General features: G+C 39.2%; 2 non-coding genes and 1 pseudogene across 2 annotated transcripts; 2 read left to right on the forward strand and 1 right to left on the reverse strand.

Moving 5' to 3' along the window:
* The first annotated feature begins 3,657 nt into the window (after window positions 1-3,657).
* On the forward strand, window positions 3,658-3,764 carry LOC148567522 (small nucleolar RNA R71). Its single transcript, XR_015881675.1, has one exon. It is a non-coding gene; the product is annotated as a small nucleolar RNA R71 (small nucleolar RNA).
* A 33,925-nt stretch (window positions 3,765-37,689) lies between these two features.
* On the forward strand, window positions 37,690-37,791 carry LOC148567523 (small nucleolar RNA R71; annotated as a pseudogene).
* Window positions 37,792-47,506: 9,715 nt separating this feature from the next.
* Window positions 47,507-47,614, reverse strand: LOC148567524 (small nucleolar RNA R71). Its single transcript, XR_015882493.1, has one exon. It is a non-coding gene; the product is annotated as a small nucleolar RNA R71 (small nucleolar RNA).
* Window positions 47,615-72,089: the final 24,475 nt, after the last annotated feature.

The raw sequence follows: 72,089 nt of genomic DNA on the forward strand, positions 1-72,089 counted from the left end.
AAGCAAGAAAATGTTACCTACGGTTGGGTTGCCTCCCAACAAGCGCTCTTTTAATGTCATTAGCTTGACATGTTGTTCACAACTTTCTTCATCTTCTTCCAGTTTGTTAAGAGGAATGACCTCAAGAGGAAAGAGGAGCCAGTTAATGCCCCTTGTTTTGAGTGCCTCTCCCCAGCAAACCTTCTTCTGTTGTTAGCTTGAGTAAACATGCTTGTTGGGGTAGGGGTGAGATGGCTTTTGGTTGACCTTTTCTTCTTCATGAATATTGTCCTTCTTTTCTTGGTCACCATCCTTTTGTTAGTGTTCATGTTGACTGCCTTTACCACCTTGATTTCAGGATTTGGATATTGTATGATGGGTGGAGCATCCTCTTCATCAAAAACTTCTTGAATTGGTGGTTCAATGAACTCACCCTCTATGCAACTCTCTATTTCATTGGAGTGTAGCCTCCCTTGATTGACTTCCTCCCTTTCTTCTACCTGATGTTGCAATGTGTCTTTTGGGAGTGAGTTTTCATGTTCCTTTGTCACCACTAGTAGTCTCTGTGGGTATTGAGTCTTGGGCTTATACACTCTCACAACCTCTTCCTTCTTCATAGAAATCTTACTTGGTATAGGTTCCTCTTTTTCTTGTTCTTCTTATTCCTCCCTTGTTTCTGACCTTTGAATGAATTCATCTATTTCTGAAGAGAGTGAAGTGGACTCTCTTTGTGATCTCAGCTCTTCAATGAATTGTTCTTCAGAATAGAGTTGTGCATTCTGTCTCAATTTTTCATCATGGCCTCTTTCTGCTATTTTCTCCTCTTCGATTGTCGTTATTATTTTTTTAACGAGGAGTTCTATCCTAGTGAGTCTATCTTCTTCTCTACTTCTTTTGAGCTCTTCCATGAAGAGTTCCATCCTAGCAACTCTATCTAAAGGTGGTTGGGTAGGTTGTAATGGTTGGGCGGGGTTGGTTTGTGAATGGAATTAGTTATTTTGTGGTTGTCTGTTCTGAAAGTGGTATGACTCTTGTGGGTAGTAGATTGAGTTTTGTGGATGGTGAAATGAATTGTATGGATTTGGGATAGACTTTTGTGCTGAGGCATACTCAAATGATGAAGAATTTAGGCATGTAAAACTTGGAGGTGAGGTTGTATAATTGAGAGGTGATGGCTCTTGATGAATGGGGCATGAATGAGTGAAATATCTTTGATTATGATCTTCCCAGCCACAACTTGAGTAGTGATCAATTTCACCAAAATATGGATCATTTTGTGGCTCTGGAAAGTACCCCTTTTCATGTTCTTGATACTCCCACCCACTATGAGCATAGTAAAGTGAATTATTCTGTGGTGGTAGAGAGTTTTCCATGAAATTTGATTGACTAAAGTATGATGGATTCTCCTTTCTTTCCTGCAGAAAGCTCTGTCTCAAACAATATTCACCAAAAGAAATTGGAATCTCCATTGTCACAAATGAGGAAATTCCCAGTGAGGCAACATCACAAACAGTTGGTTAGCAAAAGAAAATAAAGAAACAGAAGAAAACAAAGACAAAAGAAAAGTGTCTAATCTAGTAAATCAATCAACCGGTAGTTTGTTAATCACAATTAATCCCCGGCAACGACGCCATAAACTTGATTCGGGGAAAACTTGTCTCTCAACAAATCTTCCTTCGGCAAGTATACCGAATTGTCGTCAAGTAAAACTCACAATAGAGTGAGGTCGAATCCCACAGTGATTAACGGATTAAGTAATCAATGGTTAATTAATTATCCTAGTTAGACGAATCAGATTTGGATGATGGGCAGCAGGAATTGTAAATTGACAGAAAAGTAAATTGTACTCAAATTTTATGCCCACTATAGAGTATTATATATTGTTGAAAATCTCTGAATGTCAGCTTTCTAATGCAACTGGAATCATCTCAATTGGACCATTGTAGCTCAAGTTATGTTCCTTTGAAGTGGACATGGTTGCTGGCATATATGCCAACGTTACTGGAAATGTTGATTGCCAATAACGCTAGCGATTTTCCCGTTTCTGAAGCTCAAAATTAGTGTCCATCCCATACTATTATATATTGTTGTAAAGCTCTGGATGTCTACTTTTCAATGATTTTGGAAGCGCATCATTTGGAGCTCTACAACTCGAGTTATACTTCTTGGAAGGTGAAGAGGTCAGTTGGCCTAAATACAGGCTGATACCATGTTCATTATTGCACTTTCGGGGCAGGTTTTCTCCCTCAAATTTAGTGTCAACCATGTAGTGCCATATATTCATGGAAAGCTCTGGAATCCTACTTTCCAATGCCACTGGAATCACCTCATTTGGAGCTTTGTGGCTCAAGTTATGCGTGTTTGAAGAAGGCATGGTCAGGCTATTAGGTGCCATGTTAACTAAGTTAACGTGGGAGTTAACGTGGCTCATGGTGGCATGTGTGTCTCCTTCCAACGTTAGTGACAATGTTGGGTGTCACTAACGTTGGCGATCACCTTCTTTCTTCACGTTAGCTTCCACGTTTACTAGGTTAACGTGGGAGTCAACGTGCCTCATTGGGGGCTTGTGTTCTTCCAACGTTAGTGACAATGTTGGGTGTCACTAACGTTGGCTTCCCCCCTTCCTTCTTAACGTTAGAGGCTACGTTAACTAGGTTTACGTGGACTCTACCGTGGCCAGTCATGAGCTTGGTCCAACGTTAGTGATAATGTTAAGTGTCACTAACGTTGGCTCCATTTCCTTTCTTCAAAGTTAATGCCACTAACTTTTCCCACTAACGTTGGGGCTTTCCTTCCTTCCACGTTAGTGTCTACGTTAGTGTAACTAACGTAGCCACTAACGTGGCTCTTCTCTTCTTCTTTTGGCCTGAAATAAGTCAAACAAAGTGCTTCAAAGTCTTGCTCTTAATCATTGAATCATGCATCATCCAATTTATCATTCAATTCATGCAAAATTCTCATGAAATCATTCAAAATTCACAATGTTTGCTTGAATCAAGATGTAAGTGAATATCTACCCAAAACTAGCTTATTTCCTAAGAAAATGCATGAAACTACCTTAAAAACAGTAAAGAAAAGGTCAGTGAAACTGGCCAAAATGCCCTGGCTTCAATAGGCGTGTGGAGAAGTGTTGTTGTGGGGGTGTTGAGATGTCCTCTGTGTGAATTGTTGGTGAGCTGCATTGTTGTTGGAGTTATAACGTTTCTGGTCTTGGTTTTGATCTTGCTGACTTCCCCACCCAAAGTTTGGGTGGTTTCTCCATCCAGGGTTGTAGGTCTTGGAGTATAGATCATAGTTTTGCCTTGGTGAATTCCAATGTAGTTGGCTTGCTCCTGACTACCCTCTGCTTCTTCATTCACTCCTTCTTGGGTTGTTGATGAAGTGGAGATTGCTGCTACTTGGTTCCTCTTCATCTTCTTGGTGAGGTCAGCCAGCTGCTGGGTAATGAGCTTGTTTTGGGCCAACAGAGCATCTACATTGTTTAGCTCCATTACTCCTCTTATGTTCCCTCTTTCGGAAGCATAGAAGTAGTCGTTCTCTGCTACTGTTTCAATAACATCTATGGCTTCCTCAATAGTCTTCTTCTTGTTCAAAGATCCTCTGGATGAATGGTCTACGGCCTTCTTTGACTCATAAGAGAGCCCTTCATAGAAAATATGTAGCTGCACCTATTCGTTGAACATATCTGGTGGGCACCTCCTTGTTAAGTCTTTAAACCTCTCCCATGCTTCATATAGAGTCTCACCATCTTGTTGCCTGAAAGTTTGGACCTCAGCTCTCAGCCTATTGATTCGTTGAGGGGGGTAAAATCTTGCTAAGAATTTGTTCACCACATCCTCCCAAGTTGTCAAGCTTTCCCTTGGGAAAGATTCCAGCCACTTAGCTGCTTTGTCCCTGAGTGAGAATGGAAATAAGAGTAGTCTATAGGCGTCAAGATGAACACCATTAGACTTCACTGTGTCACATATTCTCAGGAAGGTGGTTAAATGTTGATTGGGGTCTTCTTGAACACCTCCTCCAAACGAATAGTTGTTCGGGAACAAGGGTGATAAGCTGTGGTTTAAGTTCAAAGTTGTTGGCATGGATTGTTGGCTTTTGGATGCTACTTCAACAATTGCCTGGGTTTAGATTGATGTAAGAGCCCAAAACTCTTCTATCCTCACCAGCATGATTTGCTCTACCTCCTCCCCCATGGTTGTGATCCTCTTCTTCATGATGGTTTTCCATGTTGTCTACCATGTTTGGTACAAAGAATTCCTCCTCTTCCTCAGCACCAACCACTTTCTTTCCTCTTGCCTCCCTCTTTAATCTAAGGAAGTTCCTCTCAGGTTCAGAATCAAAGGAAGTTGAAGCCCCGCTTCTTCTCCCTGTCATACAACCATCAAGTGCAAGCAAGAAAAGATAGGTGCAAAAAGTATTTTTGTCAGAATTACTGTTAGTTGTGGGTGATGCAATATATCAAACAGTTAGTGGGTTAGCAAACAGAATTGAAAATAACAAAGAAAAACAAAAGAGTAGAGGGGGAAGGGAAGAAGTTTAACTAAAACAGAAAGTAAATCACTCAAACAGAAAATGAAATTCACAAAATAAAAATGCTCAATCTAGTGATCATCCAATTTAATCATTGTTGATGCACAATCAATCCCCGGCAACGGCGCCATAAACTTGATGCGGGTGGAAACTGTCTCTCAACAAATTTCCTTCGGCAAGTGTACCGAATTTGTCGTCAAGTAAAAACTCACAATAGAGTGAGGTCGAATCCCACAGGGATTGATTGATCAAACAACTTTAATTAGAAGAATGTTCTAGTTGAGCGAATCCAGAATTTGGGTTGAGAGTTGCAGAAAATAAAATGGCAGGAATGTAAATAACAGAAAAGTAAATGCTAGAATTAAAGGACTGGAAGTAAATGACTGAAAGTAAATTGCAGAATTGTAAATGGGAATGGGGGATTTGCTCATAAAAGTAAATGGCAGAAATTAAAGAGAATGGGTAAGATCAGAGATGGGGAGTTCATTGGGCTTAGGAGATATTGCAACCCTCCGGATCAAGTTCATTTTCATCTCTTCCTCAATCAATGCACTCATTGATCTCCTTGGCAATCTTAATTGATTGAATTACAAATTCAATCTCTCAAATCTTGATCAATAGCCAATTCCTTGGTCAATTGCTCATGAGAAGAGATGAAGTATGGTCACTGATTATACCACATGCATTTCCCAAATCAAGTATTGAGAGGGTTATAGTCACATACCCATTCAAACCCAATTTGGTCCAGCATGAGAAAGCATTTCTAGCTTGATCTCTTCATTCCTCTTTCAAGGTTCAAAAGAGATCCAAGTTTGAATAACTTCTTTTCCAAGATAACTACCCAATTGGATGAAGATCGAAAGCTTTCAAGTAAAATCAAGAGAAAAGATAGAAGAAGAATAATGAAAATTAGTATTGATCCATCAAATTACAACAGAGCTCTCTAACCCAATGAAAGGGGTTTAGTTGTTCATATCTGAGAAGATTCCCAAACCTACTGATAGCTTCCCAAGTGACACAGAGAAAAATCCGAGAGGTGAAGCAAAGAAAGTCAGATGGGAAGATTGCAAGATGGTTACTATAAGTGACAAGGAGACTGAGGAAGAGCCGAATAAACCATCAGAACAACCTGAAGATACATCAGCAGGAAAGCAGGAAGAGAATCATCAAGAAACCACAATTACACAGAAGGAGCTACTGAGACTCTATGCACCCTTTCCCCAGTTACTCAATGGTGGTGTAGAGAAGAGAATATACTCAAGGTTTCTTGACATATTTGCATCTCTCCATGTAAACATACCATTCATCAAGGCCCTCCAACAAATGCCCTCATACATTAAATACATGAAGGAGCTGCTGACCAGGAAAAGCTCACTCAAGGGAGGATAAACCATAGTGATGAATAAGGAGTGCAGTGCTCTCATTCAACCAGAGCTGCCTACAAAAAGAAAAGACCCAGGGAGTTTTCACATCCCCTGTGCCATAGGAGAAACAATGTTTGATAAATGACTCTGTGATCTAGGAGCAAGCATCAACTTAATGCCTTTATCCCTTATGAAGAGGCTGCAAATCAATGAGCTGATGCCCACAGACGTAGTCATCAGGCTGGCGGACAAAACTCAAAAATAAGCAATAGGAGTGGTTAAAAATGTGCTGGTGAAGGTTGGGAACTACTTCCTTCCCACAGACTTTGTCATACTGGAAATGGAAGAAAGTTATCTTCACCCAATCATATTGGGAAGACCATTCTTAGCTACAGCCAGAGTGCTTATAGATGTGGAGCGAGGAGAGCTAATACTGAGGGTACATAACGAACAACTCACATTCAATGTCTTCAAACCCTCACAAGAAGCAAGTCAAGAAGGCAAGAAACTAAGGACAGAGCATGACAGAGCAATGGTGGGAGAAACAACCATTGAGGCACAAGTTGTACACTCAGGAATTCCATTGGGTGATGAATGAAATAATCAGCAGCTGTCACAGCTAAAAGAAACTCAAGTGGAGCCAAAACCACCAGAATCATATGGGACCAGCAACAAAATCCCCGTAGGAAAAGAGACCACAAAGAGCAGGATAACAGCAAAAGAAAAAAAGAAGAAGATACCAAGGAGATGGAGGAACAAAAAGATCCCTACAGAAGATTTCTCTCCAGCGGATAAAGTGATCTCAGCTTACTTCCTAGATATCCCACCTCATCTCTCCACCATCCCATCTCAGTTACCTAAGGTTTTCACCATCAACAAAGTTCTCTCCCTAGAACATGTAGAGATCATTGATGAAGCCAATGGATATAGGTTTACTGCAAGAGGGGAAGATTTGAAGCATTACCAACCACCCTGACAAAGGAAGAACGTCAAGCTAATGACGCTAAAGAAGTGCTTCATGGGAGGCAACCCATATTTTACATGCTTTTAAAGTAGTTAATAAAGTAAGGTTCATCGATAACAAATCAACTTTGACATATCCTTGAATAAATCCTTTTATGCAACATATAGTGAAGAACAAGTTTGGTGTTCAAGGCACACTAAGAGGACATGAATGCAACTCATAGCATGTCACTCTTAGCACCTTGAACAAATCATCTTACACCACATTGCCACAAACTAAGTTTGGTGTCACCAAGGTTGCATACATGGAAATTTAATTAGTCAGTTGGTTTGCATTTGTGAATAGCACTTAGTAGTTAACAACAAAAATTTTAAAAAGTAGTTACTCTTTCTTGTCTTTTAAATTTTGCCGTCACTTCCCACAATTTTATTTTTTCTTTTATTTTGTAGGAGGATTGATAGGACAATTGAAGGATTCGCCTACCACAAAAGGAGAGGACTGTACACATGTCTCCAAGGGAATTGCATTGGGAATTGTTGCCATGCAACATTGGAAGAAGAACAAGCTTGGAAACTGAACCAACACCATCATAGAGTTGATGATCGTTGTGCTCATCCCATTCTAAACCCCATCCGTCCATCACACAACCACCCCATCAATCAACACCTTTCATTCACCCATCACTTTCCTATATAAGTGATTCCTAGTCCGTACACCCTTCACATTCCAATTCCCATTCTTTATACTTCACACCTTCGGAACCCAAGTCCTTTCATCTCACCCTATCCAAACCCAACTGAATTCCAGCATTTATCCACAACCCCTCAATACTTTCACACATCAACTCTTACTCATGGCAGCATCGAGCTCCAAGAGGCAAAAGAGAAAGGAACCGGTTGAGGGCAGCCATTTTGATGAAAGGAAATTCAAAACTGCATTCCATGAACTTGAATTTGAATGGATAAAGCTCAAGAAGATATTGCCTGAGTTAACATTCCAGTTCATTGAGGATGAATGCCCACATATTCGAGAGAAGATCGACCAAAGGGGTTGGCAAAGGCTCACGAACCCAGAAGCAAAGATAAATGCAAACCTCATCAAAGAATTCTATGCAAATGTGGTCAGAAAAGACAAAACTAAGGCCCCCACCTTCAAAAGTTATGTGAGAGGAACAGAAGTGGACTTCAGCCCCAATGCCATAATGAGGGTTCTTCAGCTGAAATTGCCACATTTTGATGAGCCCAGTTATCACGTAAGAATAAGTAATGGCCCCGACAATGATGAACTTGAAGAAATTGTGAATGATATATGTGTTATAGGATCTGACTAGGAAAGGTATTTGGATAAAAGACCTTGGTTCATCAGGAGAGGAGACCTCATCCCGGAAGCCAAGGGATGGTTTGAGCTTGTGAGGAGATCTATCCTCCCAACTGCAAATAATTCAGAGGTTAACACTACTCGAGCTACTATGGTACATTGCTTAATAAAGGGTGGAGGCATTAATGTGCATGAGATTATAGCTGAGGGGATTCAAGAGTCATCCGAGAAGAATGATCCAGGTGCTAGACTTTGGTACCCCAGCACCATCCTTAGATTGTGCACAAAAGCCAAGGTAGTTTTCGAGGATAGCAATCCAAGTTGGGTGAACCCTAGAAGGTCGGTCACGCTACAGTGAATAACTTATGTGGCACCCGCCCAACAACAATAAAGACCTCAAATAGGGAAAAGAGCAGCACAAGAGGGGCCTCCCCGAGAAGAATCTCATCAAGAAGAATATCAGCAAGAAGAGTACTATGATCCAACCAACATCAACTTGAATCATATTCACGGAGCCATTGAGGACCTAGCAAGGAGTTATATGAAGGGGCAGGAGCAACAACTACACGTTCAATCCCAAAGGATGGATCGTCAAGAAGAACTCCTTTCTAATTGGATGAATCAATAAGGGGAGTGGCAGAAACAGCAAATGGAACATTATTCCCATTTCACTCAAGCCATCAATCAAGTGACTAAAAGGCAAGAGCGTCAAGATAAAGGCCTTCAAGAACTCAACCAATGCCAGCTAGCTCAGACGAAGGCATTCAATGAGTTCAGTGTACTTAATGAAGGACGGCAACTACATAGGGAGGAGTTCAACATAAACACTCAAGCCAAGTTGAACTATATGTCTAGTCATATGCATAATCTACACTCTGTAATCCCTAAGTATGATGAGGACCAAAAATATCTCACAGAACAAGAGGAAAGGAAGGTGAAACAGCAGAAGGAAACATTGAACCTCCTTTGTTCGTCAATGAACTAAGTGATCTGGATCAACTGACATTGCCTCAGAAGAGACAGGATCCTGGAAAGTTCATAATACCTTGTACTATAGGCACCATGATTTTTAAGGCTCTGTGTGACCTTGGTTCAGGGATAAACCTCATGCCCGTCTCTGTAATAGAGAAACTGGGAATCTATGGGGTACAAGCTACTAAAATCTCATTAGAAATGGCAAACAATTCAAGAAAACAGGCTTATGGACAAGTAGAGGACGTGTTAGTAAAGGTTGAAGGCCTTTACATCCCTGCTGATTTCATAGTCCTGGATACTGGAAAGGAAGAGGATGAATCCATCATCCTAGGAAGATCTTTCCTAGCCACAGCAAGAGCTGTGATTGATGTGGACAGGGGAGAATTAATCCTTCAATTGAATGAGGACAACCTTGTGTTTACAACTCAAGGATCTCTCTCTGTATCCATGGAGAGGAAGCATAAAAAGCTTCTCTCAAAGCAGAGTCAAACAAAGCCCCCACAGTCAAACTCTAAGTTTAGTATTGGGAGGCCACAACCAAACTCTAAGTTTGGTGTTGAACTCCCATATCCAAACTCTAAGTTTGGTGTTGGAGAGTCTCAACAAAGCTCTGAACATCTGTGAGGCTCCATGAGAGCCCACTGTCAAGCTATTGACATTAAAGAAGCGCTTGTTGGGAGGCAACCCAATTTCTATTTATCTAACTCTATTTTTTTCTTAGTTATATGTCTTTGTAGGTCCATGATCATGTGGAGTAACAAAATAAATAAAAAAATTGAAAACGTAATCAAAAACAGCAGAAGAAAAATCACACCCTGGAGGAAGCACCTGTCTGGCGTTCAACGCCAGAACAGAGCATGGTTCTGGCGCTGAATGCCCAAAATGGGCAGCATCCTGGCGCTGAACGCCCAGAACAAGCATGGTTCTGGTGTTCAACGCCAGAAATAGCAAGTAAATGGGCGTTGAACGCCCAAAATGTGCACCAACCTGGCGCTGAACGCCTAGAGTTATGTGCAAGGGCATTTTTGCATGCCTAAATTGGTGCAGGGATGTAAATGCCTTGACACCTCAAAGATCTGTGGACCCCACAGGATCATCTCAGGATCTGTGGTCCCCACAGGATCCCCACCTACCTCCACTCACATCTTCTCACCCCTCTTTCACAAAATCCCATAAACACTCTTCCCCAAAAACCCTTCACCAATCACCTCAATCTCTCTTCCCCATCACCTCTTCACCACTCACATCCATCTACTCTTCCCCATAAACCTACCTCATAAACTCCACCTACCTTCAAAATTCAAAACCAATTTCCCACCCAAACCCACCCTAAATGGCCGAACCTTAACCCCCCTCCCTCCCCTATATATAGCCCTCCATTCTTCCTCATTTTCACACAACACAACCCTCTCCTCTCTACTTAGCCGAAACACACTTCACCCCTCTTCTCCATATTTTCTTCTTCTTCTTCCTCTATTCTTTCTTTTATTGCTCGAGGGCGAGCAATATTCTAAGTTTGGTGTGGTAAAAGCATAAGCTTTTTGTTTTTCCATTACCATTGATGGCACCTAAGACCGGAGAATCCTCTAGAAAGGGGAAAGGGAAGATAAAAGCTTTCACCTCCGAGTCATGGGAGATGGAAAGGTTCATCTGCAAAGCCCATCAAGACCACTTCTATGATGTTATAGCCAAGAAGAAGGTGATCCCCGAGGTCCCTTTCAAACTCAAAAGAAATGAGTATCCGGAGATCCGACATGAAATTCAAAGAAGAGGTTGGGAAGTTCTAACAAATCCCATCCAACAAGTCGGCATCCTAATGGTTCAAGAGTTCTATGCCAATGCATGGATCACCAAGAACCATGATCAAAGTAAGAACCCGGATCCAAAGAACTACGTTACAATGGTTCGGGGGAAATACTTAGATTTTAGTCCGGAGAATGTGAGGTTGGCGTTTAACTTGCCCATGATGCAAGGAGATGAACGCCCCTACACTAGAAGGGTCAACTTTAATCAAAGGTTGGACCAAGCCCTTATGGACATATGTGTGGAAGGAACTCAATAGAAGATTGACTCTAAGGCAAGCCGGTTCAACTAAGAAGATTGGACCTCAAGCCTGTGGCTAGAGGATGGTTGGAGTTCATTCAATGCTTAATCTTTCCCACTAGCAACCGATCTGAAGTTACTGTGGATCGGGCCATCATGATTCATAGCATCATGATTGGAGAGGAAATAGAAGTTCATGAGGTCATCTCTAATGAACTCTACAAAATAGCCGAAAAGTCATCCCCCATGGCAAGGCTAGCTTTTCCTCATCTTATCTGCCATCTATGTTACTCAGCTGGAGCTTTCATAGAAGGAGACATTCCTATTAAGGAAGAGAAGCCCATCACTAAGAAAAAGATGGAGCAAGCAAGAGAGCCCATTCATGGAGCTCAAGAGGCGCAAGAAGCTCATCACCATGAGATCCCGGAGATGCCTCAAATGCAATTTCCTCCACAAAACTATTGGGAGCAAATCAACATCTCCCTAGGAGAATTAAGTGCCAACATGGGACAATTAAGGGTGGAACATCAAGAGCACTCCATCATGCTCCATGAAATAAGAGAAAATCAAAAAGCAATGAGGGAGGAGCAACAAAGACAAGGAAAAGACATAGAAGAGCTCAAGGACATCATTGGTTCCTCAAGGAGGAAACGCCACCATCATTAAGGTGGACTCATTCCTTGTTCTTACTTTCTCTATTTTTCGTTTTCTATGTTATGTGCTTATCTATGTTTGTGTCTTCATTACATGATCATTAGTAGTTAGTAACTATGTCTTAAAGTTATGAATGTCCTATGAATCCATCACCTCTCTTAAATGAAAAATGTTTTAATTCAAAAGAACAAGAAGTACATGAGTTTCGAATTTATCCTTGAACTTAGCTTAATTATATTGATGTGGTGACAATGCTTCTTGTTTTCTGAATGTATGCTTGAACAGTGCATATGTCTTTTGAATTTGTTGTTTAAGAATGTTAAATATGTTGGCTCTTGAAAGAATGATGACAAGGAGACATGTTATTTGATAATCTGAAAAATCATAAAAATGATTCTTGAAGCAAGAAAAAGCAGCAAAGAACAAAGCCTGCAGAGAAAAAAAAAAGGCGAAAAAAAAAAGAGGAGCAAAAGCAAGCAGAAAAAGCCGAAAGCTCTTAAAACCAAGAGGCAAGAGCAAAAAGCCAATAACCCTTAAAACCAAAAGGTAAGGGCAAATAAAAAGGATCCCAAGGCTTTGAGCATCAGTGGATAGGAGGTCCTAAAGGAATAAAATCCAGGTCTAAGCGGCTAAACCAAGCTGTCCCTAACCATGTGCTTGTGGCGTGTAGGTGTCAAGTGAAAACTTGAGACTGAGCGGTTAAAGTCAAGGTCCAAAGCAAAAAAAAGTGTGTGCTTAAGAACCCTGGACAGCTCTAATTGGGGACTTTAGCAAAGCTGAGTCACAATCTGAAAAGGTTCACCCAATTACGTGTCTGTGGCATTTATGTATCCCGTGGTAATATTGGAAAACAAAGTGCTTAGGGCCACGGCCAAGACTCATAAAGATGTTGTGTTCAAGAATCATCATACTGAACTAGGAGAGTCAATAACACTATCTAAACTCTGAGTTCCTATAGATGCCAATCATTCTGAACTTCAACGGATAAAGTGAGATGCCAAAACTATTCAAGAGGCAAAAAGCTATAAGTCCCGCTCATATGATTGAAGCTATGTTTCTTTGATAGTTTGGAATTAATAGTATATTCTCTTCTTTTTATCCTATTTGATTTTCAGTTGCTTGGGGACAAGCAACAATTTAAGTTTGGTGTTGTGATGAGCGGATAATTTATACGCTTTTTGACATCGTTTTTAGTATGTTTTTAGTAGGATCTAGTTACTTTTAGGGATGTTTTCATTAGTTTTTATGTTAAATTCACATTTCTGGACTTTACTATGAGTTTGTGTATTTTTCTATGATTTCAGGTATTTTCTGGCTGAAATTGAGGGACTTGAGCAAAAATCAGATTCAGAGGTTGAAGAAGGACTGCTAATGCTGTTGGATTCTGACCTTCCTGCACTCAAAGTGGATTTTCTTGAGCTACAGAACTCGAAATGGCGCGCTTCCAATTGCGTTGGAAAGTAGACATCCAGAGCTTTCCATAAATGTATAATAGTCCATACTTTGCCCAAGTTTAGATGACGTAAACTGGCGTTCAACGCTAGCTCTCTGCCCAATTCTGGCGTCCAGCGCCAGAAACAAGTTGCAAAGTGGAGTTCAACGCCCAAACTGGCACCAAAACTGGCGTTCAACTCCAGGAATGACCTCTACACGTGTAACACTCAAGCTCAGCCCAAGCACACACCAAGTGGGCCTCGGAAGTGATTTTATGCATCAATTACTTACTTCTGTAAACCCTAGTAGCTAGTTTATTATAAATAGGACCTTTTACTATTGTATTAGATATCTTTGGACGCCTGGTTCTTAGATCAGAGGGGCTGGCCATTCGGCCATGCCTGGACCTTTCACTTATGTATTTTTAACGGTAGAGTTTCTACACTCCATAGATTAAGGTGTGGAGCTCTGCTGTTCCTCAAAGATTAATGCAAAGTACTACTGTTTTCTATTCAATTCATCTTATTTTGCTTCTAAGATATTCATTCGCACTTCAACCTGAATGTGATGAACGTGACAATCATCATCATTCCCCATGAACGCGTGCCTGACAACCACTTCCGTTCTACATTAGATTGAATGAGTATCTCTTAGATCTCTTAATCAGAATCTTCGTGGTGTAAGCTAGAATGATGGCGGCACTCAAGAGAATCCAGAAAGTCTAAACCTTGTCTGTGGTATTCCGAGTAGGATTCAATGACTGAATGACTGTGACGAGCTTCAAACTCGCGATTGCTGGGCGTAGTGACAAACGCAAAAGGATAGTAAATCCTATTCCAGCATGATCGAGAACCGACGGATGAATAGCCGTGCCGTGACAGGGTGCGTTGACCATGTTCACTGAGAGGATAGGATGTAACCATTGACAAGGGTGATGCCTCCAGACGATTAGCCGTGCCGTGACATGGCATTTGGATCATTTTCCCGAGAGAAGACCGAAAGTAGCCATTGACAATGGTGATGTATCACATAAAGCCAGCCATGGAAAGGAGTAAGACTGATTGGATGAAGGCAACAGGAAAGCAAAGGTTCAGAGGAACGAAAAGCATCTCTATTCGCTTATCTGAAATTCTCACCAATGATTTACATAAGTATTTCTATCCCTATTTTATTAATTAATTTCAAAAACCCCATTACTATTTTATATCCGCCTGACTGAGATTTACAAGGTGACCATAGCTTGCTTCATACCAACAATCTCCGTGGGATTCGACCCTTACTCACGTAAGGTATTACTTGGACGACCCAGTGCACTTGCTGGTTAGTTGTGCGAAGTTGTGAACCATGGTATTGGCATCATGTTTTTGGCGCCATTACCAGGGAAAGAAAGAGCGATGAATTTTACATAATCAAAGTGTAATCACAATTTCTGCGCACCATCTCTCTTGAGTGCTTGTACTTCCACTTCCCTTGCCTTTTCCAAGCAGTTTCTTCCAGAAGCCAGTATCTTCCATCTTCTTCTTTAATGCTTCTTTCTGCTGTTTCACCTTCCCTTCTTCTTGCTCTACCAATTGATTAGATATGTAATTCAACTTGGCTTGAGTGTTTACATAGAATTCCTCCCTATGTAGTTGCCTTCCTTCATTGAGTACACTGAACTCATTGAAAGTTTTCATTTGGGCTATTTGCCACTGATTGAGTTATTGCAAGTGCTTCTCTTGAAGCTCTTGCCTCTCATTCACTTGGTTGATGGCTTGAGTGAGCTGGGAGTAGTGTTCCTGCTGCTGCTCCATTTGTTGTTTTTGCCATGCTTCTTGTTGGCTCAGCCAGTTAGATTGAAGGTTCAGTATTTGCTCTTGTCCTTCCATATGTCTCATCCCCAGATCCTCAATGGCTCTTAGAAGGTGACTCATGTTCAAGTTGGCTGGATCATAATACTCTCCTTGTTGATATTCTTCCTGATGAGGTTCCTCTTGGTGAACTCTTTCTTTTGCTTTTGGTTTCCATATTTGTGGTCTTCTTTGTTGCTGAGCAGGTGTAGTATAAACCAATCGCTCGAGTGTAACTGGCCTCCCTAGGTTCACCCAGTCTGGATTGCTGTCCTCAAATACTACCTTGGCCTTGTTGCATAAGCGGAGAATGGTGTTGGGGTACCAAAGCCTGGTACCTGAATCAACCTTCTCAGCCGAATCTTGAATCCCCTCGGCGATGAGCTCATTCATATTGATTTCCCCACCCTGTATTAAGCAATGCACCATAGTAGCTCGATTGATGTTTACCTCTGAATTATTTGCAGCTGGTAGAATGGACCTCCTTACAAGTTCAAACCACCCCTTGGCTTCAGGGCTCAGGTCTCCCCTCTTGATGAACTTGGGTCTCCCATCTGTGTACCTCTCCCAGTCAGCTGCTATAACACAGATGTCTGACACTATCTCTGAGAGCTCATCATTATCAGGGCTTCTACTTATCCTTGCCTGATAACTGTCCTCATCAAAATGAGGTGATTTCAGGTGAAGAGCTCTTGTTATGGCATTTGGGCTGAAGTCCACCTCCTTTCCTCTCACGTAACTTTTGAAGGTTGGGGCCTTGGTTTTATCTTCTCTTACTACATTTGCATAAAATTCTTTGATGAGGTTTCCATTGATCTTCCCCTCTGGATTTGTGAGCAATTGCCACCCCCTCTGTTCGATTTTCTCCAGAATTTGTGGTGACTCATTTGCATTGATTTGGAAGATTCACTCTGGCAATATTTTTCTGGCCCTTATCCGTTCGAATTCACGTTCATGAAAGGCAGTTTTGAATCTCTTCTCATCGAAAGGAACACTCTCCATGGGTTCCTTCCTCTTTTGCCTCTTTGAGCTTGATGATGCCATGAATCGAGTTGCTGTTTTGAGGGAGGGGTTTGAGGATACGGATAGATGAGGAATAGGTTGGCTAGGACAGAGTGTGATGAAGGGGGTTGAGCAAGCCGAAAGTATGAAGTGTGGAGAGTGGAAATTTGAGTGTGAGGAATGAGCATGCACTAAGGTTCACTTATATAGGGAGATCATGAGTGGATGGAAGGTGTGGATTGCAAGGATTGTTGCTTGATGGACGGTTGGGGTTGTGTATGAAGGAAGGACAAGGATCATCACTTAATGAGAGTGATTAGTTCGGTCTTCAAGGGTCTTCCTTCTCCAATGTTGCATGGCAACGTTTCCCCATGCGTTCCCTCTTGAGACATGTGTGTAGTGTTTTTCATTAAGTGGCGGAATCTCTCCCTATTTAATTGTCCAATCAATCCCCTTCAATGCTCTTTTCCTTTTTCCTACAAAGATTTAAAATAAGGAAATTAATATCATAAAAATCAAACTCTACGGCTAGAATAATAAAGAGAAGAAAAAGAGTTTGTTTATTTATGAATTTCAACTAACTAACTACTTGTGTATCCTTATAGGCAGATTGATGGCACTTTGGGGTGACACCAAACTTAGTTTGGAGCACTGTGATGAAAAGTTTTGTTCAAAGCTCCAAGAGTTTTGCTTTGAATACGAAACTTGTTCTTCACTATATTCTGCATGATAAATATTTCACCAAGTGTTTGTCAAGTTTGGGTTGAAATTCATAAACATTGCTTTTTTCACTATTTTCTACAAACATATAAAACATGGGTTGCCTCCCATGAAGCGCTTCTTTAGCGTCATTAGCTTGACGTTTTTCCCTCATCAGGGTGGTTGGTAGTGCTTAATGTCCTCCCCTCTTGCTATGGACTTATATCCATTGGTTGGATCAATGATTTCTACATGTTCCAGGGAAAGAACTCTGTTGATAGTGAAGACCTTAGGTAACTGAGATGGTACAGTGGGGAGATTAGGGGGAATATCTGGGAAGTAAGCTGAGACAACTCTATCCCCTGGAGAGAAGTCTTCCATAGGGATCTTCTTGTTCCTCCACCTCCTTGGTACCTTCTTCTTTGTTTCTTTTGAGGTTGCCTTCCCCTCGGTGACCTCTTTTTCTAAAGGAGTTGTGATGCTGTCTTTACCTGCCTCTAGAGGTTTAGGTTCCTCCAACTTTTCTTTGAGCTATGGCAATTGCTCTTTTCCTTGTTTGTCAATTAAGGGGATCTTAGAATGAACTGGCTGTGCTTCAGTGCTTGTCTCCTCTTTCAGTGTCTCATTATCATTTGTGCTTAGTTCCTTGTCCTCTTGATCTGTTTCTTGTGAGAGTTTGAAAACATTGAAGCTGAGTCGTTCATCATGGATTCTCAATATTAGCTCCCCTTTCTCTACATCGATAAGTGCTCTGGCCGTAGCTAGGAATGGTCTTCCCAATATGATTGGGTGAGTGTGACTCTCTTCCATGTCCAGGATGACAAAGTCTGTTGGGAGAAAGTATTTCCCAACTTTTAGCAACACATTTTCCACCACTCCTATTGCTTGCTTTTGAGTTTTGTCAGCCAGTCTGATGATTACATCTTTGGGCATTATCTCATTGATCTGCAGCTTCTTCACCAGGGATAAGGGCAGTAAGTTGATGCTGGCCCCCAAATCACATAGTGCTCTATCGAACATAGTTTAACCTATGGCACAAGGGATGTGAAAACTCCCTGGGTCTCTTTTTTTTGTAGGCAACTCAGGTTGAATAAGGGCACTACATTCCTTGTTCATCACTATAGTCTGGCCTCCTTTGAGTGAGCTTTTCCTGGGAAGAAGTTCCTTCATATACTTGATGAATGCAGGCATTTGTTGAATTACCTTGATGAATGGTATGTTTACATGCAGAGATGCAAAAAAGTCTAGGAACCTTGAGTATATTCTCTTTCCCACAGCACCATTGAGCAGTTGAGGGAAGGGTGCATAGAGCTTCAGCAGCTCTTGTTGTGAGATTTTTTGTTCTTGGTGATCTCTATCCTCCTCCTTTGTTGACTTGTCTTCAGGTTGTTCGAAAAGTTTCCCTTGCTTGTCTTCAGTCTCTTGATCACTTGTAGTGACCATTTTGTAATCTTCCCATCTTACTTTCTTTGCTTCTCCTTTGGGGTTTTTCTCCGTGTCACTTGGGAAGCTATCAGTAGGTTTGGGAATCTTCTCAGCTAAACATCCCACCTGGAATACCAGCTTCCTAATGGTCTCTCCCTGGTTCTTAATATTGGCTCGCACCTCCTCTTTGAACACATTATTTTCTTGAATCTCTTGGCATATTCCTTCAAGTAAGGTTTCAATCTTAGAGAGCTTGTCATCAATTGATGGGTGATTTGGAGCAGATGTGTTGTTTTGGTTTTGATAGGTGATGCGGGGAAAACTTGTCTCTCAACAAATCTTCCTTCGGCAAGTATACCGAATTGTCGTCAAGTAAAACTCACAATAGAGTGAGGTCGAATCCCACAGAGATTAACGGATTAAGCAATCAATGGTTAATTAATTATCCTAGTTAGACGAATCAGATTTGGATGATGGGCAGCAGGAATTGTAAATTGACAGAAAAGTAAAGAAAGCAATAAAGTGCAGAAAAGTAAAATGGCAAGAAAAGTAAATATAAGAACTAAAAATAAAATGAACATTGGGATCAAGAGATATTGCAATCCTCCGGATCAAGTTCATTCCCATCTCTTCCTCAATCAATGCACTCATTGATCTCCTTGGCAATCTTAAGTGATTGAATCACAATTTCTTGTAATTCAATCTCTCAAATCTTGATCAATAGCCAATTCCTTGGTCAATTGCTCATGAGAAGAGATGAAGTATGGTCACTGATTATACCACATGCATTTCCCAAATCAAGTGTTGAGAGGATTATAGTCACATATCCATCCAAACCTAATTTGGTCCACCATGAGAAAGCATTTCTAGCTTGATCTCTTCATTCCTCTTCCAAGGTTCAGAAGAGATCCAAGTATGAATAGTTTCTTTTCCAAGATAACTATCCAATTGGATGAAGATCGAAAGCTTTCAAGTAAAATCAAGAGAAAAGAAAGAAGAAGAAGAATAAGAACTACAATTGATCCATTGAATCACAATAGAGCTCTCTAACCCAATGTAAAGAGTTAGTTGATCATTGCTCTACAAAAATAGAAAAGAAAGAAAGTGCAGAAAAATAAAGATGAAGATAAAAAGTGAAATTGAAAATTCAACATTCATAAATGAAAATTACAACTAAAAGAAGAGAAGGAAAAGTGTGTGAGGGGAAGGAGTCTGAAGACCCCTCTCTAATCCCTCCTTCCAGAATTCCCAGCCTTGTCTAGCCTCTGATGAATTCAATGTAAAAACTAAGGCCTTTATATAGGCTCTCCTAAATTACAAAATGAAAATAAAAGCAAATTACAATAAAATGAAAATTCCTATTCTAGATGCTTCTTGTGGTCTTGATTGGTTGACAATTGTGGGCTTGCTTGCTTGAGCTTTGAAGTGGACTTTGAGAGAGAAGTGAGTTAAGTTGAGGCCCAGGTGCTAAAGTTAGCCACACTAACGCTACAAGTGTGGCGTTAGTGCTGAAGTTATTGTGGCTAACGTTGCACTTGCTGCCCAGTTGGTGTTTTTGGGGCTTAAAGGATGTCTCTTGTTTGTACTCAAATTTCATGACCACTATAGAGTATTATATATCGTTGGAAAGCTCTGAATGTCAGCTTTCTAACGCAACTGGAATCACTTCAATTGGACCTCTGTAGCTCAAGTTATGCTCCTTTGAAGTGGACATGGTTGCTGGCATATATGCCAACGTTACTGGAAATGTTGATTGCCAATAACGCTAGCGATTTTCCCGTTTCTGAAGCTCAAAATTAGTGTCCACCCCATACTATTATATATTGTTGGAAAGCCCTGGATGTCTACTTTTGAATGTCTTTGGAAGCGCATCATTTGGAGCTCTACAACTCGAGTTATACTTCTTGGAAGGTAAAGAGGTCAGTTGGCCTAAATACAGGCTGATACCATGTTCATTATTGCACTTTCGGGGCAGGTTTTCTCCCTCAAATTTAGTGTCAACCATGTAGTGCCATATATGCTTGGAAAGCTCTGGAATCTTACTTTCCAATGCCACTAGAATCATCTTATTTGGAGCTTTGTGGCTCATGTTATACGTGTTTGAAGAAGGCATGGTCAGGCTATCAGGTGTCACGTTAACTTCCACGTTAACTTAACGTGGCTCATGGTGGCATGTGTGGATCCTTCCAACGTTAGTGACGATGTTGGGTGTCACTAACGTTGGCGATCACCTTCTTTCCTCACGTTAGCTTCCACGTTAACTAGGTTAACGTGGGAGTCAACATGCCTCTTGGGGGCTTGTGTTCTTCCAACGTTAGTGACAATGTTGGGTGTCACTAACGTTGTCGACCACTTTATTCCTTCACGTTAGCTTCCACGTTAACTAGGTTAACGTGGGAGTTAACGTGGCTTAATGTGCTTTGGCCAACGTTAGTGACAATGTTAAGTGTCACTAACGTTGGCTTCCCCCTTTCCTTCTTAACGTTAGAGGCCACGTTAACTAGGTTAACATGGACTCTACCATGGCCACTCATGAGCTTGGTCCAACGTTAGTGATAATGTTAAGTGTCACTAACGTTAGCTCCATTTCCTTTCTTCAAAGTTAATGCCACTAACTTTTCCCACTAATGTTGGGGCTTTTCTTCCTTCCACGTTAGTGTCTACGTTAGTGTAACTAACGTAGCCACTAACGTGGCTCTTCTCTTCTTCTTTTGGCCTGAAATCAATCAAACAAAGTACATCAAAGTCTTGCTCTTAATCATGGAATCATGCATCATCCAATTTATCATTCAATTCATGCAAAATTCTCATGAAATCATTCAAAATTCACAATGTTTGCTTGAATCAAGATGTAAGTGAATATCTACCCAAAACTAGTTTATTTCCTAAGAAAATGCTTGAAACTACCTTAAAAACAGTAAAGAAAAGGTCTGTGAAACTGGCCAAAATGCCCTGGCATCACAACACCAAACTTAAAGCTTTCTTGTCCCTAAGCAAGTACTGGAACAAGAGAATGATGAATGGACTGCCAAGAGAAATGAGTCATTCTTGTGGAAGTCATGTCCCTGGTTTTATGGTGGTTTCATGCATAGCAACTTAGGTTCATTCCTGGCTTTCAGACCTTTATCATGTCCTAGAATACTTACTGTGATTGCATCCCATGAGACTTTTATTCATTGATCCTTTTGTTGTCATTTCAGGGCTTATTTGTGTTCTTTAAGCTAAGTGCTCTGTAAGGGGGCAACTCTTTAAAATAAGCTTTCAGCCAACACTCCCGAACCAGTTGGTTCAAGGTGCTAGGTGTTGAAGCACCCCTAAGGACTTACTTGCTCAAGTCTCTCCCCCATACATACACACCACAGGCATATAGTTTATTTATTTTCTTTTCTTGAGACCTTGGTGTCCAGCACCTCTTTGGGTTACTAAATGCTTTGTAGTGAAGGTTACTCTTGATAGTGGACTTTCAGCTGATAATCCCGAGTTAGTTAACCCAAGTTACCAAGTGATAAGGCACCCCTAAGAGCTTATTCATCCAAGTAGATCCCTCACACAGGAGCACCACAGACACTTGCCTCAAGATTAAAACCATTGGTGCCTAGCCTTATTGCTTACTCTTTTTCTTTTATTTTTCAACCTTTATTGTTCCTTCCCTTTTTCTTATTAGGATCTTCTTATTTAGCTAGTTTCATGGGGTGTGTCTCAAGCATAGTATTCCTGCCAGATAGTTGTCTTCCCACCTTGTGGTTGAACAAACTTAGCTAACTTATGATCACACCATAAACTCATGAACTTACTCCATAGTATGAACTCTACTATGGTCTTTTGTAAAACACTCATTCTCTATTTCATTTGATTCAAAGGGACAAGCATACAAGTAAGCAAAGTAAGGATGCAGTAATGACATTCAGACTAGAAAACACAGCCTTAATCAATAAAAAGTTTAAAAGACAGAATTGACATGCTTATTCACAAGGAGAAAGCACACATACATACAAAGAACATAGAAGACAATCATGCAAATTAAAGTACTGGAAATAAGTAAAAGGAGAAAGGAACTTTACCACCTTGTATTTTATCTTCCTTGTTGTTGCCCTTTTCCTCCTATTCTTCCCCTTCCCACACCAGACATAGAATGATTGCTTATACTCAAGCATCAATTAAAACAGTGGTGACAGGGTTTATGATGAATCATGAATGTCTTAAAATAAGGTGTGAGTATGCATGTGTTTTAGCAAGCAAGATTATGGATCACAACAAAAGCACAAGAAGTAAAATAGAGACAATGTGATTGCATAAATAAGTGGTGTTGGCATGGTACTTTGCATGAAAGTTAAGTGGCAACACCAAACTTAGTGTGCCACTGTCAATTTAGAATGTTGCAAGTACCCAGTGAAGATTGAAAATCAAATTGTTGCATGGCAACACCAAACTTAGAGTGCAATCATATGCCAAATTATTGAAAGTAAACTAAGCAAAGCAAGAAAATGTTACCTACGGTTGGGTTGCCTCCCAACAAGCGCTCTTTTAATGTCATTAGCTTGACATGTTGTTCACAACTTTCTTCCTCTTCTTTCAGTTTGTTAAGAGGAATGACCTCAAGAGGAAAGAGGAGCCAGTTAATGCCCCTTGTTTTGAGTGCTTCTCCCCAGAAAACCTTCTTCTGTTGTTAGCTTGAGTAAACTTGCTTGTTGGGGTAGGGGTGGGTTGGATTTTGGTTGACCTTTTCTTCTTCATGAATATTGTCCTTCTTTTCTTGGTCACCATCCTTTTGTTAGTGTTCATGTTGACTGCCTTTACCACCTTGATTTCAGGATTTGGGTATTGTATGATGGGTGGAGCATCCTCTTCATCAAAAACTTCTTGAATTGGTGGTTCAACGAACTCACCCTCTATGCAACTCTCTTTCATTGGAGTGTGGCCTCCCTTGATTGACTTCCTCCCTTTCTTCTACCTGATGTTGTAGTGTGTCTTTTGGGAGTGAGTTTGCATGTTCCTTTGTCACCACTAGTAGTCTCTGTGGGTATTGAGTCTTGGGCTTATACACTCTCACAACCTCCTCCTTCTTCATAGAAATCTCACTTGGTATAGGTTCCTCTTTTTCTTGTTCTTCTGATTCCTCCCTTGTTTCTGACCTTTGAATGAATTCATCTATTTCTTAAGAGAGTGAAGTGGACTCTCTTTGTGATCTCAGCTCTTCAATGAATTGTTCTTCAGAACAGAGTTGTGCATTCTGTCTCAATTTTTCATCATGGTCTCTTTCTACTATTTTCTCCTCTTCGATTGTCGTTATTATTTTTTTAACGAGGAGTTCTATCATAGTGAGTCTCTCTTCTTCTCTACTTCTTTTGAGCTCTTCCATGAAGAGTTCCATCCTAGCAAGTCTATCTAAAGGTGGTTGGGTAGGTTGTAATGGTTGGGCGGGGTTGGTTTGTGAATGGAATTGGTTATTTTGTGGTTGTGTGTTCTGAAAGTGGTATGACTCTTGTGGGTAGTAGATTGAGTTTTGTGGATGGTGAAATGAATTGTATGGATTTGGGATAGACTTTTGTGCTGAGGCATACTCAAATGATGAAGAATTTAGGCATGTAAAACTTGGAGGTGAGGTTGTATAATTGAGAGGTGATGGCTCTTGATGAATGGGGTATGAATGAGTGAAATATCTTTGATTATGATCTTCCCAGCCACAACTTGAGTAGTGATCAATTTCACCAAAAGATAGATCATTTTGTGGCTCTGGAAAGTACCCCTTTTCATGTTCTTGATACTCTCACCCACCATGAGCATAGTAAAGTGAATCATTCTGTGGTGGTGGAGAGTTTCCCATGAAATTTGATTGACTAAAGTATGATGGATGCTCCTTTCTTTCCTGCAGAAAGCTCTGTCTCAAACAATATTCACCAAAAGAAATTGGAATCTCCATTGTCACAGATGAGGAAATTCTCAGTGAGGCAATATCACAAACAGTTGGTTAGCAAAAGAAAATAAAGAAACAGAAGAAAACAAAGACAAAAGAAAAGTGTCTAATCTAGTAAATCAATCAACCGGTAGTTTGTTAATCACAATTAATCCCCGGCAACGCCGCCATAAACTTGATGCGGGGAAAACTTGTCTCTCAACAAATCTTCCTTCGGCAAGTATACCGAATTGTCGTCAAGTAAAACTCACAATAGGGTGAGCTCGAATCCCACAGAGATTAACGGATTAAGCAATCAATGGTTAATTAATTATCCTAGTTAGACGAATCAGATTTGGATGATGGGCAGCAGGAATTGTAAATTGACAGAAAAGTAAAGAAAGCAATAAAGTGCAGAAAAGTAAAATGGCAAGAAAAGTAAATATAAGAACTAAAAATAAAATGAACATTGGGATCAAGAGATATTGCACTTGCTGCCCAGTTGGTGTTTTTGGGGCTTAAATGATGCCTCTTGTTTGTACTCAAATTTCATGCCCACTATAGAGTATTATATATCGTTGGAAAGCTCTGAATGTCAGCTTTCTAACGCAACTAGAATCACCTCAATTGGATCTCTGTAGCTCAAGTTATGCTCCTTTGAAGTGGACATGGTTGCTGGCATATATGCCAACATTACTTGAAATGTTGATTGCCAATAACGCTAGCGATTTTCCCGTTTCTGAAGCTCAAAATTAGTGTCCATCCAATACTATTATATATTGTTGGAAAGCCCTGGATGTCTACTTTCCAATGCCTTTGAAAGCGCATCATTTGGAGCTCTACAACTCGAGTTATACTTCTTGGAAGGTGAAGAGGTCAGTTGGCCTAAATACAGGCTGATACCATGTTCATTATTGCACTTTCGGGGCAGGTTTTCTCCCTCAAATTTAGTGTCAACCATGTAGTGCCATATATGCTTGGAAAGCTCTGGAATCCTACTTTCCAATGCCACTAGAATCACCTCATTTGGAGCTTTGTGGCTCAAGTTATGCTTGTTTGAAGAAGGCATGGTCAGGCTGTCAGGTGCCATGTTAACTTCCAGGTTAACTAAGTTAACGTGGGAGTTAACGTGGCTCATGGTGGCATGTGTGGCTCCTTCCAACGTTAGTGACAATGTTGGGTGTCACTAACGTTGGCGATCACCTTCTTTCCTCACGTTATCTTCCACGTTAACTAGGTTAACGTGGGAGTCAACGTGCCTCATTGGGGGCTTGTGTTCTTCCAACGTTAGTGACAATGTTGGGTGTCACTAACGTTGTCGACCACTTTACTCCTTCACGTTAGCTTCCACGTTAACTAGGTTAACGTGGGAGTTAACGTGGCTTAATGTGCTTTGGCCAACGTTAGTGACAATGTTGAGTGTCACTAACGTTGGCTTCCCCCCTTCCTTCTTAACGTTAGAGGCCACGTTAACTAGGTTAACGTGGACTCTACCGTGGCCACTCATGAGCTTGGTCCAACGTTAGTGATAATGTTAAGTGTCACTGTTGCACGAAATTGTGATGTCCAGGCTCAAACTATTCCTGGCACGTGAGCAACTTGGTATGCGTAATCGTGATTACACTTTAATGATGTAAAATTCATGGCTCTTTCTTTCCCTGGTAATGGCGCCAAGAACTTGGTGCCAATACCATGGTTCACAACTTCGATACAACTAACCAGCAAGTGCACTGGGTCGTCCAAGTAATACCTTACGTGAGTAAGGGTCGAATCCCACGGAGATTGTTGGTATGAAGCAAGCTATGGTCACCTTGTAAATCTCAGTCAGGCGGATATAAAATAATCATGGAGTTTTCGAATAATAAATAATAGAATAGGGATAGAGATACTTATGTAAATCATTGGTAGGAATTTCAGATAAGCGAATGGAGATGCTTTTCGTTCCTCTGAACCTCTGCTTTCCTGCTATCTTCATCCAATCAGTCTCACTCCTTTCCATGGCTGGCTTTATGTGATACATCACCACTGTCAATGGCTACTTTCGGTCATCTCTCGCGAAAATGATCCAATGCCCTGTCACGGCACGGCTAATCGTCTGGAGGTATCACCCTTGCCAATGGCTTCATCTTATCCTCTCAGTGAATAATATGCTCACGCACCCTGTCACGGCACGGCTATTCATCTGTCGGTTCTCGATCATGCTGGAATAGGATTTACTATCCTTTTGCATCTGTCACTAACGCCCTGCAATCGCGAGTTAGGAGCTCGTCACAGTCATTCAATCATTGAATCCTACTCGGAATACCACAGACAAGGTTTAGACTTTCCGGATTCTCTTGAATGCCGCCATCATTCTAGCTTACGCCACGAAGATTCTGGTTAAGAGATCTAAGAGATATTCATTCTAGCTTAATTCATGTAGAATAGAAGTGTTTGTCAGGCACGCGTTCATAGGGGAGAAGGATGATGAGCGTCACACATAATCATCACCTTTATCACGTTCTTGGGTGCGAATGGATATCTTAAAAGCGAAATAAGATGAGTTGAATAGAAAACAGTAGTACTTTGCATTAATCTTTGAGGAACAGCAGAGCTCCACACCTTAATCTATGGAGTGTAGAAACTCTACCGTATGAAAATACATAAGTGAAGGTCCAGGCATGGCCGAGATGGCCAGCCCCCTAAAACGTGATCAATAGTCTCCTAAGATGAACAATGGATTAAAACTGAGACCAAAGATGCCTAATACAATAGTAAAAGGTCCTATTTATAATAAACTAGCTATTAGGGTTTACATGAGTAAGTAATTGATGCATAAATCCACTTCCTGGGCCCACTTGGTGTGTGTTTGGGCTGAGCTTAAGTGTTCCACATGTAGAGGCCATTTGTGGAGTTGAACGCCAGCTTTTGTGCCAGTTTGGGCGTTCAGCTCTGGTTTTGGCTCCTTTTCTGGCGCTGGACGCCAGATTTGGGTAGAAAGCTGGCGTTGAACGCCAGATTACGTCATCTATTCTTGGCCAAAGTATGGACTATTATACATTGCTAGAAAGCCCTGGATGTCTACTTTCCAACGCAATTGGAAGCGCGCCATTTCGAGTTCTGTAGCTCCAGAAAATCCACTTTGAGTGCAGGGAAGTCAGAATCCAATAGCATCAGCAGTCCTTTTTCAACCTCTGAATCTGATTTCTGCTCAAGTCCCTCAATTTGAGCCAGAAAATACCTGAAATCACAGAAAAACACACAAACTCATAGTAAAGTCCAGAAATGTGAATTTAACATAAAAACTAATGAAAACATCCCTAAAAGTGACTAGATCCTACTAAAAACATACTAAAAACAATGCCAAAAAGCGTATAAATTATCCGCTCATCACAACACCAAACTTAAATTGTTGCTTGTCCCCAAGCAACTAAAAATCAAATAGGATAAAAAGAAGAGAATATACTATAAATTTCAAACTATCAATGAAACATAGCTTCAATCATATGAGCGGGACTTACAGCTTTTTGCCTCTTGAATAGTTTTGGCATCTCACTTTATCCATTGAGGTTCAGAATGATTGGCATCTATAGGAACTCAGAGTTCAGATAGTGTTATTGATTCTCCTAGTTCAGTATGATGATTCTTGAACACAGCTTCTTTATGAGTCTTGGCCGTGGCCCTAAGCACTTTGTTTTCCAGTATTACCACCGGATACATAAATGCCACAGACACATAATTGGGTGAACTTTTTCAGATTGTCACTCAGCTTTGCTAAAGTACCCAATTAGAGGTGTCCAGGGTTCTTAAGCACACTCTTCTTTTGCTTTGGACCTTGACTTTAACCGCTCAGTCTCAAGTTTTCACTTGACACCTTCACGCCACAAGCACATGGTTAGGGACAGCTTGGTTTAGCCGCTTAGACCAGGATTTTATTCCTTTAGGCCCTCCTATCCACTGATGCTCAAAGGCTTGGGATCCTTTTTATTTGCCCTTGCCTTTTGGTTTTAAGGGTTATTGGCTTTTTCTGCTTGCTTTTTTTTTCTTTTTCTTTCTATTATTTTTTTTTTCGCCCCTTTTTTTTTTTCTGCAAGCTTTGTTCTTTGCTGCTTTTTCTTGCTTCAAGAATCATTTTTATGATTTTTCAGATTATCAAATAACATGTCTCCTAGTCATCATTCTTTCAAGAGTCAACATATTTAACATTCTTAAACAACAACTTCAAAAGACATATGCACTATTCAAGCATACATTCAGAAAACAAGAAGCATTGTCACCACATCAATATAATTAAGCTAAGTTCAAGGATAAATTCGAAACTCATGTACTTCTTGTTCTTTTGAATTAAAACATTTTTCATTTAAGAGAGGTGATGGATTCATAGGACATTCATAACTTTAAGACATAGTTACTACTACTAATGATCATGTAATGAAGACACAAACACAGATAAGCACTTATCATAGAGAACGAAAAACAGAAGAAATAAGAACAAGGAATGAATTCACCTTAGTGATGGTGGCGTTTCCTTCTTGAGGAACCAATGATGTCCTTAAGCTCTTCTATGTCTCTTCCTTGTCTTTGTTGCTCCTCCCTCATTGCTTTTTGATCTTCTCTTATTTCATGAAGCATGATGGAGTGCTCTTGATGTTCCACCCTTAGTTGTCCCATATTGGAACTCAATTCTCCTAGGGAGGTGTTAATTTGCTCCCAATAGTTTTGTGGAGGGAAGTGCATTTGAGGCATCTCCGGGATCTCATGGTGATGAGCTTCATACGCCTCTTGAGCTCCATGAGTGGGCTCTCTTGCTTGCTCCATCTTTTTCTTAGTGATGGGCTTGTCCTCTTTAATGAGGATATCTCCCTCTATGTCAATCCCAGCCGAATTGCATAGGTGGCAAATGAGGTGAGGAAAGGCTAACCTTGCCCTAGTGGAGGACTTGTCAGCCACCTTGTAGAGTTCTTGAGGTATAATCTCATGAACTTCCACCTCTTCTCCAATCATGATGCTATGGATCATGATGGCCCGGTCTATAGTAACTTCAGACCGGTTGCTAGTGGGAATGATTGAGCATTGAATGAACTCCAACCATCCTCTAGCTACAGGCTTGAGGTCCAATCTTCTTAGTTGAACCGGCTTGCCTTTGGAGTCAATCTTCCATTGAGCTCCTTCTACACATATGTCCATAAGGACTTGGTCCAACCTTTGATCAAAGTTGACTCTCCTTGTGTAGGGGCGTGCGTTCTCTTCCATGTTTGGCAAGTTGAACGCCAACCTCACATTTTTCGGACTAAAATCTAAGTATTTCCCCCGAACCATTGTAACATAGTTCTTTGGATACGGGTTCTTACTTTGATCATGGTTCTTGGTGATCCATGCATTGGCATAGAACTCTTGAAGCATTAGGATGCCGACTTGTTGGATGGGATTTGTTAGAGCTTCCCATTCTCTTCTTTGAATTTCATGTCGGATCTCCGGATACTCATTTCTTCTGAGTTTGAAAGGGACCTCAGGGATCACCTTCTTCTTGGCCACAACATCATAGAAGTGGTCTTGATGGGCTTTGGAGATGAACCTTTCCATTTCCCATGACTCAGATGTGGAAGCTTTTGTCTTCCCTTTCCCTCTTCTGGAGGATTTTCCAGTCTTAGGTGCCATCAATGGTAATGGAAAAACAAAAAGCTTATGCTTTTACCACACCAAACATAGAATTTTGCTCGCCCTCGAGCAAGAGAAGAAAGAATAGAGGAAGAAGAAGAAGAAATGGATGAGAGGGAGAAAGTGATGTGGTTCGGCCAAGAAGGGTATAGAGGGTTTGTGTTGTGTGAATTTGAAGAAGAATGGAGGGCTTTATATAGGGAAGGGAGGGGGGAAGGTTTCGGCCATATGGGTGGGTTTGGGTGGGAAATTGGTTTTGAATTTTGAAGGTAGGTGGGGTTTATGAGGTAGGTTTATGGGGAAGAGTGGATGGATGTGAGTGGTGAAGGTTTAATGGGGAAGAGGGATGTAGGTGATAGATGAAGGGTTTTTGGGGAAGAGTGTTTATGGGATTGTGTGAAAGAGGGGTGAGAAGAAGTGAGTGGAGGTAGGTGGGGATCCTGTGGGGTCCACAGATCCTGAGTGGATCCTGTGGGGTCCACAGATCCTGAGGTGTTCAAGGATTTACATACCTGCACCCATTAGGCATGTAAAAATGCCTTTGTACCCAACTCTGGGCGTTCAGCGCCAGGTTGGTGGCCATTTTGGGCGTTCAACGCCCATTTGTGTGCCATTTCTGGCGTTGAACGCCAGAACCATGCCTGCTCTGGCGTTCAGTGCCCAGAAGCTGCCCATTTTGGGCATTCAGCGCCAGAACCATGCTCTGTTCTGGCACTGAACGCCAGACAGATGCTCCTCCAGGGTGTGATTTTTCTTTTGCTGTTTTTGATTCTGTTTTCAATTTTTATATTTATTTTGTGACTCCACATGATCATGAACCTAAGAAAACATGAAAAACAATAAAAATAAGAATTAGATAAACATTGGGTTGCCTCCCAACAAGTGCTTCTTTAATGTCAATAGCTTGACAGTGGGCTCTCATGGAGCCTCACAGATGTGTAGAGCTTTGTTGAGACTCTCCAACACCAAACTTAGAGTTTGGATATGGGAGTTCAACACCAAACTTAGAGTTTGGTTGTGGCCTCCCAACACCAAACTTAGAGTTTGACTGTGGGGGCTCTGGTTGACTCTGCTTTGAGAGAAGCTTTTTCTGCTTCCTCTCCATGGTTGCAGAGGGAGATCCTTGAGTTTTAAACACAAGGGAGTCCTCATTCCATTGAAGGAATATTTCACCTCTGTCAACATCAATCACAGCTCTTGCTGTGGCCAGAAAAGGTCTTCCTAGGATGATGGATTCATCCTCTTCCTTTCCTGTATCTAGGACTATGAAATCAGCAGGGATGTAAAGGCCTTCAACCTTTACTAACACATGCTCTACTTGTCCATAAGCCTATTTTCTTGAACTGTCTGCCATCTCTAATGAGATTTTAGCAGCTTGCACCCCATAGATTCCCAGTTTCTCTATTACAGAGAGGGGCATGAGGTTTATCCCTGAACCAAGGTCACACAGGGCCTTAAAGATCATGGTGCCTATGGTACAGAGTATTATGAACTTTCCAGGATCCTGTCTCTTCTGAGGAAATGTCAGTTGATCCAGATCACTTAGTTCATTGATGAACAAGGGAGGTTCAACTTCCCAAGTATCAATGCCAAATAGTTTGGCATTCAGCTTCATGATTACACCAAGAAACTTGGCAGTTTGCTCTTCAGTAACATCCTCATTCTCTTCAGAAGAGGAATACTCATTAGAGCTCATGAAGGGCATAAGGAGGTTCAATGGGATCTCTATGGTCTCTAGATGAGCCTCAGAGTCCTTTGATTCCTCAGAGGGATGCTCCTTATTGATCACTGGACGTCCTAGGAGGTCTTCCTTCTTGGGATTCACGTCCTCTCCTTCCCTTACAGGTTCGGCCATGGTGCTTATGTCAATGGCCTTGCACTCTCCTTTTGGGTTCTCTTCTGTATTGCTTGGGAGAGTACTAGGAGGGATTTCAGTGATCCTTTTACTCAGCTGGCCCACTTGTGCTTCCAGATTTCTAATGGAAGACCTTGTTTCATTCATGAAACTTACAGTGGCCTTAGATAGATCAGAGACTAGATTTGCTAAATTAGAAGCATTTTGTTCAGAGTTCTCTGTCTGTTGCTGAGTTGATGATGGAAAAGGCTTACTATTGCTAAACCTGTTTCTTCCACCATTGTTAAAGCCTTGTTGAGGCTTTTGATCCTTCCATGAGAAATTTGGATGATTTCTCCATGTTGAGTTATAGGTGTTTCCATAAGGTTCACCTAAGTAATTCACCTCTACTATTGCAGGGTTCTCAGGATCATAAGCTTCTTCTTCATAAGAAGCCTCTTGAGTACTGTTGGATGCAGGTTGCATTCCATGCAGACTCTGAGAGATCGTATTGACTTGCTGAGTCGATATTTTATTCTTAGCCAATATGGCATTCAGAGTATCAACTTCAAGAACTCCCTTCTTCATAGGTGTCCCATTACTCACAGGATTCCTTTCAGAAGTATACATGAACTGGTTATTAGCAACCATGTCAATGAGTTCTTGAGCTTCTGCAGGCGTTTTCTTTAGGTGAATGGATCCACCTGCCGAAGTGTCCAGTGACATCTTTGATAGCTCAGACAAACCATCATAGAATATATCCAGGATGGTCCATTCTGAAAGCATGTCAGAGGGAGACTTTTTGGTCAACTGTTTGTATCTTTCCCAAGCTTCATAGAGGGATTCACCTTCTTTCTGTCTGAAGGTTTGAACATCAGCTCTAAGCTTGCTCAGCTTTTGAGGAGGAAAGTACTTGGCTAAGAAAGCCGTGACCAGCTTATCCCAAGAGTTCAGGCTGTCTTTTGGTTGAGAGTCCAACCATAATCTAGCTCTGTCTCTTACAGCAAAAGGGAAAAGCATGAGCCTATAGACTTCAGGATCTACTCCATTAGTCTTAACAGTATCACATATCTGCAAGAATTCAGTTAAAAACTGAAAAGGATCTTCAGATGGAAGTCCATGAAACTTACAGTTCTGCTGCATCAGAGAAACTAATTGAGGTTTCAGCTCAAAGTTGTTTGCTCCAATGGCAGGAATGGAGATGCTTCTTCCATGTAAATTGGAATTAGGTGCAGTAAAGTCACCAAGCATCTTCCTTACATTATTATTATTTTCGGCTGCCATCTCCTCTGCTTGTTCGAAAATTTCTGAAAGGTTATCTCTGGATTGTTGCATTTTAGCTTCTCTTAGTTTCCTTTTTAGAGTCCTTTCAGGTTCTGGATCTACTTCCACAAGAATGTTCTTTTCCTTGCTCCTGCTCATATGACAAAGAAGAGGGCACAGAATAATAATAATAATAATAGAGATCCTTTATACCACAGTATAGGGATCCCTGTGTGAGTAGAAGAAGAGGGGGAGACAAAGAATGTAATATAATGGAAGAAACATAACTGTGAGGAGGCTAGAGATGTGAGATGAGATGTTAGGATATGAATGAATAAATAGAATAAAATGGGAGAGAGAGAATTTTCGAAAATATTTTTGAAAAAGAGATAGTGATTTTCGAAAATGGTTTTTGAAAAATGTTAGTAATTTTCGAAAATTTTTAAAATAAAAAATAAAAATAAAAATAATTAGTTAATTAAAAAGAAATTTTTTAAAAAGAGGGAAGATATTTTCGAAAATTAGAGAGAGAGAGTTAGTTAGGTAGTTTTGAAAAAGTTAAGAAACAAACAAAAAGTTAGTTAGTTAGTTGAAACAAATTTTGAAAAGATAAGAAGTTAGGAAGTTAGAAAAGATATTTTGAAATCAAATTTTTGAAAAAGATAAGAAGATATTTTTGAAAAGATATGATAGAAATTAGTTTTGAAAAAGATTTGATTTTTAAAATCTCAATTAATGACTTGATTCATAAGAAATCACAAGATATGATTCTAGAACTTAAAGTTTGAATCTTTCTTAACAAGCAAGTAACAAACTTCAAATTTTTGAATCAAAACATTAATTGAGTATGTTATTTTCGAAAATTTGATATAAAAATAAGAAAAAGATTTTTGAAAAATATTTTTGGAATTTTCGAAAATAACTAAGAATTTTGAAAAAGATTTGATTTTTGAAAAAGATTTTGAAAAAGATAAGATTTTCAAATTGAAAATTTGATTTGATTCATAAGAAACAACTTGATTTTAAAAATTTTTGAAAAAGTCAACTCAAATTTTCGAATTTGATGAGAGAAAAATGGAAAGATATTTTTTTGATTTTTTTGAATTTTTATGAAAACATGAAAATTATGCAATGCATGAAATTTTTAGATCAAAACAATGAATGCATGCAAGAATGCTATGAATGTCAAGATGAACACCAAGAACACTATGAAGATCATGATGAACATCAAGAACATATTTTTGAAAAATTTTTAATGCAAATAAAACATGCAAGACACCAAACTTAAAATTCTTTAACGCTTAGACACTAAGAATTCAAGAATGCATATGATAAACATGAAAAGACACAAAACAAAAAAAATCATCAAGATCAAACAAGAAGACTTACCAAGAACAACTTGAAGATCATGAAGAACACTATGAATGCATGATATTTTCGAAAAAAATGCAAGATGCATATGCAAGTGACACCAAACTTATGATATGACTCAAGACTCAAACAAGAAACAGAAAAATATTTTTGATTTTTAATGATTTTCTAATTTTTTTGGTATTTTTCGAAAATTATATGAAAAAGAAAAAATAAGGATTCCAAAATTTTTAACATGAATTCCAGGAATCTTGCATTCTTAGTCTAAAGCTTCAGTCCAGGAATTAGACATGGCTCACTAGCCAGCCAAGCTTTCAATGAAAGCTCCAGTCCAAAACACTAGACATGGCCAATGGCCAGCCAAGCTTCAGCATTTTAACACCAGAGTATATTGCTCTTGATAACAAATTGTAAGCCTCAGTCTAAATAAATTTAGACATGGCTTTACAGCCAGCCAGACTTTACATGCTTCATGAAACACTAGAATTCATTCTTGAAAATTTTGAATAAAAATTTTTTTTTTGAAAACATTTTTTTTTCGAAAACAGATGAGAGAATTTTGAAATATATTTTTGAAAAATTTTTTGAAAAGAGAATAAAAAGAAAATTACCTAATCTGAGCAACAAGATGAACCGTCAGTTGTCCAAACTCAAACAATCCCCGGCAACGGCGCCAAAAACTTGGTGCACGAAATTGTGATGTCCAGGCTCAAACTATTCCTGGCACGTGAGCAACTTGGTATGCGTAATCGTGATTACACGTTAATGATGTAAAATTCATGGCTCTTTCTTTCCCTGGTAATGGCGCCAAGAACATGGTGCCAATACCATGGTTCACAACTTCGATACAACTAACCAGCAAGTGCACTGGGTCGTCCAAGTAATACCTTACGTGAGTAAGGGTCGAATCCCACGGAGATTGTTGGTATGAAGCAAGCTATGGTCACCTTGTAAATCTCAGTCAGGCGGATATAAAATAATCATGGAGTTTTCGAATAATAAATAATAGAATAGGGATAGAGATACTTATGTAAATCATTGGTAGGAATTTCAGATAAGCGAATGGAGATGCTTTTCGTTCCTCTGAACCTCTGCTTTTCTGCTATCTTCATCCAATCAGTCTCACTCCTTTCCATGGCTGGCTTTATGTGATACATCACCACTGTCAATGGCTACTTTCGGTCATCTCTCGGGAAAATGATCCAATGCCCTGTCACGGCACGGCTAATCGTCTGGAGGCATCACCCTTGCCAATGGCTTCATCTTATCCTCTCAGTGAATAATATGCTCACGCACCCTGTCACGGCACGGCTATTTATCTGTCGGTTCTCGATCATGCTGGAATAGGATTTACTATCCTTTTGCGTCTGTCACTAACGCCCTGCAATCGCGAGTTAGGAGCTCGTCACAGTCATTCAATCATTGAATCCTACTCGGAATACCACAGACAAGGTTTAGACTTTCCGGATTCTCTTGAATGCCGCCATCATTCTAGCTTACGCCAGGAAGATTTTGGTTAAGAGATCTAAGAGATATTCATTCTAGCTTAATTCATGTAGAACAGAAGTGTTTGTCAGGCACGCGTTCATAGGGGAGAAGGATGATGAGCGTCACACATAATCATCACCTTCATCACGTTCTTGGGTGCGAATGGATATCTTAGAAGCGAAATAAGATGAGTTGAATAGAAAACAGTAGTACTTTGCATTAATCTTTGAGGAACAGCAGAGCTCCACACCTTAATCTATGGAGTGTAGAAACTCTACCGTATGAAAATACATAAGTGAAGGTCCAGGCATGGTCGAGATGGCCAGCCCCCTAAAACGTGATCAATAGTCTCCTAAGATGAACAATGGATTAAAATTGAGACCAAAGATGCCTAATACAATAGTAAAAGGTCCTATTTATAATAAACTAGCTACTAGGGTTTACATGAGTAAGTAATTGATGCATAAATCTATTTCCTGGGCCCACTTGGTATGTGTTTGGGCTGAGCTTAAGTGTTCCACGTGCAGAGGCCATTTGTGGAGTTGAACGCCAGCTTTTGTGCCAGTTTGGGCGTTCAGCTCTGGTTTTGGCTCCTTTTCTGGCGCTGGACGCCAGATTTGGGTAGAAAGCTGGCGTTGAACGGCAGTTTACGTCGTCTATTCTTGGCCAAAGTATGGACTATTATACATTGTTGGAAAGCCCTGGATGTCTACTTTCCAACGCAATTGGAAGCGCGCCATTTCGAGTTCTGTAGCTCCTTAAAATCCACTTTGAGTGCAGGGAGGTCAGAATCCAACAGCATCAGCAGTCCTTTTTCAACCTCTGAATCTGATTTCTGCTCAAGTCCCTCAATTTCAGCCAGAAAATACCTGAAATCACAAAAAAACACACAAACTCATAGTAAAGTCCAAAAATGTGAATTTAACATAAAAACTAATGAAAACATCCCTAAAAGTGACTAGATCCTACTAAAAACATACTAAAAACAATGCCAAAAAGCGTATAAATTATCCGCTCATCCGTCACTAATGTTGGCTCCATTTCCTTTCTTCAAAGTTAATGCCACTAACTTTTCCCACTAACGTTGGGGCTTTCCTTCCTTCCACGTTAGTGTCTACGTTAGTGTAACTAACGTAGCCACTAACGTGGCTCTTCTCTTCTTCTTTTGGCCTGAAATCAATCAAACAAAGTGCATCAAAGTCTTGCTCTTAATCATGGAATCATGCATCATCCAATTTATCATTCAATTCATGCAAAATTCTCATGAAATCATTCAAAATTCACAATGTTTGCTTGAATCAAGATGTAAGTGAATATCTACCCAAAACTAGCTTATTTTGTAAGAAAATGCATGAAACTACCTTAAAAACAGTAAAGAAAAGGTCAGTGAAACTGGCCAAAATGCCCTGGCATCAATAGGCGTGTGGAGAAGTGTTGTTGTGGGGGTGTTGAGATGTCCTCCGTGTGAATTGTTGGTGAGCTGCATTGTTGTTGGAGTTGTAACGTTTCTGGTATTGGTTTTGATCTTGCTGACTTCCCCACCCAAAGTTTGGGTGGTTTCTCCATCCAGGGTTGTAGGTCTTGGAGTATGGATCATAGTTTTGCCTTGGTGAATTCCCAATGTAGTTGGGTTGCTCCTGACTACCCTCTGCTTCTTCATTCACTCCTTCTTGGGTTGTTGATGAAGTGGAGATTGCTGCTACTTCGTTCCTCTCCATCTTCTTGGTGAGGTCAGCCAGCTGCTGGGTAATGAGCTTGTTTTGGGCCAACAGAGCATCTACATTGTTTAGCTCCATTACTCCTCTTGTGTTCCCTTTTTCGGAAGCATAGAAGTAGTCGTTCTCTGCTACTGTTTCAATAACATCTATGGCTTCCTCAATAGTCTTCTTCTTGTTCAAAGATCCTCCGGATGAATGGTCTACGGCCTTCTTTGACTCATAAGAGAGCCCTTCATAGAAAATATGCAGCTGCACCCATTCATTGAACATATCTGGTGAGCACCTCCTTGTTAAGTCTTTAAACCTCTCCCATGCTTCATATAGAGTCTCACCATCTTGTTGCCTGAAAGTTTGGACCTCAGCTCTCAGCCTATTGATTCATTGAGGGGGGTAAAATCTTGCTAAGAATTTGTTCACCACATCCTCCCAAGTTGTCAAGCTTTCCCTTGGGAAAGATTCCAGCCACTTAGCTGCTTTGTCCCTGAGTGAGAATGGAAATAAGAGCAGTCTATAGGCGTCAAGATGAACACCATTAGACTTCACTGTGTCACATATTCTCAGGAAGGTGGTTAAATGTTGATTGGGGTCTTCTTCAACACCTCCTCCAAACGAATAGTTGTTCGGGAACAAGGGTGATGAGCTGTGGTTTAAGTTCAAAGTTGTTGGCGTGGATTGTTGGCTTTTGGACGCTACTTCCACAATTGCCTGGGTTTAGATTGATGTAAGAGCCCAAAACTCTTCTATCCTCACTAGCATGATTTGCTCTACCTCCTCCCCCATGGTTGTGATCCTCTTCTTCATGATGGTTTTCCATGTTGTCTTCCATGTTTGGTTCAAAGAATTCCTCCTCTTCCTCAGCACTAACCACTTTCTTCCCTCTTGCCTCCCTCTTTAATCTAAGGAAGGTCCTCTCAGGTTCAGAATCAAAGGAAGTTGAAGCCCCGCTTCTTCTCCCTGTCATACAACCATCAAGTGCAAGCAAGAAAAGATAGGTGCAGAAAGTATTTTTGTCAGAATTACTGTTAGTTGTGGGTGATGCAATATATCAAACAGTTAGTGGGTTAGCAAACAGAATTGAAAATAACAAAGAAAAACAAAAGAGTAGAGGGGGAAGGGAAGAAGTTTAACTAAAACATAAAGTAAATCACTCAAACAGAAAATGAAATTCACAAAATAAAAATGCTCAATCTAGTGATCTTCCAATTTAATCATTGTTGATGCACAATCAATCCCCGGCAACGGCGCCATAAACTTGATGCGGGTGGAAACTTTCTCTCAACAAATTTCCTTCGGCAAGTGTACCGAATTTGTCGTCAAGTAAAAACTCACAATAGAGTGAGGTCGAATCCCACAGGGATTGATTGATCAAACAACTTTAATTAGTAGAATGTTCTAGTTGAGCGAATCCAGAATTTGGGTTGAGAGTTGTAGAAAATAAAATGGCAGGAATGTAAATAACAGAAAAGTAAATGCTAGAATTAAAGGATTGGAAGTAAATGACTGAAAGTAAATTGCAGAATTGTAAATGGGAATGGGGGATTTGCTCATAAAAGTAAATGGCAGAAATTAAAGAGAATGGGTAAGATCAGAGATGGGGAGTTCATTGGGCTTAGGAGATATTGCAACCCTCCGGATCAAGTTCATTTTCATCTCTTCCTCAATCAATGCACTCATTGATCTCCTTGGAAATCTTAATTGATTGAATTACAAATTCAATCTCTCAAATCTTGATCAATAGCCAATTCCTTGGTCAATTGCTCATGAGAAGAGATGAAGTATGGTCACTGATTATACCACATGCATTTCCCAAATCAAGTATTGAGAGGGTTATAGTCACATACCCATCCAAACCCAATTTGGTCCAGCATGAGAAAGCATTTCTAGCTTGATCTCTTCATTCCTCTTTCAAGGTTCAAAAGAGATCCAAGTTTGAATAACTTCTTTTCCAAGATAACTACCCAATTGGATGAAGATCGAAAGCTTTCAAGTAAAATCAAGAGAAAAGATAGACGAAGAATAATGAAAATTAGTATTGATCCATCAAATTACGACAGAGCTCCCTAACCCAATGAAAGGGGTTTAGTTGTTCATAGCTCTAGAAAATGAAAACAAAGATGGAGAATACATCATAAAACTAGAAAATGCAGAGAACGTAAAATACAGAGAGTAATTCTCTTTTTCCCCACTTTTCAGAACTCCTTAACAATTCAAAGCTACTCCTATATATACTACTTTTCTCAGCTTGTAGTTGGCTCTTCAAGTATTGGGCCTTTGGATCTTGAGTTTGAAGCAGTTCTCTTCTTCATTTGGGCTTGGCTTTACTTGCAGAGAGAAAGTGTGAAGTGGGCAGAGACTTTAGCTCAGGACGTTAGGGGTGTTAACGTTTAGTGAAAATATGAGTTCGAGAACGTTAGTGACAATCAACTTTCTCACTAACGTTCCTAAGTAAAAGCCACGTTTACTTCAACGTTAGTGGCATAAACGTTGCCACTAACGATGCCTCTAAGTCCTTCGCACACGTTATTGAGACTTAACATTCCCAATAACTTTGAAAAGCCCCCTTTGTTCCCACCTTAGAGCCCATGTTAACTTAGTTAACGTGGCTCTTTAACGTGGGCTTGCCATCCTTCGAGAACGTTAGTGACACTCAACATTGTCACTAACGTTCCAAGGTGCCCCTATGTCTCACGTTAGAGTCTTCGTTAACTAGGTTAACGTGGCTTCTAACGTGGCCATGCTTAGCCATCCCCAACGTTAGTGACAATATTGAATGTCACTAATGTTGGCGTTTCTTTCACTCATCAACGTTAGCTTCCACGTTAACTAAGTTAACGTGGAAGTTAACGTGGCTCCTTGGGGGGTTGTGTGGTTGCTTCCAACGTTAGTGACAATGTTGGGTGTCACTAACGTTGTCGACCACTCTTGCTTCTTACATTAGCTCCCACGTTAACCAAGTTAACGTGGGAGTTAACGTGGTATGTTTCTCCTTAGGCCAACGTTAGTGACAATGTTGAATGTCACTAACGTTGGCGTTTCTCCCCCCTTCTAACGTTAGAGGCCACGTTAACTAAGTTAACGTGGACTCTAACGTGGCCACTTATGAGCATTTCCCAACGTTAGTGACAATGTTAAGTGTCACTAATGTTGGCTCAACTTCCCCTCTCCACGTTAGAATTCTCGTTAACTTAGTTAACGTGACTCTTAATGTGGTCAATGATGGCTTCGAGAGCGTTATTGGCAATCACTTTTCTCATTAACTTTGCAAGTTACCTCCCATTCCTTGCTTTCTTTGGTCCTGAAATCAAGCAATAGAGCGCATCAAAGTTCTAGTCCAAGTCATGGGCAATGCAGCATATAATTTGTCATTAAACTCATGCAAAATCCTCATGAAATAATGTAAAATGCACAATGTATGCTTGAATCAAGGTGTAAGTGAATATCTACCCAAAACTAGCTTATTTCCTAAGGGAATGCATGAAACTAGCTTAAAAAAAGTAAAGAAAAGGTCAGTGAAACTGGCCAAGATACCCTGGCATTAGGAGGGAGCAAGAATCACCAACGTTAGTGACACTCACCTTTATCACTAACGTTGGATTGAGCCACTATGAGCCACGTTAGTTGCCACGTTAATTACATTAACATGGAAGCTAACGTGGAGAAGAGGGATGATGAGCCAATGTTAGTGACACTCACCTTTGTCACTAACGTTGGAGATGACTATCAATACCACGTTAGAAGTCACGTTAACCTAGTTAACGTGAACTCTAACGTGGGAAGTAGGGGCGTTCTGTAGCGTTAGTGACAAAGGTAAGTGTCACTAACACTCTCGAAGATTTGGCAAGCCTACGTTAAAGGCCACGTTAACTATTCTAACGTGAACTCTAACGTAGGGAGAAAGGGGAACTCTTAACGTTATTGAAAAAGGTAAACCCCAATAACGTGCGCGAAGGACCAAGAGGCAACGTTAGTGGTCACGTTGGTGCCACTAACGTTGAAGTTAACATGGACCACTTTGGGTTAGGAACGTTAGTGAAATGGGTGATTGTCACTAATGTTCTCAACCCCACATTTTCACTTAACGTTAACACCACTAACGCCCTAAGCTAAAGTCCCTGCCTACTTCACACTTTCTCTGCAAGTAAAGCTTAGTCCACTGAAGAAGATAACTGCTTCAACTCAAGATCCAAAGGCCCATATCCAAGACTTGAAGAGCCAACTAGATGATCGGAAGAATAGTATAAATAGGGAGAGCTTTGAACTAGAAAAGAGCTTTTGGACATTATTAGAATTACTCTCTGTATTTTTACTTTCTCTGTACTTCTAGTTTAACTTTCAGAATGTACTCTCCATCTTTGCTTTCCATTCCCAGAGCTATGAACAACTAAACCCTTTTCATTGCGTTAGGGAGCTCTGTTGTAATTTGATGGATCAATAATAGTTTTCATTATTCTTCTTCTTTCTTTTCCCTTGATCTTACTAGAAACCTTTCAATCTTCATCCAATTGAGTAGTTATCTTAGAAAAGAAGCTATTCATACTTGGATCTCTTCTGAACCTTGGAAAAGGGATGAAGAGATCATGCTAGAAATACTTTCTCATGTTAGACCAAATTGGGGTTTGGGCGGATATGGTGACATATAATTCTCCCAATACTTTGATTTGGAAATACATGTGGTATAATCAGTGACCACACTTTATCTCTTCTCATGAGCAATTAGACCAAGGAATTGGCTATTGATCTGATTTGAGAGATTGAATTACCAAGGAATTGGAATTCAATCACTTCAGATTTGCCAAGGAGATCAATGAATGCATTGATTGAGGAAGAGATGAAAATAAACTTGATCCAGAGAATGCAACATCTCCTAAGCCCAATGAATTCCCCATTTCTGATCCTACCCATTCTCTTTACTTTATGCCATTTACTTTCATGCTAAACTTCCCTTCCCCTTTTAAGATTCTGCAATTTACTTCCCGTCATTTATTTTCTGCTATTTACTTTCCCGCCATTTAATTTCCTGCAATTCTCAACTCACTTTCTGCTTAGCTCAACTAGAACATTCTTCCAATTAAAGTTGTTTGACCAATCAATCCCTGTGGGATTCGACCTCACTCTGCTGTGAGTTTTTACTTGACGACAATTCGGTATACTTGCCGAGGGAGATTTGTTAAGGGACAAGTTTCCGTGTATCAGTTCCGAATGAAAAATCGATACGAGACACAGCTATCTTCATAGTTGTTATGATGTCCATGGCTATGGCTATGTGAGATTTGGATGCTGTAAGGAACAGACCGATCTCTTCGTCAGGATGGCTTGAAGGAAATAGATCGTTTGAAGATGGATTCTTGCACGTGGCTGATATTTTGAGGGCAAAATTTTCTTTTAGGACGGTAGAATGTAACAACCCTGCTTTTCAAGTACGCAAGATCTTTTCTGAAGGCACGGATTTCTCCAGAAGATCAGTAAAGGGAACACCTCTATTGTATCATCAAGCATCTATATCCTCATTGTCATTATGTCATCTTTAAGTCAAGACCTCTTCTGAGGCAAGCTCGATAGCGCAATTATGAAGATCCTAGTTTTTGAACCGTATCAGTTAGTAGTTTTGATTCTAGTTTTTGTAAATAGTCTCTGTTTGACGAATTGGACTTGATTCATGAGAGAAGAAAGATAATAGTATAATATTATCATTATATTATTATTAGAAGATACTTGAATGATATTATAAGGTTACCTGGTTTGTTTTAGTTAAAAATAGAAAATCAGTTTAACCGAGCTCACAGTTTACTACTACAGCTTAGCACCAGCACTCTCTGATGACTTTAGCAATGCTAAGGCCTCATTATATATTTTCTATTCTCATAATAAATATTTTACTAGTGTTATTTATGCTAGTAGCTTAGAAAAGAATTTTTAGAAATGTTTGTACGAGTGTTTCGATACATCTAGTTTTAGTAGTTATACACTTGAGATATTTTAATATTATTTTAATCCACCTCCAATCCAACCAATCACAACTTACCTTACACCCCCAAGACCCCCAAGGCTGCCTTATTTGCTCATTGTGGCCGAAAATCATCAATAGAAAAAGGAGAGAAAAGTTCTTGGTTCTTAATCTTCAAAGCTTGTTTTCGTTCAAACTAAAACTCAAATCAAAACTCCGATTTCACCAAAATGATCCTCTCTTCTTCCTCTACATAACTGATGAGCGGATAATTTATACGCTTTTTGGCATTGTTTTTAGTATGTTTTTAGTAGGATCTAGTTACTTTTAGGGATGTTTTCATTAGTTTTTATGTTAAATTCACATTTCTGGACTTTACTATGAGTTTGTGTGTTTTTCTGTGATTTCAGGTATTTTCTGGCTGAAATTGAGGGACTTGAGCAAAAATCAGATTCAGAGGTTGAAGAAGGACTGCTGATGTTGTTGGATTCTGACCTCCCTGCACTCAAAGTGGATTTTCTGGAGCTACAGAACTCAAAATGGCGCGCTTCCAATTGCGTTGGAAAACAGACATCCAGGGCTTTCCAGCAATGTATAATAGTTTATACTTTGGCCGAGTTTAGATGACGTAAAAGGGCGTTGAACGCCAGTTCTACGCTGCTGTCTGGAGTTAAACGCCAGAAACAAGTCACAAACCAGAGTTGAACGCCAAAAATACGTTACAACCTTGCGTTCAACTCCAGAAAGAGCCTCTGCACGTGTAACATTCAAGCTCAGCCCAAGCACACACCAAGTGGGCCCCGGAAGTGAATTTATGCATCAATTACTTACTTTTGTAAACCTTAGTAGCTAGTTTATTATAAATAGGACTTTTTACTATTGTATTAGATATCGGGGATCATGGATTGTATTCTGATCCTGTGATCACGTTTTAGGGGGTTAGCCATTCGGCCATGCCTGGACCTTCATTACTTATGTATTTTCAACGGTAGAGTTTCTGCACTCCATAGATTAAGGTGTGGAGCTCTGCTGTTCCTCAAAGATTAATGCAAAGTACTACTGTTTTCTCTTCAATTCATCTTATTTCGCTTCTAAGATATTCATTCGTACTTCAACCTGAATGTGATGAACGTGACAATCATCATCATTCCCTATGAACGCGTGCCTGACAACCACCTCCGTTCTACCTTAGATTGAATGAGTGTCTCTTAGATCTCTTAATCGGAATCTTTGTGGTGTAAGCTAGAATGATGGCGGCATTCTAGAGAATCCAGAAAGTCTAAACCTTGTCTGTGGTATTCCGAGTAGGATTCAATGATTGAATGACTGTAACGAGCTTCAAACTCGCGATTGCTGGGCGTAGTGACAGACGCAAAAGGAGGGTGAATCCTATTCCAGCATGATCGGGAACCTCAGATGATTAGTCGTGCCGTGACAGGGCATCTTGGACCATTTTCACAAGAGGAGGGGATGTAGCCACTGACAACGGTGATGCCCTTGCATAAAGCCAGCCATAAAAAGGAGTAAGACTGATTGGATGAAGACAGCAGGAAAGCGGAGGTTCAGAGGAACGATTGCATCTCCATACGCTTATCTGAAATTCTCACCAATGATTTACATAAGTATTTCTGTCCTTATTTTATTATATTAAATTCGAAAACTACATAACTATTTTATATCCGCCTGACTGAGATTTACAAGGTGACCATAGCTTGCTTCATACCAACAATCTACGTGGGATTCGACCCTTACTCACGTAAGGTATTACTTGGACGACCCAGTGCACTTGCTGGTCAGTTATGCGAAGTTGTGAAGATATGTTTAGACCATGGCTCTGTGCATCCGTTTTTGGTGCCATTGCCAAGGAATCAATTTCGAACAACAATTCACAACCTGAGTAACAATTTCGCATACCAAGTTTTTGGCGCCGTTGCCGGGGATTGTTCGAGTTTGGACAACTAACGGTTCATCTTGTTGCTCAGATTAGGTAATTTTCTTTTTTTTTTAATTTTCAAAAATTCTTCAAAAATCTTTCAAAAATTTCTCATCAGTTTTTGAAAAAAAAATGTTTTCAAAAATATTTTTTTCTTCAGAATTTTTAAGAATGAATTCTAGTGTTTCATGAAGCATGTGAAGTCTGGCTGGCTGTAAAGCCATGTCTAAATTCATTTGGACTGAGGCTTCCAATTTGTTATCAAGAGCAAGCTAGTTGTTGCTAATCCACCTGCTGCTGTTCCTGATCTACATTCTAAAGCTTGGCTGGCTATTAAGCCATGCCTGACCCTTTGATTGGAGCTTTAGACTAAAGAGCATAAGATTCCTGGAATTCATATTAAAAATTTTGGAATCCTTATTTTTCTTTTTCAAAATGATTTTCAAAAAAAAATTAATTAAAAAAAATACAAAAAAATCATAAAATCATAAAAATAAAAAATATTTTGTGTTTCTTATTTGAGTCTTGAGTCATGTTATAAGTTTGGTGTCAATTGCATGTGCATCTTGCATTTTTTCGAAAATTTCATGCATTCATAGTATTCTTCATGATCTTCAAGTTGTTCTTGGTAAGTCTTCTTGTTTGATCTTTGCATTTGCATGTTTTGTGTCTTTTCTTGTTTTTCATATGCATTCTTGAATTCTTAGTGTCTAAGCATTAAAGATTTCTAAGTTTGGTATCTTGCATGTTTTCTTTGCATTAAAAATTTTTCAAAAATGTGTTCTTGATGTTCATCATGATCTTCATAGTGTTCTTAGTGTTCATCTTGACATTCATAGCATTCTTGCATGCATTCATTGTTTTGATCCAAAAATTTTCATGCATTGCATCATTTTCATGTTTTTCTCTCATCATTCAAAATTCAAAAATCAAAAAAAAAAAAAAATATATATATATATATATATATCTTTCCCTCTTTTCTCTCATAAATTCGAAAATTTGAGTTGACTTTTTCAAAAAATTTTAAAATCTAGTTGTTTTTATGAGTCAAATCAAATTTTCAATTTTAAAAATCTTATCTTTTTCAAAATCTTTTTCAAAAATCAAATCTTTTTCTTCTTTCTTAGTTATTTTCGAAAATTCTAAAAATATTTTTCAAAAATCTTTTTCTTATTTTTATATCAAATTTTCGAAAATAACAATAACAATTAATGTTTTGATTCAAAAATTTCAAGTTTGTTACTTGCTTGTTAAGAAAGATTCAAACTTTAAGTTCTAGAATCATATCTTGTGATTTCTTGTGAATCAAGTCATTAATTGTGATTTTAAAAATCAAATTTTTTTCAAAACTAATTTCAATCATAGCTTTTCAAAAAAATCTTCCTTATCTTATCTTTTTCAAAATATGATTTCAAAATATCTTTTCTAACTTCCTAACTTCTTATCTTTTCAAATTTGTTTCAACTAACTAACTAACTTTTTGTTTGTTTCTTATCTTTTTTCAAAACTACCTAACTAACTCTATCTCTCTCTAATTTTCGAAAATATCTTCCCTCTTTTTCAAAAATTCTTTTTAATTAACTAATTATTTTAATTTTTTATTTTAATTTTCGAAAAAAAATCACTAACCTTTTTCAAAAACTATTTTCGAAAATCACTAACCATTTTTCAAAAACAATTTTCGAAAATTCCCTCTCTCTCTTTTCTTCTCATGTTCTTCCACTCACCTAAAGGGAACTAAGAGGAAACTAAGAGAAGCTAAATTACAACTATCCAGCAAGCACCTGTTAGAAATTTTCGAACAGGAAGAGGAGATGGCAGCCGAAAATAATAATAATGCAAGGAGGATGCTTGGTGACTTTACTGCACCTAATTCCAATTTACATGGAAGAAGCATCTCCATTCCTACCATTGGAGCAAACAACTTTGAGCTAAAACCTCAGCTAGTTTCTCTGATGCAGCAGAACTGCAAGTTTCATGGACTTCCATCTGAAGATCCTTTTCAGTTCTTAACTGAATTCTTACAGATCTGTGATACTGTTAAGACTAATGGAGTAGATCCTGAAGTCTACAGGCTCATGCTTTTCCCTTTTGCTGTAAGAGACAGAGCTAGAATATGCTTGGACTCTCAACCCAAAGACAGCCTGAACTCTTGGGATAAGCTGGTCACGGCTTTCTTAGCCAAGTTCTTTCCTCCTCAAAAGCTGAGCAAGCTTAGAGCTGATGTTCAAACCTTTAGACAAAAAGAAGGTGAATCCCTCTATGAAGCTTGGGAAAGATACAAACAGCTGACCAAAAAGTGTCCTTCTGACATGCTTTCAGAATGGACCATCCTAGATATATTCTATGATGTTTTATCTGAGCTATCAAAGATGTCATTGGATACTTCTGCAGGTGGATCCATTCACCTAAAGAAAACGCCTGCAGAGGCTCAAGAACTCATTGACATGGTTGCTAATAACCAGTTCATGTACACTTCTGAGAGGAATCCTGTGAGTAATGGGACGCCTATGAAGAAGGGACTTCTTGAAATTGATACTCTGAATGCCATATTGGCTCAGAACAAAATATTGACTCAGCAAATCAATATGATTTCTCAGAGTCTGAATGGAATGCAAGCTGCATCCAACAGTACTCAAGAGGCATCTTCTGAAGAAGAAGCTTATGATCCAGAGAACCCTGCAATAGCAGAGGTAAATTATATGGGTGAAACTTATGGAAACACCTATAATCCATCATGGAGAAATCACCCAAATCTGTCATGGAAGGATCAAAAGCCTCAACAAGGCTTTAATAATGGTGGAAGAAACAGGTTTAGCAATAGCAAGCCTTTTCCATCATCCACTCAGCAACAGACAGAGAACTCTGAACAAAATACTTTTAATTTAGCAAACTTAGTCTCTGATCTATCCAAGGCCACTGCAAGTTTCATGAATGAAACAAGGTCTTCCATGAGAAATTTGGAAGCACAAGTGGGCCAGCTGAGTAAAAGGATCACTGAAATCCCTCCTAGTACTCTCCCAAGCAACACAGAAGAGAATCCAAAAGGAGAGTGCAAGGCCATTGACATAAGCACCATGGCCGAACCTATAAGGGAAGGAGAGGACGTGAATCCCAAGGAGGAATACCTCCTGGGACGTCCAGTATTCAATAAGGAGCTTCCCTCTGAGGAACCTAAGGAATCTAAGACTCATCTAGAGACCATAGAGATTCCATTGAACCTCCCTATGCCATTCATGAGCTCTGATGAGTATTCCTCCTCTGAAGAGAACGAGGATGTTACTAAAGAGCAAGCTGCCAAGTTCCTTGGTGCAATCATGAAGCTAAATGCCAAATTATTTGGTATTGAGACTTGGGAAGATGAACCTCCCTTGTTCACCAATGAACTAAGTGATCTGGATCAACTGACATTGCCTCAGAAGAGACAGGATCCTGGAAAGTTCATAATACCTTGTACCATAGGCACCATGATCTTCAAGGCTCTGTGTGACCTTGGTTCAGGGATAAACCTCATGCCCCTCTCTGTAATAGAGAAACTGGGAATCTATGGGGTACAAGCTGCTAAAATCTCAGTAGAGATGGCAGAAAATTCAAGAAAGCAGGCTTATGGACAAGTAGAGGACGTGTTAGTAAAGGTTGAAGGCCTTTACATCCCTGATAATTTCATAGTCTTGGATACTGGAAAGGAAGAGGATGAATCTATCATCCTAGGAAGACCTTTCCTAGCCACAGCAAGAGCTATGATTGATGTGGACAGAGGAGAATTGATCCTTCAATTAAATGAGGACAACCTTGTGTTTACAACTCAAGGATCTCTCTCTGCATCCATGGAGAGGAAGCATAAAAAGCTTCTCTCAAAGTAGAGTCAACCAAAGCCCCCACAGTCAAACTCTAAGTTTGGTGTTGGGAGGCCACAACCAAACTCTAAGTTTGGTGTCAAACCCCCATATCCAAACTCTAAGTTTGGTGTTGGGAGGTCTCAACAAAGCTCTGCACATCTGTGAGGCTCCATGAGAGCCCACTGTCAAGCTATTGACATTAAAGAAGCGCTTGTTGGGAGGCAACCCAATGTTTATTTATCTAATTTTATTTTTGTTTTTCATGTTTTATTAGGTTCATGATCATGTGGAGTCACAAATAAATATAAAAATTGAAAACAGAATCAAAAACAGCAGAAGAAAAATCACACCCTGGAGGAAGACCTTACTGGCATTTAAACGCCAGTAAGAAGCATGTTTTGGGCGTTCAACGCCAGAACAGAGCATGGTTCTGGCGCTGAACGCCAGAAATGGGCAGCATCTGGGCGTTTGAACGCCAGAAATGCACCCTGGAGGAGAGCTGGCGCTGAACGCCCAGAACAAGCTTGGTTCTGGCGTTCAACGCCAGAAATAGGCTACAAATGGGCGTTCAACGCCCAGAACAAGCACCAACCTGGCGCTGAACGCCCAGAGTTGTGTGCAAGGGCATTTTACATGCCTAATTTGGTGCAAGGTTGTAAATCCTTGAACACCTCAGGATCTGTGGACCCCACAGGATCCCCACCTACCTCCACTCACTTCTTCTCACCCTTCTTTCACACAATCCCATAAACGCTCTTCCCCAAAACCCTTCACCAATCACCTCAATCTCTCTTCCCCATCACCTCTTCACCACTCACATCCATCCACTCTTCCCCATAAACCTACCTCATAAACTCCACCTACCTTCAAAATTCAAAATCAATTTCCCACCCAAACCTACCCTAAATGGCCGAACCTTAACCCCCCTCCCTTCCCTATATAAAGCCTTCCATTCTTCCTCATTTTCACACAACACAACCCTCTCTTCTCTTCTTGGCCGAAACACAACCCTTTCTCCCTCTCCTCCATTTCTTCTTCTTCTTCATCTATTCTTTCTTCTCTTGCTCGAGGGAAAGCAAAATTCTAAGTTTGGTGTGGTAAAAGCATAAGCTTTTTGTTTTTCCATTACCATTGATGGCACCTAAGACCGGAGAATCCTCTAGAAAAGGGAAAGGGAAGACAAAAGCTTCCACCTCCGAGTCATGGGAGATGAAAAGGTTCATCTCCAAAGCCCATCAAGACCACTTCTATGATGTTGTGGCCAAGAAGAAGGTGATCTCCGAGGTCCCTTTCAAACTCAAAAGAAATGAGTATCCGGAGATCCGACATGAAATTCAAAGAAGAGGTTGGGAAGTTCTAACAAACCCCATCCAACAAGTCGGCATCCTAATGGTTTAAGAGTTCTATGCTAATGCATGGATCACTAGGAACCATGATCAAAGTAAGAACCCAAACCCAAAGAATTATCTCACCATGGTTCGGGGGAAATACTTAGATTTTAGTCCGGAAAATGTGAGGTTGGCGTTCAACTTGCCAAACATGGAAGAAAACGCACGCCCCTACACAAGGAGAGTCAACTTTGATCAAAGGTTGGGCCAAGTCCTCATGGACAAATGTGTAGAAGGAGCTCAATGGAAGATTGACTCAAAAGCAAACCGGTTCAACTAAGAAGACTGGACCTTAAGCCTGTAGCTAGAGGATGGTTGGAGTTCATTCAATGCTCAATCATTCCCACTAGCAACCGGTCTGAAGTTACTATAGACCGGGCCATCATGATCCATAGCATCATGATTGGAGAAGAGGTGGAAGTTCATGAGATTATACCTCAAGAACTCTACAAGGTGGCTGACAAGTCCTCCACTATGGCAAGGTTAGCCTTTCCTCACCTCATCTACCACCTACGCAATTCGGCTGGGATTGACATAGAGGGAGATATCCTCATTAAAGAGGACAAGCCCATCACTAAGAAAAAGATGGAGCAAGCAAGAGAGCCCATTCATGGAGCTCAAGAGGCGCATGAAGCTCATCACCATGAGATCCCGGAGATGCCTCAAATGCATTTTCCTCAAATGCATTTTCCTCTACAAAACTATTCATACTTGGATCTCTTCTGAACCTTGGAAGAGGAATGAAGAGATCATGCTAGAAATGCTTTCTTATGTTGGACCAAATTGGGGTTGGATGGGTATGTGACTATAACCCTACCAACACTTGATTTGGGAAAGCATGTGGTATAATCAGTGACCATACTTCATCTCTTCTCATGAGCAATTGACCAAGAAATTGGCTATTGATCAAGATTTGAGAGATTGAATTACAAGGAATTTTAATTTGATCACTTAAGATTACCAACGAGATCAATGAACGCATTGATTGAGGAAGAGATGAGAATGAACTTGATCCGGAGGATTGCAATATCTCTTGATCCCAATGTTCATTTTATTTTTAGTTCTTACATTTACTTTTCTTGCCATTTTACTTTTCTACACTTTATTGCTTTCTTTACTTTTATGCCATTTACATTTCCTTGTTGCTTATCACTCCAATCTGATTCGTCTAACTAGGATAATCAATTAACCATTGATTGCTTAATCCGTTAATCTCTGTGGGATTCGACCTCACTCTTTTGTGAGTTATTACTTGAAGACAATTCGGTACACTTGCCGAAGGAAAATTGTTGAGAGACAAGTTTTCGTGCTATCAAGTGTATGGCGCCGTTGCCAGGGATTAATTGTGATTAACAAACTACCGGTTGATTGATTTACTAGATTAGACACTTTTCTTTTGTCTTTATTTTCTTTTGTTTCTTTATTTTCTTTTGCTAACCAACTGTTTGTGATATTACCTCACTAAAAATCCCTTCATTTATTACAATGGAGATTCTAATGTCTTTTGGTAAGTATTGTTTGAGACAGAGCTTTTTGCATAAAAGAAAGGAGCATCCATCATATTTTAGTCAATCAAATTTCATGGGAAACTCTCCACTACAACAGAATGATTCAATTTACTATGCTCATGGTGGGTGGGAGTATCAAGAACATGAAATGGGGTACTTTCCAGAGCCACAAAATGGTCCATATTTTGGTGAAATTGATCACTACTCAAGTTGTGGCTGGGAAGATCAAAATCAAAGAGATTTCACTCATTCATACCCAATTCATCAAGAGCAATCACCTCTCAATTATACAACCTCACCTTCAAGTTTTACATGCCTAAATTCTTCATCATTTGAGTATGCCTCAGCACAAAAGTCTATCCCAAATCCATACAATTCATTTCACCATCCACAAAACTCAATCCACTACCCACAAGAATCATACCACTTTCAAAACACACAACCACAAAACAACCAATTCCATTCACAAGCCAACCCCGACCAACCATTACAACCTACCCAACCTCCTTTAGATAGACTTGCTAGGATGGAACTCATCATGGAAGAGCTCAAAAAAAAGTAGAGAAGAAGAGAGACTCGCTAGGATAGAACTCCTCCTTGAAGAAATAATAAAGACAAACGAAGAGGAGAAAATAGCAGAAAGGGACCATGAAGAAAAATTGAGGCAGAATGCACAACTCTATTCTGAAGAACAATTCATTGAAGAGCTGAGATCACAAAGAGAGACCACTTCACTCTCTCCAGAAACAGAGGAGTTCATTCAAAGGTCAAGAATAAGGGAGGAAGTCAATCAAGAGAACCCACACTCCAATGAAACAGAGAGTTTCATAGAGGGTGAGTTCATTGAACCACCAATTCAAGAAGCTCTTGATGAAGAGGATGCTCCAACCATCATACAATACCCAAATCCTGAAATCAAGGTGGTGAAGGAAATCAACATGAGCAATAAAAAGAGGATGGTGACCAAGAAAAGAAGGACAATATCCATGAAGAAGAAAAGGTCAACTAAAAGCCATCCCACCCCTACCCCAACAAGCAAGTTTACACAAGCTAACAACAAAAGAAAGCTTGATGGGGAAAGGCACTCAAAACAAGGGGCATTAACTGGCTCCTCTTTCCTCTTGAGGTCATTCCTCTTAACAAACTGAAAGAAGAGGAAGAAAGTCATGAACAACATGTCAAGCTAATGACATTAAAAGAGCACTTGTTGGGAGGCAATCCAACCGTAGGTAACATTTTCTTTCCTTGCATAGTTTACTTTCAATAATTTGACATATGATTGCATTCTAAGTTTGGTGTTGCCATGCAAAAAAATGTTTTTCAATCTTCACAAGGTATTTGCATCATTCTAAAATGACAGTGTCACACTAAGTTTGGTGTTGCCACTTAACTTTCATGCAGAGTACCATGCCAACACCACTTATTAATGCAATCAAAATGTCTCTGTTTGTATCTCTTGTGCCTTTATCGTATCCTTAATCTTGCTTGCTGAAACACATGCATACTCACACTTCATTCTAAGACGTTCATGATCCATCATAGACCCCATCACCACTGTTTTACTTGTTGCTTGAGTATAAGCAATCATTCTAGGTTTGGTGTGGGAAGGAGAAGAATATGAGGAAAAGGGCAACAATAATGAAGATAAAATACAAGGTGGTAAAGTTCCTTTCTCCTCTTACTTATTTCCACCACTTTAATTTGAATGATTGTCTTCTATTTTCTTTGTACGCATGTGTGATTACTCCTTGTGAATAAGCATAATTTGATATTTGATTTGTAACATGTTGCTATGATATCATGATTATCATCTTGAATTTTACTTGCACCCAATATCTCTAAGAATGTAACAAAGAAATCATTCTTTTGAAAGGAAAATATTGAAGAATTTTATAAATCTTGGGGCAAGCAAAAGATTAAGAGGAGTGGAGGTTCTGATTGTATGATTGTGTATTGAGGTTGTATGTTTGTGAAAACTTGCATGGGAGCTCATAGACAGGAATTGAAATTCAGAAAAGTATTATGGAATTTCTCAAACATCTATTGATCCAAGAAGCAGCAACAAAAGAAAACAAAAGAATAAGAAAAACAAAGAACAAGCCCAAGGCTTTGAGCATCAATTACTAGGAAGAAAAAAAAAAGAAACAAGAACTCAAAGAGTTATTGTCCTAGTTACGTGCTTGTGGTGGATTTGTGTCAAAGAGAGAGGCTTGAGCAAGTATATCCTAAGGGGTGCTTCAACACCTAATACCTTAGACCAACTGGTTTGGGAGTATTGATTGAAAGCTTATCTTAAAAAGCCGCTTTGAGACATGATACCTAGAGTCGAGGCCAAGATACAAAAAGAAAAGAAAAATGCTAGAAAATAAGTACTGCTTCAAAGGTGACAATCTATAAAGAGGATTCCATAATATCATTTGAATGAAAGTTCTAAGATCTAAGACTTCCAAAATGTAAGGACTAATGAGCACTGGAATCCTTGCATAAGCATACAAATTATAGTTAACCCCACTGTCACTTATTCACTTCACCCACTAAGGCATCATAAGCAATTCTTCAATGCATTCCAATTAAGAGAATTCTTTGTGCATAGTTTTTTTTCTTGCTTGGGGACAAGCAAGATTTAAGTTTGGTGTTGTGATGCCAGGGCATCTTGGCTAGTTTTACTAGCCATTTTTTGTATGCTTTAGGTTGGTTTCATGCATTTTCTTAGGAAATAAGCAAGTATTTGGTTGAAAATGCATTCATACCATGGTTCAAGCAAACATTGTGAATTTTGAATGATTTCATGAGAATTATGCATGAATTGAATGATAAAATGGATGATGCATGATCACATGATTAAGAGCAAGACTTTGATGCACTTTGTTTGATTGATTTCAGGTAACAAGAAGCAGAGAAGAGCCACGTTAGTGACTACGTTAGTGCCACTAACTTGGCCACTAACGTGGAAGGAAGGAAAGTTGGAACGTTAGTGGGAACGTTAATGGCATCAACTTTGAAGAAGGAGCAGCGTTAGTGGCAAAAGTGAGTGCCAATAACGCTAGCGAAGGTGCAAGAAGACCCACGTTAGTCTCCACGTTAGTTACATTAACGTGGGAACTAACGTGGAAGGAAAGGGAGATGCCAACGTTAGTGGAAAAGGTGATCTCCACTAACGTTTGCGAAGCAAAAAGACCCACGTTAGCTTCCACGTTAACTACATTAACGTGGGAACTAACGTGGAAGGAAAGGGAGATGCCAACGTTAGTGGAAAAGGTGATCTCCACTAACGTTTGCGAAGCAAAAAGACCCACGTTAGCTTCCACGTTAACTACATTAACGTGGTAGTTAACGTGGGCAAAAGTCTCACCCAGCAGCCTGACCATGCCTTCTTCAAACAAGAATAACTTGAGCCACAAAGCTCCAAATGAGGTGATTCCAGTGGCATTGGAAAGTAGGATTCCAGAGCTTTTCAAGCATATATGGCACTACATGGTGGACACTACATTTGAGGGAGAAAACCTGCCCCGAAAGTGAAAAGATGAACATGGTATCAACCTGTAGTAAGGCCAGCTGACCTCTTCACCTTCCAAGAAGTATAACTCGAGTTGTAGAGCTCCAAATGATGCGCTTACAAAAGCGTTGGAAAGTAGACATACAGGGCTTTCCAACAATATTTAATAGTATGGGGTGGACATTAAGTTGAGCTTCAGAAACTGGCAATTTTCAGCCCCTGATCGCGGACGTTATTGGCACTCACGTTTGCCAATAACGCCAGCCACTATGCCAGCAACCCTATCCCCTTCAAAGGAGCATAACTTGAGTTACAGAGGTCCAATTGAGGTGATTTCAGTTGTGTTAGAAAGCTGACATTCAGAGCTTTCTAACGATATATAATACTCTATAGTGGGCATGAAATTGGAGCACAAACCAGAGGCATCTTTTAAATGCCAAAAACACCAACTGGGTAGCAAGTGTGACGTTAGCCACACTAACTTCAGCACAAACGCCACACTTGTAGCGTTAGTGTGGCTAACGTTATCACTGACATTAGCACCTAGACCTCAACTTGATTCTCTTTCAATGACCACCCAACCTCAAGGAAGCAAGCCCACAAGTGTCAACTAATCAAGGCCACAAGAAGCATCTAGAATAGGAATTTTCATTTAATTGTAAATTACTTTTAATTTCATTTTGTAATTTAGGAGAGCCTATATAAGGGCCTTAGCTTTTACATTCAAAGGATTATTCTTGAAGGGGGATTAGAGAGGGGTCTGCGGACTCCCTCCCCTCACACACTTTTCCTTTTCTTTCTTTTCTTGTACTTCTCATTTATGAATTTTGAAGTTTCAATTCCAATTTTAATCTTCATCTTTACTTTTCTGCACTTTCTTTCTTTTCTATTTTGATAGAGCAATGATCAACTAACTCTTTTCATTGGTTTAGGGAGCTCTATTGTAATTTGATGGATCAATATTAGTTTTCATTATTCTTCTTCTATCTTTTCTCTTGATTTTACTAAAAAGCTTTCAATCTTCATCCATTTGGGGAGTTATCTTGGAAAAGAAGCTATTCATACTTGGATCTCTTCTGAACCTTGGAAGAGGAATGAAGAGATCATACTAGAAATGCTTTCTCATGTTGGACCAAATTGGGGTTGGATGGGTATGTAACTATAACCCTACCAACACTTGATTTCGGAAAGCATGTGGTATAATCAGTGACCATACTTCATCTCTTCTCATGAGCAATTGACCAAGGAATTGGCTATTGATCAAGATTTGAGAGATTGAATTACAAGGAATTGTAATTCGATCACTTAAGATTGCCAAGGAGATCAATGAACGCATTGATTGAGGAAGAGATGAGAATGTACTTGATCCGGAGGATTGCAATATCTCTTGATCCCAATGTTCATTTTATTTTTAGTTCTTACATATACTTTTCTTGCCATTTTACTTTTCTGCACTTTATTGCTTTCTTTACTTTTATGCCATTTACATTTCCTTGTTTCTTATCAATACAATCTGATTCGTCTAACTAGGATAATCAATTAACCATTGATTGCTTAATCCATTAATCTCTGTGGGATTCGACCTCACTCTTTTATGAGTTATTACTTGACGATAATTCGGTACACTTGCCGAAGGAAAATTGTTGAGAGACAAGTTTCCGTGCTATCAACACTAGAATTGAGGAAGATATTGACCCAGAAAACACAAGGAGCAAAACACGTCCCTTCATAGTTACCAGCCTGACCTCTTCATCTTCAAAGGCACATAACATGAGTTGTGGAAGTCCAAATGTTGTGATTTTGGTGTCGTTGGAAAGCTGACATCAAGCGCCTTCCAACGATATATAATGCTTTATAGTGGACGTTAAAAATGAAGGTGAAAAAGGCCATTCTTTCAGTGTTGCAAAACTTGGGCGTGCCATTTGATATCGAAGGCATGCCAGCTCTATTTTCATAATGGGCGTGGCACGACAGGTTCTGGGTGTGGCACGCCAGTTCTAATGGCCAAAGAAGAAGAGTTTGTGCATCATTGAAGGTGTGGCATGCCAAAGAGTGGGCGTGGCACGCCAGTTTCTCAACACAAGGGGCGTGGCACGCCAAAGAGTGGGCGTGGCACGCTGAGGTACTTGACAGGCTGACCTCTCTACCTTCAAATAGGCATTACTTGAGCTACAAAGGTCCAAATGGGTTGATTCTAGCGAAGATGGAAAGCTAACATCCGGGGCTTTCTAACAATATATAATACTTTATAGTGGACTGAACAAACCGGGTTTTATGTCGGTAAAGAATTTTCACCAATATAATCGCGTTGTAAGTATAGTTTCTAAACCGACAAGAAATCCTTTCGTGCAAAAGTTTTGGTTGTCACAAGTAACAAACCCCTAATAAAATTGATAACCAAAGTATTTAAACCTCGGGTCGTCTCTCAAGGAATTGCAGGGAAGTATGATTTATTATTAATTATGGAAAAGTATCTTTTTGTGGTTTTTAAAATAGGGAAAAGGAAAATAAATTGGCAAGAAAGTAATTTAATTATCATGAAAACCATTGCAAGGTATGAGAACTGGAAATCCCATCCTAGTTATCCTTATCAAGTGTGATGAGAATTGTTGATTGCTCCCACTTAGTTAACCCTTACTAAATAAAGGAAATCCAAGTGGACCAATCAATGAGATTCCTCAAGTCCTAGTCAACTCCTATGGAAAGACTAGCTTTAGAGGGATCCAAATCAATCAGCAAATTCCAATTTTCAATCAACAACTGAGTTTGATAACTCAAGTGTCACCAATTACTCAACCAAAGCAAAGGGAGAGAAATCTAAATTAAATTAAAAGCATCAATATTATGAATTGAAGAAAGCAATCTTAAATCTGAAATACCTCAAATTGCATTAAATATAAATTCAAATCTAACATGAAGAGTTCATAAGCCAGTTTGGGAACATAAGTAATTAAAAAGAGAAATAGATAAACCAAAGTACTAGAATAAATAAAAGTAGAAGAGAAACTAAATTAGAGAACATTGAACTTGGAATTGAGAAGAATCAAACCTAAAACTAAGAGAAATCTTAAATCCTAAAACCTAAGAGAGAGGAGAGAGGCTCTCTCTCTCTAAAACTACATCTAAAAACCTCAGATTATCAATAATGAATGAATGAATGATGATTGATTTTGTTTCCTCCATTCTCCAGCCTCTATTCTGTGTTCTCGGGCTTGGATTTGGGCCAAAAAAGAGTCCAGAAATCGCTGGGGGCAAATTCTGTAACTTTCTGCACGTGGAGTCTGTCACGCGTACGCGTAGGTCATGCGTGCGCGTCATTTGGAGATTTTCCTTGTCATGCCTATGCGTCGCTCGTGCTCTGCGCTAGGCACGCGTTTGCATCGTCCAAGCGTGCGCGTCACTGTTAGTTTCTTCAAAACTTCATTTTTGCGCGTTCCTTCCGCTTTTGCATGTTTCCTTTCTGTCCTCTAAGCCATTCCTACCCTATAAAGCCTGAAAATACTTAACACACAGATCACAGCATCGAAAGGTAATAAAGTGCAATTAATATTAACAATTTTAAGGCCTAGGAAACATATTTTCATATATATCACAAAATAAGGAAGGAATTCTAAAACCATGTAAATTATATGAATAAGTGAGTGAAGAATTGATAAAAACCACTCAATTGAGCAAAAGATAAATCATAAAATAGTGGTTTATCATGGACATTCACTTTGAGGCCCAAACAACTTCATTCTTTCAACGTTGCAAACTAGGTCACAATCCAAAGAGCAAATTCAAGTGGGCATGGCACTTGAACCCACACGCCAACTTCTTCCTGCAGCCCCCAACCTTAAACCAAGCCCACTCCAACTCTCATTCAAGCCACAATTGTCAACCAATCAAAGCCACAAGAAGCATCTAGAATAGTTCAATTTCATTTCATTGTAATTGCTTTCAATTTCATTTAAGTTTGTAATTTAGGAGAGCCTATATGAAGGCATTAGTTTCATAGATTTAGGGGATCTTGGAGGGCACCAATAATTCTGCTATATGAACAGAAAATTGATGGTATAGAATTTCACTAATGAAATCTCGTTGCAAGTATAGTTTCTAAACCAACAATAATCCTTTCATACAAAATTTGTTTATCACAAGTAACAAACCCCTAATAAATCTAATAATCGAAATACTTAAACATCGGTTCATCTCTCAAAGGAATTGCAGGGTAGTGTTCTTTTTATTGGTTATGAGTTATATATTTTGGGGTTTTGGATAAGAAACAAGAAAAGTAAATGCAAATGAATTCAAATGATAAAACGGTCTTGCCAAGGTTTGGTGGTCAAGGATCTCTATCCGTATCACTAACCACAACATGATAATTGTAAGGATCAATCCCATTAAATCATCCTCTAACGAGTAAAGCAAAGTCAAATGAGCTATATCAATCCAAGTCCATAAGTCCTAGCTATCCACTAATTGAATTAGTGAGAACTAGAGTCAATGGCTACCAATCATCCCAAGCCAAGAACATAAAATTGTACTCTAACATCCTTTCAAGAATTTTATCAAACACTTTGAAGGCATAAAAGGAAAGCATAGTAAATTGACAACAAGAATGAATTCTAACAACAATTAAATGGAAAGAATCAACAACAACAATCAAGGAAATCACAAAGGACATGAATTACCTCAAATTGCTTTAAAAGAAAATAAAAGGAACAAGAGTAAATCCACAACAAAGTATAGAAACAAAATAGAAGAAATTACAACAAGATAATAGAAGAACCAGATATAGCAACATAGAATTGAAAGGTAGAAGTAGATGAAAGCAAAGTTTAAAACCTAGATCTAAGAAATTCTAATCTAAACCTAATCCTAATTCTAGAGATAAGAGAGAGCTTCCCTCTCTAGAAAACTAAACTAAAACTAGATCAAAAGTGTGTCTAATGAATAGAATGATTGATTGATGCCTTCCCCTTCAATCTTTGGTTCTTTTAGCCTTTTCCCGCCAAAACTCAGCTCCAATCTGGGCCAGAAGCTCTCCAGAATTTGCCAGGCACAATTTCACTAAAGAGGTCACGTGTGGGCATCAACGCGTACCTGTCATGTACGCGTATGCGTCCCTGGACTTTTGTGATCCACGCGTATTGATGAGAGAAAAACGATTCCACACACACTCACCGGCAAGTGTACCGGGTTGCATCAAGTAGTAATAACTCATAAGAGTGAGGTCTATCTCACAGGGATTGATGGATCAAGCAACTTTAATGAGTTGATTAGTCTAGTTAAGCTAACAGTGGTGAATTGGGTGAAACTGAATCAATAGAAAGTAAATTGCAGTGAATGTAGAGTGCAGAATGTAAATTAGTAGAAGCTTAAAGAGTAAGAAAAATAAATTTCATCAAATGTAAAGGGAATTGGGTGCAGGGAAGTTAAATGAAGCAGTAAATCAGAACTTAGAGCAATTGCAGAAGATTAAAATTGCATGAAAGTAACTTGAAAGCAATAGGAACAGAAAGGAAAAATTGCAGAAAATGAAATTGTAGCAGAAGATTGCAAAAATTGAAATTGCATAAACTGAATTCAATATAACTGAAGTGTAGAAAGTGTAGAAAAGAAAAGTGTATCAGCCTTCTATTCTACTCCTACTCCTACTGCTGCCTACTACTAATGCATCCTCACAGCCTTCCTCAATGAAATGAAAATGATACCTTTATATAGGCTTATACAAAATGAAAATGAAATTGAAATTGAAAACAAATTACAATTAAATGCAAAATTCCTATTCTAGATGATCCTTGTGCCTTTGAGTGATGTCAATTGGGCTCTGCTTGCTTTGGGCCTTTTGTTGCTTTGGCCTTGTATGAAGTGGGTCAGGATGGTGTTCGGGTATGCCTCCAGTGGAACCCTCAGTTCACAAAGTGAGCACCCCATTGGCTTGACCGTGCGTGCATCTCTCGTGCACATTTTCTTCACTAGCCAGCACTCTCTTAGTGAGCGCTACGCTTGTTATTCCAGCGCTGCTCCTTTGGTGTGCTTCTCCCCTCAATTAGCGCTCTCCTAGTGAGCACTACGTTACAATTTTGAGCGCTGCACCTTGCGTACGGACGGCACAATCTTGCTTCCCAAACAAGAAAATCCCGAAAAAGTTGGCTTAGTGAGCGTGGTGCTCACTTTGGAATCGAGCGCTACACCAAATGTGTTGCTGAGCATGGTGCCTTAATGAGTGCTTTTGGGCCTTAAAGATGCCTATCACTTGTACTTCAATTTCATGCTAAATATTGATTATTATATATCGTTGGAAAGCTCTGAATGTCAGCTTTCCAATGCAACTAGAAGCGCATCAATTGAACATCTGTAGCTCAAGTTATGGTCTTTTGAAGAAGGCATGGTCGTGTTGTCAGCGCCAAGTTAACTTAGTGAGCACCAAGTTAACTTAGTGAGCGCTCCTCAACACGTACGGACAGCAAAAAGCTTGCTTTTAAGCTGAAAATCGACGAAAATGCTCCCTTAGTGAGCGTAGCGTTCCCTTGGCAAATCAACGCTGATTGTCAAACAGAGCACGCTTCCTTGATTTAGTCATGGGCCACGCTTTTAAAAGCGTGGCCTAAGGCTCCAAAGTGTGTCTAAACTCTAAAATGTACCCCAAAATTCTTCTTTTCTTCTTTTGAGCTGATTCTGTGCTATTTTGCTTCTTTTCCCACTTATTTCCTACAAAATTTATAAAATCAAAAGATAAAAGAAATATAATATTTAAGCACAAAAACATTCAATATTTAAGCACTAATCATCAATTTCTTGTATGAAAAAGCATAAAAAAATGACATGATGACATGTCATCACAACACCAAACTTAAACCTTGCTTGTACCCAAGCAAGAAAAGAATCATGCAATAGAGATTGACAATCCAAGGTAAGATGAATAGCAACTCAATGTTCATGGTTGGCTAGTTTTTTATGCATGCCACAATAACAAAAGAAAGGTAAATGATTGATGCTTCTATCTAGCTCATTTTATGAAATCTTTTCCTTATATTTCTTCCTTGAAACAAGCTTTTACATTCTCTTATTAGCTTCTCCTTTTGGGTGCTTTGCCCAATGAGTTGATAACAAAGCTACGACTCTAAATGCTTTGTTTTCAAGTATTACCACTTGATACACAAGCACCACAAGCATTTAATTAGAGGACTTCTTTAAGCTCATTTGTTTCTTTTCTTTACTCTCTAATCATTGATGCTCATAGCCTTGAGCTTTGAGGGAGTGCATTTACACCTGAGCCTAGCCTTGACTTCTAAGTGTTTTGTTTTCAAGCTTTTTGCTTGATACATAAACACCACAAGTACTTAACAATGGAATTGTCATTGGCACTCAGAGCCTTCAGCTTTCTCATTCTTTTCCTTTTTCTTTTCTTGCCTTAATTGCATTTGCTTCTTCAAGGTTTTCATGATTTAAAAAATTTCATAAAATGTCCTAGATGAAACATCAATTAAATAAAATCTAATGTAATTGAGCAACAATTAATTATACTAGCCTTCCAATACTTGTATGCCCAAGCTAAATTCTTCTTTAATTCCTTGTTTGTTTATGATCATGACACTTTATTGCTTTTGAACTCACACAATTCAAGACGGTAATCATAATGTCACAGCAAGATATTACAAATCAAAATTTAGGCTATGCTTATTCATACACACATGCATACGGAGAAGATAAAGACAATCATGCAATTTATAGCGCTGGGAGTAAGTAGGGAGAAAAAAGAACGTTACCACCTTGTCCAGAAACTTGTCCCTCAACAAATATATGATGCACAGAAACTTGTCCCTCAACAAATTTTCTTTCGGCAAGTATACCGAATTGTCGTCAAGTAAAAACTTTAATTAGAGGAATGTTCTAGTTGAGCTAAGCAGAAATTGAGTTGAGGAATTGCAGAAAATTAAATGGCGGGAAAGTAAATAACAAAAAATGTAAATGCTGGAAATAAATGGCAGAATGTAAATGGCAGAAACTAAATTGCAGAATCTTAAATGGGGATTTGGGCAGATGAACATAAAAGTAAATGGCAGAAAATAAAGAGAATGGTTAAGATCAGAAACGGGAGATTCATTGGGCTTAGGAGATTTTGCATTCTCTAGATCAAATTCATTCTCATCTCTTCCTCAATCAATGCATTCATTGATCTCCTTGGCAATCTTAAGTGATTGGATCCCAATTCCTTGGCAACCCAATCTCTCTAAGCTTGAACAATTGCCCAATTCCTTGATTTAATTGCTCAAGGGAAGAGATGAAGTATGGTCACTGATTATACCACATGTATTTCCAAATCAAAGTGTTGGTAGGATTATATGTTACTATATCCATCCAAACCCCAATTCAGTCCAACATGAGAAAGCATTTCTAGCATGATCTCCTCATTCCTCTTCCAAGGTTCCGAGGAGATCCAAGTATGAATAGCCTCTTTTCCAAGACAACTACTCAATTTGATGAAGATTGAAAGATTTATAGTAAAATCAAGAGAAAAGAAAGAAAAAGAATAATGAAAACTATAATTGATCCATCAAATTACAATAGAGCCAATGAAATGGGGTTTAGTTGTTCATAGCTCTGGAAATGGAAGATGATAGAGAAGAATGCATTCTAAAATTCAACTAGAAGTTGCAGAGAAAGGAAAATATACAAAGTATAGTTCTCATGTTTTGGATCTCCATTTTAATTCAAAACTATCCCTATATATACTACTCTTTAGTTCGTCTAGTTAGCTCCTCAAGTCTTGGATATGGGCCCTTGATCTTTAGTTGAAGCAGTCACAGTCTTTAGTAGGCTCAGCTTTGCTTGCAAAGAAAGTGTGACTTAGGCATGATGGGAAGTTAGTTAGGACGTTAGTGGAGTTAACGCTAAGTGTAAACTTGGGTTCGAAAGCATTAGTGACAATAACTTTGTCACTAACGTTCCAAACTAGTTGATCCACGTTAACTTCAACGTTAGTGGTACTAAAGTAACCACTAACGTAGCCTCTTAGCCCTTCGCAAGCGTTATTGGCACTCACTTTTACCAATAACGTTGCTCTTTTTCCCTCTCTTCCACGTTAATGGTCCACATTAGTATAACTAACGTGGCCCTTAACGTGGGCATGCCAAGGCTCGAGAGCGTTAGTGACACTTACCTTTGTCACTAACGCTTCAAAACGCCCCTTCTTTCCACGTTAGTGCCTCACGTTAAGGGCCTTAACGTGACCACTAACGTGGGTGTATTTTCCATCTCCAACGTTAGTGACAAAGGTGAGTGTCACTAACGTTAGCCTATCATTCATTGCTCCACGTTACCCTTCACGTTAGTGGTCTTAATGTGACCACTAACATAGGCAATCTAGGCTTGGTCTAGCATTAGTGACAAAGGTGAGTGTCACTAACGCTTGCGACTTCCTCTTTACTCCACGTTAGAGTTCACGTTAATTGGGTTTACGTGACTCTTAACGTGGCTTAGTGTGGCCTTTTTGGAACGTTAGTGGTATTCACTTTTACCACTAACGTTGGAGCTCCCCCTTTCTTCCACATCAGTTCCCATGTTAGTGTAACTAACGTGGCAACTAACGTGGGTTATGATGGCTTTCGAAGGCGTTATTGGTCATAACTTTACCACTAACGTTGCAAGCTCGCTCCCATTCCACGTTAGTGGTCACGTTAGTGAAGCTAACGTGGCTGCTAACGTGGCTTTTCTTTGCTTCCGTTGTCCTGAAATCAAAGAAACAAGGTGCATCAAAGCTTTGTTTCAAGTCATGAGATCATGCATCATCCATTTTATCATTCAATTCATGCATAATTCTCATGAAATTATGTAGAGTTCACAATGTTTGCTTGAATCAAGATGTAAGTGTATATTCACCCAAAACTTTCTTATTTACTAACATAATGCATGAAACTACCCTAAAATAGTAAAGAAAAAGGTCAGTGAAACTGGCCAAAATGCCCTGGCATCATAACACCAAACTTAAAGCTTGCTTGTCCCTAAGCAAGTACTGAAACATAAGAATGATGAATGAAAGAATAAGTGAAACAAGTTTTTATTATAGAAGTAAAGTTCTTGGTTTATGGGGTTTCATGCATAGCAACCTAGGTTCATTCCTTTGCTGGTTTTCAGGTCCTTATCATGCTCTTGAATACTTGCTTGATGCATCCTATGAGATCTTTATTCCTTGATCTCCCCCTTCCTTTCAGGGTTTATTGCATTCTTAGGCTAAGTGCTCTGTGAGGGGGCAACTCTTTAAAATAAGCTTTCAGCCAACACTCCCGAACCAGTTGGTTCAAGGTGCTAGGTGTTGAGACACCCCTAAGGACTTACTCCCTCAAGTTTCTCTCCCCCATACATGCACACCACAAGCATATGGTTTGTTATTTTCTTTCCTTGAGGCCTTGGTGTCCAGCACCTCTTTGGGTTACTAAGTATTTTGTAGCAAGGTTGCTCTTGATAGTGGATTTTTAGTTGATAATCCCGGGTTATTTAACCCAAGTTACCAAGTGATGAAGCATTCCTGAGAACTTATTCATCCAAGCAGATCCTTTGCACAGGAACACCACAGACACATCCCTCAAGATTTAAACCCTTGGTGCCAAGCCTTATTTATTATTCTTTTTCTTTCTTTTTCAAACTTTAACTGTTCTTTTTCTTTTTCTTATTAGGACCTTGTTGTTTAAATAGTCTCATAGAATGTGCTTCAATCATCGGATTTAGAACATCTAGTTGCCTATATACCTTGTTGGTGAATGATGAGCGGATATTTTATACGCTTTTTGGGGTTAATTTCATATAGCTTTAAGTATGATTTGGTTAGTTTTTAGTATATTTTCATTAGTTTTTAGGCAAAAATTTTTATTTCTGGATTTTACTATGAGTTTGTGTGTTTTTCTGTAATTTCAGGTATTTTCTGGCTGAAATTGAGGGAGCTGAGCAAAAATCTGATTCAGGCTGAAAAAGGACTGTTGATACTATTGGATTCTGACCTCTCAGCACTCGGAATAGATTTTCCGGAGTTACAGATATCCAATTGGCGCGCTTCCAATTGCGTTGGAAAGTAGACATCCAGGGCTTTCCAGAAATATATAATAGTTCATACTTTGCTCAAGGATACACGATGTAAACTGGCGTTCAATGCAAGTTCCATGTTGCAGTCTAGCGTCCAGCGCCAGAAACAAGTTACAAGTTGGAGTTCAACATCAGAAACAGGTTAAAACCTGGCGTTGAACGCCCAAAACATCCCAGGCACGTGAGAAGCTTAAGTCTCAGCCCCAGCACACACCAAGTGGGCCCTAGAAGTGGATTTCTGCACTATCTATCATAGTTTACTCATTTTCTGTATACCTAGGTTACTAGTTGAGTATTTAAACAACTTTTAGAGATTTATTTTTCATCTAATGACATTTTTAGATCTGAACTTTGTAATCTCTGATGGCATGAGTCTCTAAACTCCATTGTTGGGGGTGAGGAGCTCTGCTGTGTTTCGATGAATTAATGCAACTATTTCTGTTTTCCATTCAAACATGCGTGTTCCTATCTAAGATATTCATTCGCGCTTAATTATAGAGAAGGTGATGATCCGTGACACTCATCACCTTCCTCAATCCATGAACGTATGTCTGATAACCACCTCCGTTCTACATCAGATTGAATGAGTATCTCTTAGATTCCTTAATCAGAATCTCTGTGGTATAAGCTAGATTGATGGCGGCATTCATCAGAATCCGGAAAGTCTAAACCTTGTCTGTGGTATTCCGAGTAGAATTCTGGGATTGGATGGCTGTGACGAGCTTCAAACTCGCGAGTGTTGGGCGTAGTGACAAACGCAAAAGGATCAATGGATCCTATTCCAGCATGAGTGGGAACCAACAGATGATTAGCCGTGTAGTGACAGTGCACGTTGACCCTTTTCACTGAGAGGACGGATGGTAGCCATTGACAACGGTGATCCACCAACACACAGCTTGCCATGGAAGGAACTTTGCACTTTTTCATGCATGAGGGAAGAGGAATACAAGAGAAAATCTGAAATTCAGAAGACAAAGTATCTCTAAAACCCCAACATATTCTCCATTACTGCATAACAAGTAACCTGTAATTCATGCTCTCTTGTTCATTTGCAAGTCAACTGATAACCACAAATTAATATCCTAACTAAGAGTTGCAAGATAACCATAGCTTGCTTCAAACCAACAATCTCCGTGGGATCGACCCTTACTCACGTAAGTTATTACTTGGACGACCCAGTGCACTTGCTGGTTAGTGGTACGAGTTGTGAAATGTGTGATTCACAATTTGTGCACCAAGTTTTTGGTGCCGTTGCTGGGGATTGTTCGAGTTTGGACAACTGACAGTTTATTTTGTTGCTTAGATTAGGAAAAAAAAATTTCTTTTAAAATTTTCGAAATTTGTGTTCTTTGTTCTTCCTTCATCTTCAAGTTGTTCTTGTTTATTTTTCTTGTTCTGTTTCTTTTCTTATTTTTCGTGTGCCTTTTCAAAACATTAGTTTTCAAAAAAATTATTCTTAGTTATTAAAAATACTTCTTCAAAACAAGTGTTACATTTACTGCCCAATTGGCTAGAGCGTTGGTCTATGTTCTTGGTAATTGGGCATCTTCTTTTTAAATTCTTTTTTCAAAAATAATTTTTCTATTAAATGTTGTGCCAAACTTTAAGTTTGGTGTTTTCTTGTTGATTTTTCTTTGGTTTTCAAAAATTTTATTTTGGTTTTCTAAAAATTTTAAGTTTGGTGTTCTACCTTCATGTTCTTGTTGTTCTTATGATTCTTCGAAGTGTTCTTGAGTCTTCCTTGTGTTTTGATCTTAAAATTTTTAAGTTTGATGTTCCTTGGTGTTTTCCCTCCAAAATTTTCGAAAACAAGGAGTATTAGATCCAAAAATTTTAAGTTGTGTGTCTTTTATGTGTTTTTCTCTTACATCATAAAATTCAATAATCAAAAAAATATCTTTTCTTCATTCCACTCATAATTTTCGAAAAAAATTAGCATTAAATTAGTCATCAAATTTAAAAATCATATCCTTTTCAAATCATATCTTTTCCAATAAAATCTTTTCAATCATATCTTTTTCAAAACTTTCTAACCAGCTTTTTTTTCTCTCTCTCTCTTCATTTTTCGAAAATCTTCACCCATTTGTATTTATTTTATTTTAATTTATTTTATTTTCGAAATATATAAATAAATAAATAAAAATATTTTTCTCTATTTTACATCATCTCCCTTTCTCCATCATGGATCTAAGTGGAAATGAACAGTCCAGAAGGACTCTGGGGTCATATGCTAACCCCACTACTGCTTCATATGGGAGTAGTATCAGTATACCCTCCATTGGAGTCAGTAGCTTTGAGTTGAATCCTCAGCTCATTATCATGGTGCAGCAAAGTTGCCAGTATTTCGGTCTTCCACAGGAAGAACCTACAGAGTTTCTGGCATAGTTTTTACAAATTGCTGACACAGTCCATGATAAGGAAGTAGATCAGGATGTCTACAGACTATTACTGTTTCCATTTGCTGTAAAAGACCAAGCTAAGAGGTGGTTAAATAACCAACCTAAGGCTAGCATAAGGACATCGAAACAGCTGTCAGAAAAATTCTTGAATCAATATTTCCCTCTAAAAAGGATGACATAGCTAAGGCTGGACATCCAAGGCTTTAAACAAGGAGATAAGGAATCTCTTTATGATGCCTGGGAGAGATACAGAGAGATGCTAAGAAAATGCCCCTCTGAATTGTTTTCAGAGTGGGTTCAGTTAGACATTTTCTATTATGGGCTTACAGAAAGAGCTCAGATTTCTCTAGATTACTCAGCTAGTGGATCTATCCACATGAGAAAGACAATTGAAGAAGCTCAAGAGCTCATTGATACAGTTGTCAGAAATCAGCATCTGTACCTAAGTAGTGAACCTTCCATGAAAGAAGAGGCTAGAACAGTGACTGTTGAACTGAGTCCTGCAGAACAAGCTACTGAATTCAATCAGCAATTGGATTTTCTAACAAAATAGTTAGCCGAATTCAAGGAGAGACTACAAGAGACAAGAATGGCTAATATAAATATGGAAGTACAATTAAAGCAAACAAAGCAGCAGCTGTCAAAATAAATAACAGAAGAGTGCCAAGCAGTTCAATTGAAAAGTGGGAAAACATTAGATGCCCCACCTCAAGGTAGCAGGAAGCCAAGAAATGAGCAAACTACCCAAAATCCATCTGAGGATGGCAAGAGCCCAGAGAGGAATAATTCTGGCAATCAAACGCCAGAAATCGGGTGGAAAGCTGGCGTTGAACGCCCAAACCATGCTCAGTCCTGGTGTTCAACGCCAGAAACAAGCAAGAAATTAGCGTTGAACGTCCAAAAGAAGCACAGTTCTGGTGTTCAAACGCCAGGAACAGGTGAGGAGTTGGCGTCCAACACTCTAGCTTCTAACCCTGGCATTCAAATGCTAGTGAGGGATCAGACATACACAAGTGCTGATAACAACCCCTCTAAAAAGGCTTCTCCAACCACCTCTGTAGGAAATAAACCTGCAGCAACTAAGGTTGAAGAATATAAAGCCAAGATACCTTATCCTCAAAAACTCCACCAAGAGGAGCAGGATAAGCAATTTGCTCGCTTTGCAGATTATCTCAGGACTTTTGAAATAAAGATTCCGCTTGCAGAGGCACTTGAGCAAATACCTTCTTATGCCAAGTTCATGAAAGAGATCTTGAGTCATAAGAAGGATTGGAGAGAAACTGAAAGAGTTCTCCTCACTGAAGAATGCAGTGCAGTCATTCTGAAAAACTTTCCAGAAAAGCTTAAAGATCCCGGAAGCTTTCTGATACCATGCATGTAACATCCCGCATTTTTGAAAATCTAATTATAAATAAATTGTGATTTTATTTTATTAAGTTTAAACTTTATAATTTTAAAATTTATTTTATTAGAACTAATTAAATAGATTCGGAGATAGTTTTATTTTGAATCAATTAATATTCTTAAGTAATTTTATTATAATGGAATATTTTGTATAATTTTAGTAATTGAAAAATAAGAAAGAATTGTATAATTTAATTCAAGTAACTTTTATTTTGAAAAGGTTACGATTTATTTTACTAATTTGATACCTTATTTTATAAATTAATAAATTAAGAGTAATTAAATTAGTTTTATTAATATTTGGAGTTAAGTTAATTAATATTTTTGTGTAAATTCTTATAATTAGTTATTTTATATAATTTCAAATTAGAATTCAGTAATGAAGGTGTTATATAATTAAATTTAAGAAATTTCTATTATGAATGAATTATGGTTTATTTTATTAGTTTGAGCTCTTAGAGATTAATTTATTAGGAATGATTAAATGGATTTTTATAAATACTTAAAGTTTATGTAATTTATTATAATTAGATATTTTGTAAATTGAAATTAAAGTTTCGGTGATAGAAAAATAATAAAATGTTATATCATTTAATTTGAATAATTGGTATTGAGTTTAAAGTACATTTTATAAAAATGTGATTAATATACTTATTTTATAATTTAAACTAGAAATAATTAATTGAACTTAGCAATATGTTGATAAATAATGTTCTTATATATTTTTAATAGAGTATATTTAATTTTAAAAATTACTCTACTCTTCAATTTTATCAAAATATCTATTTATATCTATCCTTATTTCTTTATAAAATCCTAATTTCACTAAATTCCTAATTGATACCCTAATTTCACAAATAAACACATACACAGAAAGGAAAGAAAGGGAACAGGGGGAGCTTGAGGGGGGGGGGGAGAACGGAGAACAGGGGGAGAGAGTGACGGAACGTAGTAAGAAGAGAGGAAGGAGGATCGCCTCGCTGTGCCGCTCCTTGTGCCGGTTGCCATTGCTGTCGTCAGAGCCAGGAAGAAGAGAAGCAAAACCACGAAGAGAGAGAGATCGACGGAGACGTTCACTCGCTCATCGTTGTCGCTGCCATGCGTTGCCTCCGCTGCTAGTTCAGTTGCCGTCGAGCTCGCAGCAACCGTCACCATGGAGACCGCCAATATCATCTCCGAAGCTGCGTCATCGATTAGGTTAAGGAGGGGGAGAATCGTGAACAACCGGCGTCGCTGATGGATGCTCCGCCGCCGGAATCACGAGCTGAGGTAGAGGAGGAAGCTATCTTCCCTGTTGTTGTAGTCACCGTAATTCTACTACTATGGCTTCGTTTCCTTGTTTTCTTTAATTACTGATTAAGCTGCTGCAGCTGTGGACTGTGACGATCGATTTTCCAAAAGAATCGTTGCTGCTATGAACTATTTCAGCCCTGCCCTGGTATTGCTCGGTTACCACAGCCTCCTTCATCCTTGTATCTGAATCTGTATCATTCACAACCTATTTTGATTGTTGTTATCTCTGCTTGCCACTTCATTGTTATAGGAAAAATGCCCAAAAATATTTCTATTTCGGTCTTGCCACCATTATCATGATTATTGATGACATTGCTGCTGCAGAGGGTCTCCGGTATCACTGTTGTGGTTGCTGCCACGAATTAGGAATAAAGGGAATTGCTATGTTAAATCCTGCGATTA

Source organism: Arachis ipaensis, chromosome B4 (assembly GCF_059453495.1).
Source record: "Arachis ipaensis isolate K30076 ecotype BB chromosome B4, ASM5945349v1, whole genome shotgun sequence".
NCBI lineage: Eukaryota > Viridiplantae > Streptophyta > Magnoliopsida > Fabales > Fabaceae > Arachis > Arachis ipaensis.